The following is a 61,008-nucleotide window of genomic DNA, read 5'->3' as shown; positions in this document are numbered from 1 at the left end:
AAAGAAAGAGGAATTTTCAAACATTTTCATCCACTCGGGCGATGTGGCTTCATTGTCAAAGCTGGGATTCATTGTCCATCCCTCATTGTTGGAGAACCACTGCCCTGAAGCACCCCGTGGTCTAATGCCCTTTCACTTGCATGGTGCCACACAGAGAGTACAAGGGCTTTTACCCAATGATGGTGAAGGAGCAGCAGTTGCTGCAACCTCAACGCAGACTCTGATCAATCACTTCTCCACGCATCTGCGGCCCTGTCCTTCTAAGTGTTGGGGATCACAGGTTTGTAAGCTGCCTTGCCAATAGGCAGCAGGGAATTTTCTAGTGGGTACAGATGCGCAGGTAATGGATGCTCAGGGTGCTGGGTGGAGTGCCAAACGAAATGGCTGCTTCATTCTGGGTAGTGTTGAGCTTGGATTTTGTTGGAGCCTAACAAAATCTAATAGAACTCATCCAAGAAGATGGAAAGGATGCTGGAAAAAACCTGCTGCACTCAAAAGGAATTGCATCATGTAAATCTACTTTTAGAGTAAATACCGTTTTTATTTCATCAGTTTGGGTTATCTAATTCGTCAAATTTGGGATTGCCTCTGACCTTCATAAATTTTCACATTTATCCAGATCATTAAACATAAAATATTAATAATAAGAAATTACTTTTTAATTAAAAGTTCAAAGACAAACTTCACACAGACTTGTAGAAGTAAAAAAAGAAGATTTAAAACAGCAAGCTTTAATGACGATCCTCCTGACAGACATTTCCTCCCGTTGGTATCAATATGACTGCTGCAGAGCGCCAGCTTAGCTTGACATGCTTCAGCAGGGCGATTTCCCAACCTGAGGGGTGGAACTGAGTGGAAGTTTGAGCTGCCTTGGAGGACTTGATGAGGGCACTTCTGTCAATCACTCTGTGCATCCTTTCCCACAGTGTAACTACAGTCCCCACCGTAACTATCCAAGCTGAGTTAAACACAGTGCAGTAACTGAATAGCATTTTTACGGGTTTGATCTGCGCTGCCACTTTCCTATGTCCTGTCCTGAAGTGAACAGGAATCACCCGTTCTCCATGTTTAGGATGAGGAACAGCTTAGTGAGAGAAAGCAGAGACTCCCCTAGGTTTCCTCCCACATTCCAAAGACATACAATTAGGGTGAGTATGTTATGGAGATACTATGTTTGCGCCGGAAGTGTGACAAGGCTTGTGGGCTGCCCAGTGCAATCCTCGCTAATTTGGTTTATGCAATGAAGTATTTCCCTGTATGTGTCAATGTACAGAACACATGACAAATAAGGCTTACTTACTCACTTATTGCCTATTGCATCACTGTTCGGGGCAGCTGCAAAGGTCCTCCATCTCTGTCTGTCCATACGGTCACACACAGACATAGAAGGTTCTTCGTTGCTGTTTCTGGAGCAATTTTGTTTCACCAGTCAGGGTCGTTAGCCCTGAGTTGATCCCCCGAACCTAGAGGACCAGTGGACCACCCTTAGATTGGCTTCTACCCTTTGACCTGTTTGGCTTGCATGACTCTACCAAGAGCCAAACCATAATGCTGTGACTCCAGCCAACATAGCTCTCTTGTTCATTGAGGCACACAAGCCTCCAAACCGTGGCAAGGATGTTGTCCTCTTGGAGGAAAGCTCATCACATCTTATAACTTCCTTTAACCAGGACGCCAGATTTACACTCTAAGGGTGTCTGTAAGTGGACTTGGTTCAAATAGGGATTCCACTTGCATCCCTTGAACAAATCTTTACAATGAGAGCCACAGAATTGTTCCTGTGCGGAATGGAATATACCTTTTCTGCCATTTTCAGCTATATGTTTGAAGATGTGAAAAATAAGAGGAGACCTGATTGAGATGTTGAACTTTATGAGAGACCTAGGTAGAATAGATGGTAACCAACATTTCCCCTTGGCAGAGGTGCTCAAGACCAGAGGTTTATGGTGCAAAGCAGGAGACAGATAGAGGGTTTGAGAAAGAATTTTCAGGAACACTGTACCTGAGAAAGTGATAAGTGATAAAGTGAAATATTGCTGTCAATATTTCAGCAGCAACTGATGAGCGATTGAATTGCCAAGGAATAGTAGGCTATGGACCAGATGCTGGTAAATAGAATTTATCTAGATCAGGGATTCTCAATCCACGGACCCCTTGGTTCATGATAGGGGTCCAGGGCATTAAAAAAGGCTGGGGGTCCCCGTTCCAGATCTGTACTTGATAGTCAACATGAACTTGATAGGGTGAAGAACCTGTCTCCATGCAGTCTGCCTTCAGATTTCTGAATGGACATTGAGCACTACCTCACTGCTTGCTTGCACTACTTATTTAACAATTATATATAGCTCATTCAGCTCCGCTGTCACAATGATCGTTACAGAAAAGCTTTCTTATCAAAAGCAATAAGCATATACAACAGTTCACCTTGGTGTGAAGGGAGAGCACACGACATTAATAAGGTTATTAAGGGATTGGACACGCTGGAGGCAGGAAGCATGTTCCCGCTGATGGGCGAGTCCAGAACTAGGGGCCACAGTTTAAGAATAAGGGGTAGGCCATTTAGAACAGAGATGTGGAAAAACTTTTTCACCCAGAGAGTGGTGGATATGTGGAATGCTCTGCCCCAGAAGGCAGTGGAGGCCAAGTCTCTGGATGCACTCAAGAGAGAGTTAGATAGATCTCTTATAGATAGCGGGGTCAAGGGATATGGGGAGAGGGCAGGAACGGGGTACTGATTGTGTATGATCAGCCATGATCACAGTGAATGGCGGTGCTGGCTAGAAGGGCTGAATGGCCTATTCCTGCACCTACTGTCTATTGTCTATCATTGTACAATAGTCTCTGCTTTATTATTTTGTACATTATTATTGTCTATATTATTCTTTACTTTATTACTAGTTAAGTTTGCACATTGATAAGTGTGTTTTTAAATGTCACTGCTGTAACGAAAGAATTTCCCACTCAGGATCAATAAATTACTTATTATTATTATTATATTTAATGTAATTCACAGTTTTTATTTTTAAGTATTGCAATGTACTGCTGCTGCATAACAACAAATTTCACTACATATACCAGTGATATTAAACCTGATTCTGCAGGTTTAGAGAATTTAAACTATAACAGAGTTTCAATCTATTTCTCACTGAAGGCCATAGTGTTTCTACACTGCAGTAAATTGCCACAATGATAAGACTGATGGAAAAGTGTTGTAGGCAACTGATGGTTGGTAGGAATAGCATTTGGCCATGTGGTCTAAAAGAATTTCTAATAGTGATGACTATCATACAAATAAATGGTCCAATACTGAAGTGAATGAGGTCATTCCTGTTACATAGATATTGGAAGTACAAGGTCCAATGCCAAAAGCAGCCGTGATATCTAAAGAGCACTTTATATACTTTCACTTCCTCAGATACTTCCAAAGAAAACTAAAGCACTGAATATAAGTCACTTGCTGATCCTTGCTACACTTCGCCCAGGATCTAACAGAAGCATGGAATAGAGTTCGGGGTTGCAACATTTTGAACCAACAAAGGCATAAGCAGGAAAATCACATGGCACACTCACACACTCACAGAAGTCACATATAAACGTTGCGGGGTGCTTCTTAGAAAATTGAATGAATTTGCACCTAGTTACTGCACCCATAGAAAGAGATAAAGTGGAGAGAAATAATCATCCGTGGAAAGACCAGGCTGTACTTCAAAAACAGGGTGCGGGGAACTGGACAGAATAAAGAGATGCTGAGGTTAAAATGCTCAAATGTATCTCACTGGTCTCCAAAGAAAAGCAATCACTCAGTCTCATAAAGATGTCGCAATGTGTAATACTGCTCTCTGGGTCACAGCAAAACAGCCACAACCCAGCTGATGTTAAACTGGGCATGAAAGCCACAAGTAGCAATGGAAAAACGATAGAAGGAAGTTCGACAAAGGGTCAGCCACAGTATGGTGTGTGTAGGAACAAAACCAAGGAGGTTCAAGGTCATGAAAGGTCAGTGGTGGCGGGGACAGGCTGCTGGAGCCTTCTTTTTAACAGCGTGACATGGGAGTCCCTGCATCACATGGACAATATTTCAAAAAGCTGGCTGGTCACATGGCAAGGAAATAAATGCCAACAATGCCTAGAGCCCAGAAATTAAGCCTAACTATGAAAATACTAGGGAGGTTTATGGATTTTATTGAATTAATGATTTAGGGCCACACAGAGGCTAAACTCCCTGAAGGTGCCCACTCCCAAATTAAAATATTACACTGTAATTCGTTAATTGTAAAATGCAATTCTACATTTCATTTTATGTGAAGGTGCTTTAAAAATGTAATTTATTTCAAAATGTTTCTGAAACTTTCCATTCATTGTTGAAAATTGAGCTGTCGTTTCTCAACTAAAGGTAAGTAGTTGAAAACAAATAAATCAGTAGATTCTTAAATTTTATTTTTAAATTAATTTTTATCAGTGGCCAATATTTTCTATTCTTACTTCATTTCAACATGTTAATGGAATCCTATCTTAAATCTGAAATGGAGTTCAATGGAACATTGGACTCATAATAAAATATTCCAGCTTCGCTGTCAGTGTCCTCTCCCAGGAATGGGCTGAACTGATACTGCCTGATTACACTCTTGAATGATATCTCTTACTACTCTAAACACTCACTATAGATCTAGATCTGTTTCTGAGCTCCTGCCTGGGCATTCTTGACTGAGATTTGTTATCAGCTAACAATCCTGAACTGAGATATGTTACCGTTTTACAATGCCATCATCTGGGATCAATAAATAGCCATTACATTGCAATAGAAATAATTTCTGCCTTGGATCGTTCTCACCTGAGATCTGTTACTGCCCAACATCCTTGGACTGAAAACAAAAGCCTAATAACCATTGGCCCCTCATACTTGCCCCAACATTCAATAAAGTCATAGCTGCACTTTTATGTCAGCAGACTTTCCTGCATTAATCCTATTACCCTTCGTTCTCCAAAAATCCAAAATCTATCGATCTCTGTCTTGACTATAGTCAGCACAGAGCAATTATTCTGAAGAATCTTTCCACCGGCCGTAGAGTTGTCTTCTCATCTCAATCTTGAATGATCAACCTGTTATTTTGAGTGTGTGGAGCCCTGGTTTTATTTGGATTGATTGATTGATTTATTTAGAGATGCAGAGCAGAACAGGACCTTCCTACCCAAAGAGCTGTACCACCCAGCAACCCACCTCTTTAGCAGTAACAGGACAATTTACAATAGCCAATTAACCTACTAACCGGTATGTCTTTGGACTGTAGGAGGAAACCCACACACTCAGAAGGAGAATGTACGTACTCCTTACAGGTGGAATTGAACTCTGAACTCTGGAACACCCCAACTATAATAGTGTTGCGCTAACCAATACACTACCAGGGCACTCCAAACTATATTTAACAAACTGCCTTAATGTTTGTCATCACAGATTGTAAATGTTTTACCAGCTTTATGATTATATATGTAACACTGAATTTGGTTTACATTTATAATAGTCCTATCAAATAATTTCCAGAGTATCTGCCACTTATGGGATGTAGAGAGTGACAGCTTTTTCTGTAACTAGCTCATAGAAGACGTGAGAAGGGAAGGCAAGTTGTGCAAGACAGCCACTGACCTCCGAGCCTCTTCAACATCTCTGGAATAACTTCAGGTTGTGAAGATGCAAAGTGTACTTCTTTTATCTTCAGACTGTGTGAGAGTCATCCAGAGTTTTTGTTATGCTGCTCTTCATTCAGAATCAGAATCAGAATCCTTTATTATCACCAAGTATGAGGCCACATGCAGGGAATTTGATGCCGGTTTCCCTGAGCTCTCTCTGTACAGAATTAAAAGCAGACAAAACAATAGTGCAAATAATCATAAACTATATACAATGAGGTCCACCTCATTGAATGTACAGATGGACTTGATTTATAATAGACTAAAATTCAAGTGTTCAGAAGACTGATGGCATACGGAAAGGAACTGTTCTTGTGCCTATTTGTCCTGGCATACAGATAGGTATAAGAACAGTTTCTTCGGTAGTTCTCACCGCTGCTTAACAGAATATTCATGAGCGCAATCTGGCCTGGATTTTTTTCATCGAGGCTCTTGAATTAACATCGGTTCATGAGATTCTCTCAATTTACAGATCTCCTGTTTTTACATTATGAAAAAGTACAATACTTATTAAAAAGAGTGAAATCATCATATTAGGCAGTTGCACAATCTGAAGTTTTGTTAGTCCAATGCAGACATGGTGAAAGATATCCTCCTCGTGGAAAACAGAATTTTCATTTGATTGCCATTTCAATGAGACCAGTCAATGTGCACTTCTTAATTGCTAAAAGATAATGTTGTGCTTTTGGAAGCAACATGACTTTTCTTCCTCACCCCCAGACAACACAATAGATCAGCCAAAATATTTATTTTCGGGAGCCTGTTACACATTATTTAATGAATGGACAGCCGACAGTTTTTACTTGGATGTTGTATGTGAATCATCAGTTCTGTTCTCTTGATGCAGCAAGACTATATTCTGGACCCCTGTTGCTGAGTAAATTGTGCCATACTGAAAAATCTGAAGGTTTCCTTTGAAGGCAAATATATTTTCATCTAATTAACTATTCACTTCAGTAAGTGGTACAGTAAATGTTCAGTCACTTAACAGCTATAGTTCCGTACTGTTCCTGGCTGTATTGACAGTGATTAAGCACTGCCATTAAAATGGGTCCTTTTAGTCTTTCCATTGCTGTCTTCCTCCCACAGTCCCTCCAGTAATGAGACAGACTGAGGGTGAAATTTCATAATAAGCTGACTTTAAAAGATTCAGAAGTAAGCAACTGGTCAGTCACTATTCTGGCAAAGGTTTATTGTATACAGTTCAGTGATAATCGAGACCTTTGGTAGCTTGCAACGTCTTTTGTTTTCTTATAAGAAATGCTTTCAAGGCTTTTAATGGTGAGTTTGTGAACACATTGATCCAAGGAAGCAATGAACATATTAACGTGATTAATTGGTAAATTGGTTTATTATTGTCACAATGAAACACTTGGCTTGCATACAATAGACAATAGACAATAGACAGTAGGTGCAGGAGTAGGCCATTTGGCCCTTCTAGCCAGCACCACCATTCACTGTGATCATGGCTGATCATACACAATCAGTACCCCGTTCCTGCCCTCTCCCTATATCCCTTGACCCCACTATCTATAAGAGCTCTATCTAACTCTCTCTTGAATGCATCCAGAGACCTGGCCTCTACTGCCTTCTGGGGCAGAGCATTCCACATATCCGCCACTCTCTGGGTGAAAAAGTTTTTCCGCATCTTGTTCTAAATGGCCTACCCCTCATTCTTAAACTGTGGCCTCTAGTTCTGGACTCACCCATCAGCCGGAACATGCTTCCTGCCTCCAGTGAGTCCAATCCCTTAATAATCTTAATACTGAGCATACAGATCATTCATTACACAATGCAGTGAGGTAGGACAATAATAGAGTTCAGAATATAGTGTTACAGTACAGAGGAAATGTAGGGCAGGTGCATGGTGATAACAAGGTAGACTGGGAGGTCAGGGGTCCATCTTACTGTATTCAGTGGTTTTATAACAGCACGGTAGAAGATGGAAGGTATGTGCTTTCGGGGTTTTGTTTCTTCTGCCCGATGGGAAAGGGGACAAGAGGGAGTGTTCAGGGTGGATGGGGGTCTTTGATTATGCTGGCTGCTTTACCAAGGCAGTGAGAGGTGCAGATAGAGTCCGTAGAGTGGAGACTGGTTTCCTCAATGCGATGTCAACAGCTCTCTGCAGTTGCCCGCAGTCACGGGCAGAACTGTGGCCGTACCAGGCTGCGATGCACGGCTAAAAGTTGGTGAGGGCCAAGGGGGACATGCCAGATTTCTTGTCTCAGAGAGCAAGATTTACTTTCTTTCCATTTTTTATTTATTTAGGGATACAACACGGAACAGGGCCTTTCAGCCCTTTGAGTCGCACTGCCTAGCAACCCCCGATTTAACCCTAACCTAATAACGGGATAACTTACAGTGAATAATGAACCTACTAACCGTTACATCTTTGGACTGTGGGGGAAACAGGCGCATCCCGAGGGAAAAACAAACTATGAGTTCCACAGGAGGACATACAAACTCCTGCTGGGATTGAACTCCAAACTCTGACACCCTAAGCTTTGTACCAACCACTACACCACTGTGGTGTCCTAGTGCGATCACAACTGCTCGTTCTCCAGTTTCTGATGCTTATTTCCTTAGCCGCAACATCCACTCACTCTTCTGCCAGGACAGCAGGACCCAAGATGGAGAGAAATTCCTAATTACCTTTTCAAGGCTATCGGGATTAATCTTATTACTTTTATAGCACAGAGGAATTCTTTTCAGCCCAGCAAAGTTATGTCAGCTCTTTGAGTCCAGAATTAATCCCAGCTACTTAACTCCAAGTCTACTTCTGATGAAAGGTTGTAGCCAGAAATTTTCCTCTCCATAGATCTTCCACTCTCCTATAATCACTGGCTGGTGGCTTCTGTATCCTTCTGTTTGTCCAGTGCGACCCTAATACTGTCTCCTGAGGGCGTCTGGTTCCCAGCATGTGGTAAGGCTGAGAGCAGAACAGGAGCTGTGTCGGAACAGATGGACGGCTGCATTCACAAAACGATAAGCCTCCTCCACCCTCCCACACCCTCACCAATCCACATCACAGGTTGTCCAAGCTGTCAGTGTAACCAAAGCCTTTGACACTAGGTGACTCTCTCAAGTTCGGCAAATATTCAGTTACATGTAGGATAAACAACGTAGGATAAACAATGTAGGATTGTCACAACAAGATATTTTCACACTTCAGAAAGTACATTCACACACTAAGCATCAATTGCGCCATATCGGAACTGGCACGTAAGCAAGAAAAGCATTTACTTACCTTACTCCCGGCAGCCATTCATTTGAAGGCAGATGCCAGGTTTAAACCAGTATAGATTCAACAAGGGAGATTTCCCAATCTGGGAATCTGTGGACAACGGGACAGATTCCGTGGAGAATCTACCAGTGCAGCTCAGGAGCAATGGTAGCAGAGATTGTGGAAGAAGGATGCTGCTGTCAGCATAGTCCGACTCCTGTGAGGCTTATAACTGTCTTTGATGTGGCTGAATAACATTCATCTGTACTCCTCTTCCACTTGTCTTTAAAGAAACAGAACCAAATACCACTGAGTGGTTGCAGATGACAAAGTAACTATTGCTGAGGACGGTGACCAGACGCAAAATGAATAAATGAGGACAGAAAAGATTCTGCCAATGCTGGAAATCCAGAACAACGCACACAAAATGCTGGAGGAACTCAGCAGGTCAGGCAGCATCTGTGAAAAATAAATAAACAGTTGACCTATCAGGCTGAGACCCTTCAGCAGGACCGAAAAGGAAGGGGGAAGATGCCAGAATGAAAAAGTGGTGGAGGAGGAGGAGAACATGCCAGAGGGTGATAGTTGAGGCCTGGAGAATGGGAAAGAGGGGCATGAAGTAAGAAGCTGGGAGGGATAGGTGGAAAAGGCTGGAGAAGAAGAAATCATAGGGGAGGAGAGTGGACTATGGGAGAAAGAGAAGGGGAAGAGGCACTAGGGGGAGGTGATAGGCAAGTGAGGAGAAGAGGTAAGAGGCCAGAGTGAAGAATAGATGAAGAGGGAAGTGGGAGGGGGTAAAAAATCACTGGATGTTGGAGAAATCGATGTTCATGCCATCAGGTTGGAGGCTACCTAAACGGAATATGAGGTGTCACTCCTCCAACCTCAGAGTGGCAGGAGAGAAGGCCACGAACTGTAAAGTCAGAATGGGAATCAGGATAGGAATTAAAATGGTTGTCTACTGGGAAATCCCACTTCTTGCTGATGGAGTGGAGGTGCTCAACAAAGCAGTCCCTCAATCTACGTTGGGTTTCACCAGTGCGGAGGAGGCTGAATTGGGAGCACTGAGTACAATAGACTATTCCAACAGATTTGCAGGTGAGGCATTGCCTGACCTGGGAAGGACTATTTGGGGGCCTAAATGGAGGTGAGGGAGGTGGTGGATGGGCAGGTGTAGCACTTCTGCCCCTTGCTGCTTTGAATTCCTGGAGGGAGATTAGTGGGGAGAGACGAAAGAACAAGAGAATCACAGAGGGAGCAGATGAGGGAGTTATCTGTGGTAGATTGTAGGGACCACATATGACCATCAGGTGGCATTTGTTCAGGTGTTCTCATTTCATGTCAACAGAAAGAGGCGGGTGTGAGTGGGGCCTTGCAGGAAGCCTGAAGCACTCAACTCGGTATTATTGGAGGTAATATGTTTCAATGGTTCATTTAATGTCAGAGAATGTTTACAGTATTCAACTTGAAATTCTCACTCTTCATAGACATCCGTGAAACAGAAGAAAACCCCGAAGAATTAATGACAAAAAAAACATTAGAACACCCCACCTACCCCCCCCCGCACACACAAGCAGCAGCAAAGCATCGACCCTCCCCCCCACCAGTTTTTGAAATCTTCCAAAAAAACCTTTCCACAAAATGCAGTGCGTCTTTTCGTGTTTATAGAAGGGTTCCTTTCTGCACGTGGCTGAAATGTTGATGGTGATTTTGATATTGAAAATCTACTTGATAGCACATGCCAACAATTAATAAACCCAGACTGGCCAAGAAACTGGTCTCTTTCAGCTCTGGACATAATCCGATAAAGAACAGTGTGACCGTGAAAAAAGCTGGGAACTCAGGCTTAAGCCAGAATCAGTATGAGAATACAACCTGTTGGGTTAATGTTTATTTTAAGTCCTAGTGACACCAGTGGGCACTAGATCAAAGGCCACTTTGACTAATGGGTTCTGCAACTCCTGAATTGCAGCCTGGAAACTACTCTTCATTCTGCCTTCCTTTCTGTGCCCTTTTGCCCCCTGAGCTGATCCATACCCTCCTGACAGAAGAGGCAATGACGGGTTCCTGGCCAGAATCTGCTGCAGCTTCCAAAGATGTTACCGAAAGCCTTATTTATGGCATAGAGCCCAGAAAGACTTTATTTTAAACATTGCAGAGAGTATTTGTGTTTCCTTTGTATTTCCATGTTTTAGAAATGTGTGTATTCATATTCTCTGAAAGCCAAGGCCTATCTTTGAACTCACTTGATGCGTTATCTTTATGTTGCACAATAGAAGTCACTGAGTCACGGAGATGGGGCCCTTCACCCCAACTCACCTTTGCTGTCTGACTTGCCCTCCTGAGCAAGCAAGGGCATTGAGTTTGGGAGTTGGGACATTATTGACCAAAGTCACACTTGGAGTACTTTGTACAGTTTTGGTCACCTTGTTATAGGAATGAAGTGAAAAGATACATGAGGGTGCTGCCACGACTAGAAGACCTGAGTTATAGGGAGAGGATGGTCAGTCTAGGTCTTTATCCTGTGATGGATGTTTATTTTCCATGGTCCAAGAAGCTTATTGCTGACCTCAGCTCTCTAGCTCAGAAGCATGACCTATCCAAAGGGTCAGAGTTGTTCGTGATGTAGCTAAATTTTTAACCAATATTTCTTGCTCAGATTCTTGTTGTAAACAAAGGTCAGCCTTCAATTCTTAATATAAATTGCAAACAATAATCAGTCTGAGCTTAGAAGAATAGCTTTGCAAACAAACAGCACTGTCTACAGAGCACAGACAGCTGGCCCACAGCAGGTGATTGGCTGTTCAAGAAATATGGTCTACAAAGAGGACTGACCATGTGACATTCTGGTCTGCATCTGCTAAACATGAGACAACTACAGGTAATTTATTTGCATCATTGTGACATAGATCAAGGAGGGTTCCAGAGCTATTTTGTCATTTAGCACGCCAAAGCTGATCACAGGTATGATCAACCATTAGCTGGGATAGTTGTATACTCAGAGTCTGTCCTCACAGCATAAATTTTGTGTATCTGGGCTCTCTGTCACAGAAACTTTTATACCATCTGTGAGATACTTCGTCCCAGCAAAGGTATCTGAAAATCATCACACGCAGATAATGTCAACTAGTAGCAAAACCAGTATTAATGACAAGGAGAATGACAGAAAGAAGAACTATAATTCATTCCTTAGCCTTCAGTTTCTGTCACAGAAGACTCATTCATCTGCCAATCATTGGTATCTTCTTTTAGTTTGGAACGATTGTACCTGTGTTTTGAAATCCTTTGCAGCTCATATATAATATTTGGGAATTTGGAGATCTTTTATAAATCAGAAATCCTCTGCGAGTTTTAAGTTGGTGTTAATAACTGTTTGTCTAAATTTAACTATGTCCCACTATAAATAAAATAAACAGTTTAAAGTTGGCTGGAAGTATCACCTCCTTGGTAGGGAGGGGTGGACACACCATTGGCAGGTAGACCTCACCACACCGCAGAGATTAGACAGGGAAGTAAGCTAGTTTTTGAAGAGTAGGTGGATAGAGTATAAACTCCCTATAGTGAGGGTCCTCAGAATACCTACTGACTATCGGATAGAGTTTAAAAACTCTTGAATTTAGTGTTTTGCAGACAGTGAACCCAATACCATCACAATTTCTTGGAATGTAGGAAAATGAGGAGTGACTATATAGAAATGTTTAGAATTCTGAGAGGCCTAGATAAGGTGGATGTAACAGTGCTTTTCCCAGAGTAAGGGAAAGTAAAAAAGTTGCCCCAGCGGTCACCTCTAACCCTTTCCCCTCTGACCTGTAAAATGTGCCCTCTAGTTTTGTTTTTGGTCTCTCCTACCTTTGGGAAAAGACTGTGACTATCCACCTCATCTATGGAGCCTCTGTACTCTTATTTTTGTCTGGTTTGTTTTTAGTTTTTGTACTCTGTGTCTTTTTTGGTTCTGCTGAGAGTCCCTTTTCTCTGCTGTTGTCAGTTTTATGCACGTAAATCTTATCAGCCTTTTCAGAACCATCTCCCATCCCTTGGGACAAGACAGTGCACAACATTTGTCATACAAAAGGATTGACTCTGTAAATGGAACAGTGTACTGGCACATCAGGAGAATTTTAGCAATTGGTTGGAATATACAAAAGCCTCCAGTCCACATTCTCTCACAGAAATTGGCTAATTGGTTTCTAATGTGTATGAATGATTTGGATGTGGACAAAGAAAGCAAAATCATTACATTCACAGATCATATGAAGATTTTCAGAAGTTTTGATAGTGTGGAAGACAGTCACAGGCTGCAAAGAGTTATCAAAATGTTGGTGAAATGGGTTAAAAATTAATCCCGACAAAGGAGAAGTGATACACTATTCATCCGGCCTTAGGGCATATTGGGGAAACGAGGAACATTGGAGTTTAAGTTTATAGATTCTTGAAGGAGACATGTTGGTTGAGAATGTGGTGAGGGAGGCATATGGAACAGTGGTCTTTAGTATTCAGGGTAGTAAATAGGGAAAAAAGAAGTTAGATTCCAACTTTATAAAACATTGGGTACACGTCATCTGCGGTGACAAGCTGAGACATGTCTCTACCAAAGGAGGTGTAAGGCACTCCTTCCCTCCCCTAGGTCTGCAGGCCACCATTGGGCAAAGTGTAACACCTGCATATGTCTCCCCACCCTCAACCAGGGTCATGTGAAATCATGGGAGCAGGTGGTGGATGGTCGTATGAGCAGCTGGTGCACACCACAAATCCTGGTTATGCGAGTCTGAAGAGTATTGATAATGGCTGGGACCACCCGTCTTGTAAAGACACTGCCCAGAGAAGGCAATGGCAAACCACTTCTGTAGAAAAATTTGCCAAGGACAATGAGGTCACAGAAAGACCATGGATGTTGACATCATACAATACACCACATAATGAGCGATGAACACGTCAGCCGGAAAATTGTGTAATTCTGGTCACCAAAACATAGGAAGATGTGATAGTGCTGGAGATGGTGCAACGGAGAGTCACCAGGGTGTTGAGTGTGATGGGATGGTTCAGTTGTGAGGAGGGACAGGAGAGTTGGGCCTGTTCTCCCTGGAGCAGATGTGGTTTAGAAGGGGCACAACTGAGGTATATTAAATTATGAGGGAAGGAGATAGGTTGCCTCAGAAGACTTCTCCCCTTATCAGAGGTAGGGGAACATAGGCTTTGGGTAGGAAGAAGAGATTTAGAAGAAATCTGAGTGTCTTTCTTTATTTAGCAAAGGGTAAGTACTGGAATACATTGCCTGGGAGAGTGGTTGAAGCTGATTCACCGGCAGCATTTACGAGGTGTCACTTTGGAGCAAGGGCTAGATAATGGTGTTAATACAGAAGAGACAGCGTGGATGAGTTGAGCTGAAGGACCTGTTTCCGCACTGTATTGTCCAACGATTCCATGATTCTAAGAGCAAAAAGTAAGAGCATTGCTAGATTTGACGTGAATTTATTCCATTAATTCAACGATCTCAGTTATGCCTTCAGTCTAGTTGCATTAATTGAGGCAGGAGCACTGGTGAAGTCCTCTACCTTCCGGGAGACATGGCACCATCTACTGGACATGAAAAATAGGAATTAAATGATAGCTTCTATTTCAATTTTGCATTCAAACTTAGCCATAGCATCCTGATGGGCATGGCTGTTTTGAAGTAACTTTCTTAAAATATACTAACATTTTCACTGCCAAGCATTTGGAATTTGATATACGACCCAACAAAATTTTGTGCCAATTCTGAACATAACAGATTGTAACTGCTTTAATATATTAGAGCACTCTCTTGGGTCTGGAATTATCCTTGTACGGGCCTGAGAGGAAGGACTCTCGGAAGGTTGTGATTCAAGTCCAAATCGAAGAACTGTGTGCTGCATCTACCTCATTTAGTGGCAGTACTCACAGACGCACTTCTCTGGGGCCCTCAGACAAAGCATTTAAAACAGGTTCGATCAAAGTGTCCAACCTGGGGCTCCTCGTTTAATGGTAGGGTTAAAGGTAAAGTCTGTCCTGAGCCGGTGCTTATGCCGGTTTCCATGACACGAAGCGACTGAGAGTACGAGACTCCCCATCCCCGGATAGGATGCCAGTCTATCGCAAAGTTGACCCCAAGCATTTTGCTGGTATCCATTTTCAGCTGAGTGGACTGGAGCAATGTGTGGTTAAGTGCCTTGCTCAAGGACACAACACGCTTCCTCGGCTGGGGCTTGAACACACAACCTTCAGATTGCTAGTCCAATGACTTAACCACTTGGCCACGTGCCACACTTAATGGTAAGGGTCCTTGGCAATGTTTGCAAATTGCCTATTTTATTTTGCAAAAGAACACAAGAAATAAGGAGGTCATGAAGTATTTTGAAACATGTTAGAATCACGTTGAGAGGCACCAGTCAGGCTTCCAAAGAGATGCAAAAATTATGGCTCTTTTGAGTCTTTCCATTCAAAGTGCGTTTTCATTTCCTGTAGCACTGATACTTGATCAAGGTCCTGGGTTGACAATAGTTTCACAAACCTCCCAGTCCTATTGCATTGACTGTTTTATTATTCCCAGACACCTATATCTGGAATAAGACAACCACATCAGCCTTGATGGTGTTCCTAAGGGAACAGTATAAATACAAAGCTAAAGTTTCGAAATTCTAAATTTGTCAGCTTTCAAAGGGAATCATGATACAGGGCAAAATATCACCAAAATAACTTTCAAGAACCTCCAAGAACTCTACAGCCTTGGGTTTTGGAGGCTTGCATGCCTCTATGACCCAGAAAGCTATGTTGGCTAGAGTCTGGGCCTTGTGTTTTGGCTCTTGGTAGGGTCACCCCATGCCAAACAGGTCAAAAGGTAGAGGCCAAACTTAAAAGTGGTCCACGGGTCCTCTGGGTTTCGGGGGTTCAGCTCCGACTGGCCAAAAAGGATTATTACGGAAAGAGCAGTGAAGAATCCTTCTACATCTGTGTGCAACGGTATGGACAGCCAGAGAAGGACCTTCATTGCTGCCCTAAACACCAGCAGTGTAACGAGCGGTAAGTAAGCAACTTTCAAGAGGAATTTATTCAATTCAGATGTAAAATACCTCAACAGAGTACCTTTCTCTGAAACACTACAATGTGATTAATCTACAAGTTTCTTTATCTCTGCCACATCTGTTCCCAGAATGAGGCTTTCCTTTCCAGGGCATCAGAGAAGTCCTGCTGCTTCTTCTTCAAAGAACAGGGTTTCCCTTCCTCCGCCACTGACGCTTGCTTCACTCGCATCTCCTCCATTTCCCAGACATTCGCACTCACCCCTTCTTCCCGCCTCCTTAACAGGAGCTTCTCTTGCCCTCAGCCTCCATATCCAACATAATACTCTCCGAAACTTCTGCCATCTTCAACAGGAGCTACCACCAAACACATCTTTACTCCCCACCCCCCACTCTCTGCTTTCCACAAGGATTGCTCCCTCCATAGTTCCCTTGTCCATTCATCCCTCCCAACTAACCTACCTCCTGACACATATCCCTGCAGGTTACCTGCCCATTCACCTCCTCCATCACCTCCATTCCAGGCCCCAAACAGTCCTCGCAGGTGAGGCAACACTTCATCTGTGAATCTGTTAGTGTCATCTATTGTATCCACTGCTCTCAATGCGGCCTCCTCTGCATTGCTGAGACACGATGTAAATTGGAGGACCACTTTGTCGAGCACCTCCACTTCATCTGCCAAAAGTGAAATTTTCCATTAGTCAGCCATTTTAATTCCTGTCCTCTCTCCCATCCTGGCATGTTGCTCCATGGCCTCCTCTCCTGCTACAATGAGGCCACTCTTAAGGTGGAGGAGCAACACCTCATATTCCGTCTGCGTAGCCTCCAACCTGATAGCATCAATTTCTCCTTCCAGTAATTTTTCCCTCCCTCTTTCTCCTTCACTTACTCCCCACTCTGCCCTCTCACCTCCCTCTAGGGCCCCTTCCCCTTTCCCTTTCTCCCATAGTCCACTATCCTTCCCCATCCGATTTCTTCGTCTCCAGCCTTTTCCACCTTTCACCTCCCAGCTTCTTACTTCATCTCCCTCTCCCCCACCCACCAGGCTTCACCTATCACCCTCTAGCTTGTTCTCCTCCCCCCGCAACCACCATTTTATTCCCCCTTCCTTTCCTGTTCTGATGAAGGGTCTCGGCCTGATAGGTCAACTGTTCATTCATTTCCATAGGTTCTGCCTGACCTGCTGAGTTCCTCCAGTGTTTTGTGTGCATTGCTCTGGATTTGCAGTGTCTGAGGATCTCTTATGTTTATGAAGCTACCACTCTGACTCAAATGGAATGGCACAGGTGGTAAAATCAAACTCAAAACATTCAATTAAACCAAAGTCCCAATGCAAAAAAATGCAGATATTATTATTATTATTAATATACAACTGGTGTGAAGGATTGTTTCCTTCACAATGTGAGATCATCCATTCTCTCTTTCCAAAACAACTATTTCTAAAAAAAAGCAAAGCCACAGAATAAGGTAAAGATGCAAAAGTTTGAAGTTCATCTTTGGCTGCATGTACTTAAAGTACAATGATTTACAATCTTGGTGATAAACAAGAACTTCTGGATCAGCTTACTTTTTAATAATCCTTGGGTAATGTAAAAGAAAGCTCCCACAGCCTTGTAAAATACCCTGATAAGATAGTAGATGTTGTAATGAACACAAATAGATTAAATTAGCAATGTCAGTGATCGGACCATACTGGTAAAAATTTAAAATCAAATTTCTTTTCTTTTTTTCGTAATTTATTTTTTTATTGTTCATCATCAAACAAGCATTTCCATATGATGTATTTCAGATATTGTACATATATATCACATAGTCATATATGCCACAAATCTCTGTATAATATTTATCTGAGGTATACACTTATAGAAAAGAGAAGAAAGAAAAAACAAGCAAAAGGAGAGAACTATGTTCAAGTAGGGAGTGATCTTTTTTCTTACAACATATTCATTGATTTGTGAGAATAAAATCAGGCCTAAGAGATGTTATGTAGTTAAACCATTTTTCCCAGTATGAATCAAATTGTTCCAACTTATGATTAACAATCAAATTTATTTTCATCTTTGATTCTTAGGGATAATGAGATCTGACCTGACTGGGATTCTTTTCAACTATCATTGAAGTTCAATATAATGCTATTTACATTTTTCTGAGAGAAGTGTAGCAGTTGCATTAATTTACATGGCCCACTTATTCCTTATTTTAAACTGAGTTTGTCCTTCTTCTATTTAAGTTGCCCTTAGAGATAAAAAGTGATGTTAAATCAAGCTGGTCTTGAAAAAACTAGGGTGATCAATCAAGATGGCTGATTGTTTTATACTAAAAGAAATTATCCCCATGGCAACAGGAAAATTCATAATTTAATATATCATGTTCATAAATGCAAATCAATTTAACAATTGCTTTTACTTAAATGGCCAGTGCGATATTTAACAATGTTTGAACTATTCAGGAATATAACAAGGATTCATTGTAGTCTTTGGGGTTAATATTCTACATTTATTTGGAAATGGTAACCTCAAAATGTAAGGGATGGATCATCTTTTTCATCCAATTGTCTATCTCATGGAAAAAAATCCTATTGTTGTGTCTACAAGTGAAAAATATTAGGAGAAAGATGAAAAGCAACTTTTAGAATAGTTCATTACAAAAAATTCCTTTTCAGGAAGATTGTTTTCATACTGAAGTCTCAAGTTTAATTGTCATTCAACTATACACGAATGCCCACGAACACAGCCAAATGCAACTGAGGTCCTCCAGGGCCAAAAGTACAAAACACAGTATCAACAGTCATACGCAGCTCAGAGCACAAGTATTATATATAATTATGACAGCAGCAGGTATACAGTCACACAAACATAATATCAATATACCCCAAGTCCCTGAGTGTTAGGTCCTGCAGATTGATGGTGCACGAGATGTTGTCGGCAAGAACAAGCTCTCAGGAGTCCGATATTCAGTCAGTGCTGCTGTGGATGAACACAGTCCAGCCTGTCTTCTACCAGGCAAACACTGGAGGGCAGCACTGACAGGAGAGGCCTACTCCCAAACCAGCATGGACACCACGCCACCATCTTCTCCCCGGGCAGCAGGTGATCCTGCGTCAGGAGGCCCAGTCCCGTGCGACATCTGAGGCCACACAGCTCCCTCCGCCATCTGCCTCGCGGATGAACCAGCTTTGCAGCATCCTGCACTACCGATGGCCAACTGGGTCCTGCGATCGCAAGAAAAATGTCCAAAACAATCTCTCACCCTGTTTGTCAGACTGCACACCACCTTCGCACATCGATTCTGATTCTGATGCAGACAGCAACATGTTCCAGACTAAGTCCAGCTCCTCAGATATCAAGCTACTCGCTGACGGGGTAACCCTGCAGTACTTGATGTACTTAATATGCAGCACTGTTTTACAATTGTATAAAATACATAAAGGACGAACAAGTACACCTTTGGTTGGACCCAGAGCGACCACTGCATCCAAGCACACCGCCAAAAATCGAATGCATTTGCATGGCTCATAGCATGCGTTGTTCCACAGATGCACTGAACTTGTTGACGATGAGATGCTTTTATTGCAAGTTGACAAAGTTTTGACTCAGGCTGGCCAATACATTTTACATCAAGTCCCTGTTCTTTTGCCACTAATTCAAGAGCTCTCCTTGAATTTTTTTTTTTGCAATTCTATGCATATTTTTGTTTTAGACAATTACCACAAAAATTATCAAAGATTAAAATCTGCTAAGTTTTCAGCATATAAGCTGCTCTGCAAAGAATCAAAACAGAGACATAACAGTTCATCTTGTTCAATGTTTGAAGCATGATGAAATATTGTACTCTGAACTTCGTCATAGATATCTATTCAAGCAAAACAAGAAAACAAAACATTTTTGTTAACTGCTTTAAAATTATTTTCCAGTAATTTCCCCATCACTAACATTGGGCTGATTGGTCTGAAGTCCTTCATATTGACCTTCTTTTACATTTTAAACAATAGTACCACATTTGTAGCCTAATCTATTGACACCATGTCTGTAGACAGAGGATTGAAAACTCAAGGTCTAATAACCTCTGTTATTCCTTATTTTAACAACCTAGGATACATCTTAGCTGCTTTTAGAAGTCCCAAAAGCTAATATTTTCTCTTTATCTTTACTTGGCTTTTCCGATATTTCACACAGTCTTGCTCCTATACTAAAATATCTGCATGAACTCCCATTTAGCGAAAAGTTGCATCAAGTATTCATGTTTTTTACTTCTGCTATTAGAATAACTCCTTGGTTTCTCATCAAGTTCTTCTACATATTGTTGAACACCTTGGGATTTTTGTTGACTTAACCTGTAAATATATTTATGCTCTTCACAGTATTATAATCTCTATATCCATAGTAACTTTCTCTTTTAGGTGCATTCAGAGGTGCTTATGTCTTTTTAAATGTCTTTTTTGGCAGTATGGAGGATCAGAGGGATCCTGGGGTTCGAGTCCATAGGACACTCAAAGCTGCTGCGCAGGTTGACTCTGTGATTAAGAAAGCATACGGTGTATTCATCAATCGTAGGTTTGAGATTAGGAGCCGATAGGCAATGTTGTAGCTATTTCGGACCCTGGTCAGACCCCACTTTCAGTTCTAGTCGCCTCACTACAGGAAGGATGTGGAAACTGTAGAAAGGGTGCAGAGGAGATTTACAAGGACATTGCCTGGATTGGGGAGCATGCCTTATGACGACCGGTTGAGCGAATTCGGCCTTTTCTCCTTGGAGCAACGGAGAATGAGAGGTGACCTGACAGATGATGAGAAGCATTAATCAGGTGGATAGTTAGAGGCTTTTCCCCAGGGCTGAAATGGTTAGCATGAAAGGGCACAATTTTAATGTGCTTGGAAGTAGGTACAGAGGAGATGTCAGGAGTAAGATTTTTACTCAGAGTGATGAGTAGGTGGAATGCACTGCTGGCAACAGTGGTGCAGTTGGATATGATAGGGTCTTTTAAGAGTCTCCTGAATAAGTACATGGAGCTTAGAAAAATAGAGGGCTATGGGTAACCGTTGGTAATTTTAAGGTAAGGACATGCTCGGCATAGCTTTGTGGGCCGAAGGGGTGTAGGTTTTCTATGTTTCTATGTTTTTTACAATTACAGGACAATACTGGACATTAAAAGCTTCAGAACTGCAGGTCTCTCCAATCAGTGAACCGCTTGTTGGCAAGGTGCCGGAGGAGCTGGACTTGGTGCCAACCCTGTTACTGCCCGCTGAAGGCATTGGAGTTGGCGCACAAAGGTGATGTGCACTCCAGCAGCGAGTGATTACCTTAGAAGTTTCCCTTGCAATCGCAAGACCCTGTTGGACATTGATAATGTAGAATCCTGAAAGACCATTTCCCTTGTTTGTTGGTGAGAGAGGCAGGAGGTGAGCCCATGTGGCCTGGTTTGTAGTGGGGAAAAGGCCTTGACCTGTGGGCTTGCCTGTTGCAGCAGTCAGGAGAGGAGATGCTAGAAACAGTGTAGTGTGGTGTCCATGCTGGGTTGGCGGGGTGAGGGGGGAGGTGCTGGCCCCTCCTGTAGATGCTACCCCCTAGTGTTCAATCGGTGGAATGACAAGCTGGATTGCGTGCATGGGGGCACGCATACATACTCATTTGCTAAAAACTGCTTGTTCTTGCCGATAACAGCCATGCACCATCAACTTACAGGACATGTCACGCAGGGACTATGTATATACGCAGAGAGAGATATAAGGCCATATTTTATTTGTGTGACTCTATGTTTACCTGATATCTTATATGTGCTTTGTGCTGTGTATGACAGCTTGGCTCCTGTTTTGTCTGACTGGATTCATGGGTATCCGCATCTGGTTGAATGATAATTAAACTTGAACTTTTCTTTTTATTTTCTACCTTGCACGCTCATTGACATCTGAATGTTGAGCGAAGGGCTGCATTCCAGATACGGAAGCCCCGCCATGTTTTCTATGTGGGGATTTATCTGGGCTGAGCACTTCCCTGAGAGCTTCTTATTTTTTATCTTTGGATAACTTTTCCCTGCTCTCTTGTAAAATGCCTTTGGCTGAGAACTTCTGTCTGGTCAATCTTTGCTGATTTACATAATTGTGCAAAATCCTGCTGAGGTAGGATCCTGCACTATCAAAAACACATCTGCACTACAGCTGAGTGAAGTTCAGGTTCAAGCTTAATTGTCATTCAACCATGTGTGAAATAAAGCCAAATGAAACAGCATTACTCTGGGGCCAAGCTGCGAAACCCAGTACCAACAGTTGCACACATCACAAGGTATGTATAAGATAGCAATAAAATACAGTCGCGCAAAAAAATATATAGTCCAAGTCCTTGAGTACATGAATGTGGCCGCAGTCTGTAACCAAACACAATACAGCTTGACCTCTGCAGAGTGAACACTAGGGGGCAGCACTGACTGCATCTCACCACCCCCAGCACTCTGGTAGTGCGCCAGACTCTGACGCCTCCCGCTGGGCAGCTGCCGACAGGTGACACCACAGCTTGAGGCCAGGTAGCTCCCCCACCCTTCGCCGATAAACCAACGAGCTGGACTTGCAGCATTCCACCCAACCACCGTCCAACAGCGTCGTGTGACCACAAGGAATGCGACTGAGACGATCCCTCGCTGACAGATCACACACCTCCTCCATGCACCGACGCCCCTCTGTCGCAGGCAGCGTCGTGGCCCTCGCCAGCCCACCTCCTTCAGTTTCTCCACCAACTCACTGATGGGGTAGACCTACAGAACTTTAAGTTCTTAATGTCCAGCAGGGTCTTGCAAACGTAAAAAAATAAGCTTAAAAAAAAATAACTCTTTTGGCTGACCCAGTAAAAGCTGCTGTATCCAAGCGCATCATGATCTTATCTCCAGGGATATGGGATGACAGCTGAAATGTGGTGTTGAATTCCTAATTTTATTGCCCAGCAGAGCAGGATAGAGGGGTAATTAGCCTACTCTTACACCTATCCTATTGTTCTCATACAGAAAGCTTTCCCATTGATATCATTCCACTTGCCTGACTTGGTTCAATAATACTTAATGCTGAACTCCTCCCATTGTGTCCCTGCAATGTACTGGAATATCAGATCAAGAAGACTATTTTTAAAGACCTCTTCATCCTCTATACACTAACTGACTTTTTAAATTATGAAATCAAGAAAGCTAGCCTGGCACAATCTGCACCATCTTCTCAAGGTAAGTGACAGGTTCTCCTTCTCCTAATGAGATTTAGTTCCCGATGAGAAATTTTTTTGGAGACAACCTGAACACCCTCCAGCACAGGGACTTAAATTTGGTATTTACACCTTGATATTGATCCCTACAACTTCTCAAAATTATGTGTCTCTCTCCCAGCATAGTTAACAACTTCTGAAATTAGACATGATCGCAGTGATAATAATTACATGAGTATTATTCTATATACTTACTTATTTGGTCCTCGAAGTCACACAAAGAGCAATTGCAAATGAAACAAAAAGCAGGCTTCCAATGCATATCAGAGTTATCTGAGCAATTCCAAGTGCTCTCATGGGCATTATTAATGATTCCCTGAACGTCTTTGCTGTTTCATCATCAACAGTGGCCGTCTGAGATTGAGAAAAAGAGTCAGAACCTTTTTTGTAATGCACGTTCTAATAAGCAGAGCCTCAGCAAAGGCTAAGATTCAAGATAACTCTATAATTCACTAATTCTACAATTCACCAATTCCGCTGGAGCTAATGAACTAGAAATAGCAAACTCAGACCCTGTTCCGTTAGGTCAATTATGTCATGACTATTTTATGTTTTAATTCCATCCACCAGCCTCTGGTTCATAACCAATAATTAGTCAGTACCAAGTTCAGTGTTTATTTAAACTGGATAAAATGCTCCAGTCATCAGTCACCAACAACACATTTTAAAAAAATTTTTATGTTAGTGGAGTATGCCCCTCCACCCCAGAAACCCCTGACAAAACTGATTAACCCTGGCTTAATCACAGGACAATTTACAATGACTGGTTAACCTACCCTGTACCTCTTTGGACTGTGGGAGGAAACCCACGTACAGAGACTTTTTGCAGAATGGCGCCGGAATTGAACTCTGAACTCTGGAACACCACAAGCTGTAATAGTGTCGCACTAAACGCTACGCTACCATGGTTAACCTTGATTTTACATCAATGGATTTACTGTCACTGACTCCTCCATCAGGAAGGAGGTATAGAAACCTGAAGGCACATTCTCAGCGATTCAGGAACAGTTTCTTCCCCTCTGTCATCTGATTTCTGAATGGACATTGAACCCGTGAGCACTACCTCATTACTTTTTATTTCTGTTTTTGCACTGTTTATTTAATTTAATTATTTGCTATGCATATATATACACTGTAATTCACATTCTTTTCTTTATTATCATGTATTGCTTTGCACTGCTGCCACAAAGTTAACAAATTTCACAATATTAAAAGTGATTCTGACTGATTCATTATTAACTTTAAAATTCTGGGCATTTCTACACTTGCATAATTTTATTTGCTTGGAGCAACTGTGAGAAAATACCAACTATCCTTGTGGTGAAGCACAATCTGCTGCCATTAGTATAATATTTGCTACTGGACTGGCGTTTTGAGAGTTTTACCATTGTCAGGGGCAAGAGTCTAAACCCTATGATGGCCTCTGGGGAACTTGAGATCTGGAATTGTAAATAAAAGGCCAATACCAATAGTGGTAACAATGAAATAAATACACAACTGCTTCACTGTCAGTGAAGTCCCATGAGCAAATAAAGGTTTAAAATTTATTTTTTTTTGTTATAGTTGCAATGATTGTAGCATTGAACCCAAAAATGCTTTAGCTACGACATATCTGACATTAATACCCAACTATGTGATTGATGTTCTCAGGATAACCAGAACTGGCCAGCTATATATCAAAGCTAAATTCAGTTCAGTTATTATGATTGTTTGCTGAGTTCCTTACATTTTTGTAAACTTATCACTTTGATTAACTTTAGTAATCCGGTCGTCATTTTGCTAGTTCAAGCTCCTTCCGTTTGGCTGCATAATTCACTTCTCTGATGTATATTGTCTAACACTAGCATTGGTTTATGTCTAGGATGTACTGATGTGGGTGGCAATGCAGGCAAATTTTATTATCGTGTCAGAATGAAGTGGTTAAGCATTTGAAAGTAAAACAGTTGCTGGGCTATGGCGAATTGGCAAGAGAGCAGAATTATTTTGATTACCCTTTTGAAGATTCTTCAGATAATTTATATTTGATAATTAGGTAAAACTCTGCATAAATAACAATACATTATTAAATATCGTGTCAATGCTTTTTTTTTATTTCTCTGATCAAATATTTTTCATTGTAAAACTTTGGTGCATTAGCAACCTCCTACCTCATTAAGCCAGAGCAATGGAAAATATGTTGGCTCCTTAATGTTCTGTAATATCCTATAAAAGAAAATACTGAGTGAGGATTCCATCCTGTATGTAACGATGAACTTGCGACAGGACTCAACACAACTGAAGATACATACAAAGCCTCTGCCTGCACTATTCAACCCATTGTGTCCATGTTGCCTCCCAGGGCAGGAATCCTATCAGTCCCATTCCCCCTCTCTCTAGTCCCTGTAGCCCTGCAACGTAGGCCCACCAACTTCCCTTTTCATCATTTTTACTGCTTACCAAAACGGAGGGAACATTTACAGCAGCAATTAATGTACCCCCATGCTTTTGAATGTCTGAAAAAGAAGAGCATGCAGTAGAATCCCAGGTGATCACAGGAAGAACGTGCAAACTCCACGCAGACAGCATCAAACCCAAGGCTTCGCGGTGTGAGGCAGGCCAGCGAGGTGCTGCACTGCTGTCCTACCTGTGTCTTGAAATGATTCTTAATTGTGACTTACTTCTGATCATCTGTTCTGCACCCTTCCATCCCTACACTCTATAAACATTCAACCCTGCTGGCTGTATGAACCATGAACCAAGTTCCATTAAATGCCTTACTTTTTAGTCCCTCAAAGTCTCACCTTTATATTTGCAGTCCCCCGATGGTCTTGACCTCTTTTTCTGTCTATGACCCCCAGCTGCCTTCTTCTAAACTCTACATTTTGCCCATTCTGATCTTTGTGTATACGGGTCCCTTCATCCCATCTATTGGAGGTTGTGTCTTTAGACACCGCAGCTCCCTCCACTTTCCACTGCCCAAAAACGCTCTATAAAACCAAGCTTTTACATACCATTTCCAATATTTCCTTTTAAGGCTCTTTGAATTGTTTGACTTTGCCTCCAAGTAGCACCTCTAGCAATTCAATCACTTGCTATTTATACATTTATTGAACGTGCCTGAGTCTTTTGGCAAGTAAAGACCCTAACAAAAGATTATACTTTTAATGTGAGAATTTAAACAGCTTCAAATATGCACATGTTTGAGTACTTAATATAAATCCAACATACTTAATTGTCTTTGAAGGTTTAAACATTAAGTTGATTTGTATACGCTTAGCGATTCTTAATGAAAATCCAGTAACCTGCAAAGAAAAACAAAATATAAAAGCATCATACAGAGAGAAATTATATATTAAATATTGCCGATTGAACAGACTATAAAACGTAATTCACCCCAGATTGGGAATTTATGGAATTGACATGTTTTTTCACCATAATATTGTTTCAAATTTAACTTCACTCTTTCCCAGAATAAGAAAGTTTCATCAGGTTAAGTTGCGAGTTTCCACTCTACCATCATACATATGTGGAAAAGGGTGGCTAAAGTGAATAAAGGTCCATTGGAGGACGAGAAGAAGGAATTGATATTAGCTTGAGGAAATGGCAGAGGCTTTGAATGACTATCTTGCGTCAGTCTTCCTGCTTGACACGTCTAAAATGCCAAAGAGAGAAGTTATGGATGCGATGTGAGGTGAGGACCTCAATACAATAGCTATCACTAAAGAGGTGTTGCTGAGCAAACTTGTGCGCCTGAGATAGATAAGTCCCCTGATCCCGATGGATACACCCCAGGGTACTGAAAGAAATGGCAGAAGTGATAGCAGAGGCTTAGGTGATGATTTAGCAAAGTTCTCTGGACTCTGGGCAGTCACGGTGGATTGGAAGGTGGCGAGTGTCACGCCTCTGTTCGAAAAAGGATGGAGGCAAAAGGCAGGTGACTATAGGTCAATTAGTTTAACATCAGTAGTTGAGAAAATGCTTGAAGCTATCATTAAAAAAGAAATAGCGAGGCATCTGGAAAGAAATGGATCCATCAGGCAGATGCAGCATGGATTGAGCAAAGGCAGGTCCTGTTTGACAAACTTACTGTTCTTTGAGGATATAATGAGTGCAATGGATAAAGGGGAACAGGTGGACATTATTTACTTGGATTTCCAGAGGGCATTCGATAAGCTGCTGTATAAAAAGAATTATCCATAAGATAAGGATGCTTAGAGTTGGGGTAATGTATTAACATGGATAGATGATTGGTTAACTAATAGAAAGTATAGAGTTGGGATACATGGGCGTTACTCTGGCTGGCAATCAGTGATGAATGGTGTGCCACAGGGATTGGTGCTGGGCCCACAACTGTTCATGATATATACATTAACAATCTGGAAGAAGAGACCAAGTGTAGTGTAAGTTTGCTGATGACACTAAACTGAGTGGAAAAGCAAATTGTACAGAGGATGTGGAGAGTCTGCAGAGAGATATAGATAGGTTAAGTGAGTGGGCAAGGGTCTGGCAGATGGAGTATAATTTTGGTAAATGCGAGGTCATCCACTTTGGAAGGTAAAATGGAAGATCAGATTATTACTTAAATGGTAAAAAAAAATTGCAGAATGCTGCTATGCAGATGGACTTGGGAATGTTTGTGCATGAATCACAAAGGGTTGGTTTGCAGGTGCAGCAGGCTATCAAGAAAGCAAATGGGATGTTGGCCTTCATTGCTAGAGGGATTGAATTTAGGAGCAGGGAGGTTATACTGCAACTGTACAGGGTACTGGTGAGGCCACACCTGGAGTATTGCGTGCAGTTCTGGTCTCCTTACTTGAGGAAGGATATACTGATTTTGGAGGGGATGCAGAGGAGGTTCACCAGGTTGATTCCACAAATGAGGGAGCTAGACAATGGGGAGAGATTGAGTCACCTGGGACTGTACTCACAGGAATTCAGAAGGATGATAGAAGATCTTATAGAAACATATAAAATTATGAAAGGGATAGATAAGATAGACGCAGGAAAGTTAAGTTTCCACTGGTAGGTGAGACTATAACTAGGGGACATATCCTCAAGATTCGGGGAAGTAGATTTAGGATGGAGATGAGGAGAAACTGCTTTTCCCAGAGTGGTGAATCTGTGGAATTCTCTGCCCAATGAAGCAGTGGAGGCTGCCTCAGTAAATATATTTAAGACAAGGTTGGTAGATTTTTGCATAGTAGGGGAATTAAGGGTCATGGGGAAAAGGCAGATAGGTGGAGATGATGAGTCCACAGCCAGATCAGCCATGATCTTACTGAACGGTGGAGCCGGCTCAGTGGGCCAGATGACCTACTCCTGCTCCTATTTCAATGTTCTTATGTTCTGAGTTGTCACTGCCATAGCTGGTTTTTTTAAACTATGTATTCCTTCAAATTTGAAATCTACTCCTTCCTCTTAGAAATATGCTGAAATTAATTCAATATTTTTTAAGAAAAATTGTTTTCACTTACAGGTTCCACATCGAGCAAGGTTTCATGTTCCTCCTTGTTGGGTCTCATTCCATCAATTGAGTTAACAAGTTCATCGCTAGCATACAGGAAGTGAGGGAGTGAAATATAAATTGGTTTTCCTGAAAGTTAATCACACCATTACACTGGAGTTGTGAGCGACACCACATCTAGGAGTCTTAGGAATATCTCACGGGTTAGAATCTAAGGCACAATATAAAATATCTTAATCATCAACTAATATTGAGGCAGAAAACACAACAAAACTTGAATAAATAATAAATTCAATAATGAAAAATTATAACAAAACACCAGGAAAAAAAAACAAAAATGAGAAAGCTCATTTATCCCATGCAAACTATTTCTTCTCCAGATCAAATAATATTCATTCTTTGGAACCTCTTACTTAATATCTTTCCTCCTCCTCTGGCATGCTTCTGACTACAGCTGCTGTTTTCCATTCCAACACCAAAAAAGTCATGACTTTACTGCCTTCATCGAGTTCAGCTGAATCTTCCTATCCCTTCATCCTCTATCTTCATCACTGGGCACACTTTTTGTCTATTATGAGTCCAGTAATTGTCAGAACAAATTATTTCATTTTTCTCCCATCTGGGGGTATCCTCCACTCTCCTAATTACTCCACTACTTCCACATCTACTCTGATCTATCTTCCTTCTTCCTCTCTTCCCAGGTTGGTCAGGTCTGCAGCCACATTTCATTCTGAACTCTACCCCGACACAAATCCCGAATAGCTCCTTTTCGGTGAAGAAAATGTGCAACAGCCATTCCTGAACCTCAGATGCTTGAGCTCAGGACTGAGTACAACGTTTAATCCTGGCCTTTCTCAGCACTGCGTGTGCCAAGGTTTCAACTGTGCTACCAAGGACCACCATTCAGCAGCATCTGTTCAGTGAGCTGAGTTTCTTTCTCTGTTATTGAATGAAATGGAGACACCTCTTTTTTCCCTTATTAGGGAGAGAGAGCCTGTGGTATGTCGAATACCAGGTGAATGAGTAGTCTCTGTGGTACTGCAAGTCCGTGTCTCTGCTGATGCTTTGCTGCACACTTGAGTACTCGGTGGTGGGTGCCGATGCTTGCTTCTTTTCTCGCTGCTGGGGGAGCGGGCATCATTACTTTGCTGCTGCTTACGCGTGAGATGGGGAGCTGGGGGGGGGGGGGGGTTTGGGGTTCCAACATTTAACTGTCATTCATTCTTTGGGGTCACTCCTCTGTTTTTCATGGATGGTTACAAAGAAAAAGAATTTCATGATGTATATTGTATACTTTTCTCTGACATTAAATGTACCTTTGATATGGAAATTGCCCATCAATGACAAAAGCCCTTTGAATTGCAAAGCGTCAGGGAAATAAAGAATTTAAGATCTTCCATAATACTTGATTAAGTGATCATACTCCCCAAGTTTTATATAGGATATTGACAAAATCCCAAGTGATGCTTTCTTCCATTTAGTAGCCTCTCCATTGAAGAGACGGCAGCAGAAGAGCCAATATACAGTGGTACTGGGTCTTTACTTAAGGAAGGATGTCAGTGCATTGGAAGCTTCATAAGGCTGATCCTTAAGTGGGTGGGTTGCCCTTTAAGAAAAAAAAATTGGACAAGCTTGCCTTGTTTTGACTTGGGTTTAGAAGAATGACAGGGGCGACTGAAAAATCTAAGATTCTGAAAGGTCGTGCTGACATGATTCTTTGTCTATAGAGAGTCTAGAGCTAAGTCACTGATGAAAATATGAGGTCATCCCTTCAAGACAAAGGGGAGATGACAGTCTTCAAAGGGCAGTGGAAGCAGAATACAAGAAGGTTTTAGAGAGACACCTGATCAGCAAGGGGCTGAGAGGTTACTGTGAGTAGACAGGAAGATATAGCTGAGGTTGCAATCAGATCTGATTAATGTTCAGAGCAGACTTGGGGTGTCCAGTGAACTACCCGCGCTGCAAATTCATACATCCATAAATCCATATGGCCATTACTTACCCTCTTTGCAGGAGCTAATTCCCAAGATTCCTGAAAAAGTACAGTTTTTTGATATCGTCATGTCTTTGCAATAGCAGTGGTTGTCAGGATTCCCAACAAAGGATGCAAGAGCCTTCGGAGGGATAACAAAACGATGGACAGGAATTCCCTTCAGTGATACCTTTTGTTCATACTCGGCATAGATGGATCTAAGGAATCAGTAGACATGAATTAGGTTTATTTTGTCCATCATAAACAGCAGCTAAAGCTTACTCTAGGCCATTGTAAATTCATCCCTTCCTTTCTGATGATGAAGCAATTCAACGCCTGTGCAGCACACTTCCGATCATTCGCCAAGCACCTCCGCTCTTCCAGACAGTCTGACCTGAGGAAGCGGCACTGTACAGCAACTTTAAAACCTTTAAAAGTAGTTTGCGCCTGTGAAGCGGATTTCTAATCTGGGGCAGGTTTTTATGAATATAAATGTAAGGACGTGATGCTGAAGCGTTATAAGGCTTTGATCAGATCACACTTGAGCAGTTTTGGACCCTTTACCTAAGAAAGGGTGTGCCGACATTAAAGAGGATTCAGAGGAGGGTCGCGAGAATGACCCCAGAAAATGAAGCGTTTGATGTTACTGAGCATGTAATCACTGGAGTTTAGAAGAATGAGGTGGCAGGGGGGATGGTTCTTATTCAAACCTGTCAAATATGTGGAGAGAATGTTTCCTATAGTAGGGGAGTCTAGGAAGGCTATTATGGCACGGCCTCAGAAGAGAGGGATGTCCCTTTAGAACAGAGAAGAGGAATTATTTCTTTAGCCAGAGCATGATGAATCTGTGGAATATTTTGCCATTGATGGCTGTGGAGGCCAAGTCTTTTGGGTATACTTAAAGCAGGGGTTAATAGGTTCTTAATTAGTAAGAGTGTCGAAGGCAGGAGAATGGGGTTGAGGCATAAAAATTCAGCCATGATGGAATGAAACAGACTCGATGGGCCAAATAGCCCAAGTCTTACAGTCTTATGGTTTGGGCATAAGATAAGGAGGATAAGATTAGCAGAAATGTGAGTGGACCGAGAAACTGGCTCCAGCCCACCAAAGTAACCACTGCATGTAAGACCATTGTACTCAGTGCCATCTTAACCCACAGATGGTTACCCTGCAACCAACCAGCAGTATAGAAACATGGAATCATTACAGCAGAGGCCATTTGGGCCAATGAGCCGACATCAGTTCTCTGTAAAAGCAAACCAGACAATCTGTTTACTGGGTGACCCAGTCACATTTACTGCTCCATATGTCTAACCAATTCCCCTTTTAACACCTTAGTAGGGTCTGCCTCCATCCCACTGTCAGACAATGAATTCCAAATCATGGCACGTCTCTCCAGCTTCTCCCGGCCTCCCAGCACCCACAACAAGGCATGCTCACAAGGTAACGTGAGCTTGTTTTGAAGTCCATGGCTGAAGATGGGAATATCTCCGTTTGGCAAAGCACGGTTAAGTTCTAGTAGCCTGGAAGTGCCAGGTGGAAATACCCCCCCAGGAGAAGTTGGTCTACTCCCACGCAATGCTCCAATGTCACCCTAACACAGTCATTACCTGAGGGTTTTGAGGGTAACTGATTACAGGAAAAGCCAAGATTGATCTTCTAAATGATATTAAATAACTTAGAAATGGTCATTACAGTGCTTACCTCTGGACATAAATAGATTTTGAATTATGAAGCATTTAAAAAGACAGTGTTATAGTTCAATTCCATGTAAACATAACTAAATCTATTCCTAATATTTGCATTGAATTTTTTTTTGCAAATCCCCCAAAACATTACTTTTGTTACATAATCATTCAATCATATTCTGTTTCCTGGTAAGAAACACAAATTTACTTGGGGATATTTTTAAGTCTTTTTGAATAACTTTATAACAAATAGTTCAGCTACTTTTTTTCAGTGTGGCTTGGCTGGTGTTTAAAACAGTTAAATTTGCATTTGCATTGTTGATACCATTAGACTTCCAGAGAACTTCCAGTGTAGATGAATTGCACACAATTTCAGTTGTATATTACCTGCAAATGTCAGAAGAGAAAAAATATATTTTCTTTTCGTTATGAAGAAATGGTGGAAACGAGCTTCCATCTGATGAAAGATACAGAACAAAATTACAGGCCATAATGCCAGTCCGTCAACACCCAGTAATTTCAAGTTAGTACTAGTTAACTGTCTGTCGGCTGCTGATGTAGTGATATTATGTACAGTTCTGGTCACCAAATTGTAGGAAAGATGTCAACAAAATAGAGAGAGTACAGAGGAGATTTACTAGAATGTTACATGGGTTTCAGCACCTAAGTTACAGAGAAAGGTTGAACAAGTTAGGTCTTTATTCTTTGGAGCATAGAAGGTTGAGGGGGGACTTGACAGAGGTATTTAAAATTATGAGGGGGATAGATAGAGTTGACGTGGATAGGCTTTTTCCATTGAGAGTAGGGGAGATTGGAACAAGAGGACATGAGTTGAGAGTTAGGGGGCAAAAGTTTAGGGATAACATGAGGGGGAACTTCTTTACTCAGAGAGTGGTAGCTGTGTGGAACGAGCTTCCAGTAGAAGTGGTAGAGGCTGGCTGAATATTGTCATTTTTTTTTAAATTGCATAGGTATATGGACAGGAAAGGAATGGAGGTTTATGGGCTGAGTGCAGGTCGGTGGGACTAGATAAGAGTAAGCATTCGGCACGGACTAGAAGGGCCGAGCTGGCCTGTTTCCGTGCTGTAATTGTTATATGGTTATATCTACACTGGAATTCAGGGCAGAGGTCCCAGGTTCAAATACGGCCGGCTCCTTGCGCGCTTTCCAATTGTGCTGTGTTGAGCCTTGTAAAACAGAGAAACACTAAAGAAATGGCTAGTTGCCACCTGACGCGCCAGAAGGTGCGGTGAGGAACTTTAACTTCAACTTAACTAGTTAATTATCTGTGATTTATATGTTAAGTCACTCATTAACTGACCTTTTTCTCTACACATCTCTGCTTTATATCCATCCATCTAACCAAATTTAAACATACTAGATATTATCCAAAGATTCTGTAAAAGTAGTAACAATAAGACAGGGATTCATTTGAAATTCTTCCCATCTAGTGCATTTGATGCATGTGATGTGGCCTCCTCTATAAAAGAGAAACTAAACACATATTCAGTGTCCGCTTTGCAAAGCACCTTCATTCCAGCTACTTGACATTTTTTTCTGACCACTTTATCTATGGCCACCTGCAGCTGATCTGAAGAAGCAGAGTGTAGGTTTGAGGAACAGCACCATCTTCTGGCCAGACATGTGAAAAGCTTTCAGCAATTTCAAATGATTTACTTTCACTGTTTATATCAACAGTGGCCAGTTCTGCTGTAGGTTATTCATTTGCAATATTACCTTCAATTTTCTCTTTAAAGCTGATACACCTTTATCTGCTGGCACTTCTTCTTTTACAATTCAAACTCGCTTTTCATTTATTCTCTCTCTCTCTCTCTCTTTCTCCCTTTTTCTCTCTCTTTCTTTTTCTACCCCTCTTTCTTTCTCTCTCTGTCTCTTGCTTTTTCCCTCTTTGTCATTCTCTCCTCTCCCACTTTCTCTCTCTCTCTCTCTCTCTCTCTCTCTCTCTCTCTCTCTCTCTCTCTCTCGCTCTCTCTCTCTCTCTCTCTCTCTCTCTCTCCCTCCCTCCCTCCCTCTCTCTTTTCCCTCTTTCTCATCAGCAAACCTCGAACTGGAAGCCCAAGCAGAACGACTCAGCAAACCATAACAGAAGACGCTTAAAACTCATCTTGTGCAGTGTTCATCTGCTTCTTAAATTATTCCAGGTGGTTCATCTTCACTCCTCTATTTAACATACTGTACTGTTAGGTTACTTTAAGAGAAAAGCAAACCTTTGGATAGAACAGCTAAATTACCCTTTTAAATAGCCAGAAATAACTATGGGCAAGGGGGTGTAGTCCAAATGACGAAGTGATCGTTTGCTGAATGTATTTTTTAGATGCAGAAGATCATCAGCAAACTACACTGTTGGGTTAACACTTGTTCAGTTTCAAGTGCTTTTTTTTCTATGAAAAGTTGCTGATCATCTCAGATTTGGTCAGACTCTCCACATAAGGGAACCTAGTTCTTGCTGCTGTTACTGTTCAGTGTTTCTGCATGTTTTGTGACTGTTTGGTATTGATATCAAGGTTAGTTGGATTAGGCGCCAACCTTACCTGTGCCATTGATCATATCACAGTAACGGTCATTCCAGAAAGGAAGTTTCCTGAAAATAGAATAACTATAATTCAAATTTTATTACATCTTAGAAGATACATTCATTGAGTTAAAGTTAGTGGCGTATCTTTAACTGCAGCTGTAGGTGACAAAACTACCATTTAGAGATGGGAGGTTTTAGCAACTCTGATTAAAGCTATACCCTATCAGTATTTAATGGTGGATATTTTTATTAATATTTTTCAGTCTGACTATCACTAGCAAGACCAGAGTTATTGCCCGGCCTTAATTACCCTTGAGAAGGCAGTACTTGAACCGCTCCAGTCTTTAGGAATTCGGGGAGGTGCTGAAGGAATGGTGTTAAATTTCCAGACCAGGGCCAGGATGACATGGGGCTTGGAGGGGGTTTTCTGCAGTTGGTGATATTCTCATTCTTGCAGCCTGATCCTTCTTGGCGGTAATAGTTGTAGGTTTTGGGCAGATGCTGTGAGAGCAGTCCAGATATGCAGCTGCAGTACATTTTATCAATGCCTTGCACTGCAGTCACGGGTCACCTGTGATGGAGCAAATGAATGGTGGCTGTTGGTGGCAAATGGAATGCCTTGTCCTGGATAGCACTGAACACCCTAAGTATTGTTAAGCATTACTCTCATGCAGTCACATGGAACGTGTTCCATCTTCCTCTGTATCTGTGTCTTGTTGATAAGGAAAAGCCTCTGGGATGTCAGAAGGTGGTTAGGGGTTGCCATAGTAACCAGTCGTTTATAGCCCCAGCATGGATGTGATAAAAGTAATTAAGCATTTGATCAATGGACACCACCAGAAAGATAATACAGGAAGACACTGTGTAATTAATGCCAATAAGAATAAATGATAGGTCTTTCAGAGATATTGTAGAAGATTTCTGGGCCAAATAGTGCTAGTAGATTCTGCACTCCATGCTTGAATGTTACACATAGAACATTACAGCACAGGACAGGCCCTAAACCCACAATGTTGTGCCAACCTTTTAACCTACTCTAAGGTTTCTAACCCTTAGAATCTAACCCTTCCCTCCTACATTTTCTATCTTCTGTGTACCTACCTAAGAGTCTCTTAAATGCCCCTGATGTATCTGCCCCAGCAAGATGTTCCACGCACCCACAGCTCTCTGTGTAAAGGATTTATCTCTTACAGTCCCCTCTATATTTCCTTCAATCACCTTAAAATTATGCCCCCTTTGTAATAGCCATTTTACAGCCTATTGTCTAGGTTTTGCCTCATACAGGTATGGGCCCCTTCATTTGCAAATAAGCTGTGGATGCAATTTAACATTGTGCAACCATCTCCAAGTCTTCCCGCCTCTGACCTCCCGATGAAACAGCAGTGACTGACAAAACATCTGTAGATGCTTCAGCCCAAAACGTTCACCAGAGAAACTTCTGGTTAAGGTACTCAGCAAATAAACTGAATCAGGCTGGAGAGAGTATCAAAAGCAATTATTCTTCCCAATCTAAGAATTAAAAAATGTTAGCTTGTACTGTATACTGTGACCCTTAATTAGTTCAGCAAAATGCAAAGTGTAATTTAGTACATTGTAAAACAATAAAAAATGAATTTATTCTTTAAACAATTCTGTAACTAAAATAATGATTGATTATTGGCAAAAAATGGTTTAAAATATTTAATCTCAGGGAAGAAATAATAGATACAGCAGAAAACCCTTGGTTCACTTCTGTCTTGTGATTAGAAACACTTTAGAAGTGCTACATTTTGGCACGGGTACCCGATGGTATTAGTTTGCATCTTCTTTTATTCTGAAGGAAAGGTGCATACGTTATATAAAAAGGTGAAATGAATTCAAAATTCGTACTCACTTCTCATTTCTCCAGCGGTCAATGACGCCAACTTTGTGAATGTGATCTTTACCAGTGAACACATTATAGTATCCATCTGCTGTTCCATTGTACTGCAAATACAGACAAGTTAAATAATTAAACTGTCCCAACTGAATCACAATAAGTTGCAGCAATGGCACAAGAGATTGAAACAATTGTCCAACCAAAGCAGTTCTAAATCAAACTGGTTGTGAAAATTGCTCTCGCTGGTTGATCATTTTCCAGAAGTTTCTGCAGGAAGCGATGGCCTGCACTTGGCCAGCTGTATAAAGCGAAGCAGGTCATCTGAGTTATCAGTCTTAACAATTCCAATCGACAGAAAAGTGTTGTGTACCTGATATTTAAAGATTTAAGAGTAAAGGTCCCCTCCAAGAGGACCACAACCTTGTCATGGTTAGGAGGTTTGCATGTCTCAAGGACCTGGAGAGCTATGGTGGCTGGACTCAGGGCTTTACGCTTTGGCTCTTGGTAGGGTCACCCATGTCAAACAGGTCAAAGGGTGGAGGCCAGACTAAGAGTGGTCTACCGGTCCATCAGACCTCCAGGTCCAGGGGTTCAGCTCAAGACTAACAACCCTGCCTGGTAAAACAAAACTGTTACAGAAACAGCAATGAAGAATCGTTCTACATCTGAGTGCGACGGTATTCCTGAGTCTCCACCTGACAGACAGTAGTGAAAACCGAGAGGAAGCTACTGACATGACAAAGGCTCCCTGAGCACCACCAGAGATGGAGGACCTTCACTGCTGCCATAAACACCAGCAGCATAATGAGCAGTAAATAAGTAAAGGTCCACAAGCGGGATTAGAATAGACAGGTACTGGAAGCAGGCGTGGACACAGTGAGCCAATCATTCTATAAACTGCAATGGAAATTCTTCAAGCAGCATTGTCACAAGTAGTGCAAAATACTTACCGGATAAAATACACCAGTAATTGAGTCTCGTACATTCATCTGTTTCAATATAGGATCTTCATATCCCCAAAGTAACTCCTCCACTGTTCTGTTCTGAAACAGGGAGGCATTTGCTTTTCTCAAGACACTATTGATGATTCCGTGCCAGAATGGGGGAACAAGGGATGGGGCACCCTGTAAAAGGTAGAGATAAAATATATTTTAGCATTTAGTGGCTTCAGGACATATAATCTATATTGTGTTTACAGTTCTCCATTCACTTGTTCATCAAATACAAATTTATGTACAAGAACTTCTTTAGAGGAGAAAGGGAAAAGGAAAAAAAAGTTAGCCTTTTATGATATTTTGATATGACTTTTGGAGTCTTAAAATAGGATCAAAGACAACATGCCAAATGTCTTTAGCTTCCTGAGGAAGGAGAGGCATTAGTGTGCTTACTCGGCCAATGTGCCTACATGATTTGACCCTCAGCAATTTTAATCAGAAAGCATTCTAGCTGGGTGCATCAGTGCTTGGTATGGTAACTGCTCTGGCTGAGACCTCAAGGGATTGCAGAGAGTTGCGGACACAGTTCAGCTCAGCATGGAAACCAGTCTCCCCTCCATGGACTCTGTCTGCACGTCTTACTGCTCAACAAGCAGCCAACAAAATCAAAAACCCTCCCCACCCTAGACATTTCTCTCCCCAACCCCCAAATGGCAAAAGATACAAAAGTCCGATAGTACACACCATTAGGATCAAGGACAGACTATTGGTGATGTTCACCCCTAGGAACTTGAAGCTGGCAAACCTCTCAACCTCAGCACCATTGATTTAAATGTCATCTGTACCTGCGTCGTCCCCTTAATGATCTGCTCTTTTGTTTTGCTGATATTAAGGGAAAAGATGTTGCCATGACACCATTGCTCTAGGCTCTCCATTTCCTTCCTGTCCTCTGACTTATTGTTATTTGAGATTTGGCCACTATAGTCGTATCATCCACAAATTTACAAGTCCAGGGAGAGCAGAATCTGTCCATGCAGCTGTGAGAATGTAGAGAGCAGAGCGGGGCTGAGAAGGCAGCCCTGTGGGGCACCAGGGTTGAAGATCATCATGGTGGAAATTTTCTGCTTTTCCTTACTGATTGGGGTCTGTTGGTCAGGAAGTCAAGAAACCTATTGCAAAGCTAGATGTTGAGCCTCAGGTCTACTAATTTGGAGTTATATTGAATAAGGTATAAGAAAAATGTCCAGTTTTCTTTCCAAACTGGTAGTATGGTACCAGTTCAAAGTCTCTTTCAAAGGTTGATATCTTCAACAGTACAGCATTACCCAGGTACTGCACTCAGGTGTGGTGTCAGAATAGTCTTTTGGTTCTACTTAACGAATGGTGAACTCTTTAAGTTTTACCAGCTGCCCCACCAATAATGCTGGGAATTTTAAAAATTGACTTTTGTTAACTGCCTTTCAATACAGAGCTTCAGTAATTTCCCTTATTCAACAGCAACTGGAAATCTTTGAGACTTTGAAATGCTGAGGCTATCAAAAGGCCCATTGTTGAAGGAAATACAGATATATAAATATTATTTCCTACAGTCCCTATGTCAGTTACTGACAATGAAATCAGAGGCTACAGAAAGTGACTGTGAGATGCTGCAAGAATCACACACATCGTTCCTCACGAAGATTATTGTAGGAGAATTCCTCCATTGACCTCCAAATGAGAGCCCAAACCCTTTCCAGTAACTTGTCCTCCATTGCATGAATGTTGTTCCTCGAGGGCAATACCCAAGTGTGTCTGCCAGCAGCTGGTTTGTCCAATTGCTCGAAGTCAGCAGAAAGCCCTAGAGCTCCTAGTGAACCACTCCCTGTAGACTTTGCCACATAAATTATTACAAAAGTAATAAACACATGTAGACTCATAACAACAGCCAGAAAAATAAATCAACATGCAACTAGCATGAACATGAGAAGAAGGGGATAGATTGGAGTCCTTTGAAGTGGCAGGAGGTGTACTTCTCAATAGTGAGATGTTTTTCTCCCTCTACGACACAAGACTAAGAAAGGTCATTAGCTGTAGTACTGAGTTCCAAAGTGACACTTCTGCTAAATTAGCATTTTCTTAGAAGAAATAAGACATAGAAGCAGAATTGAGCCATTCGGCCCATCAAGTCTGTTCCATCATTCTATAATGGAAGATGGAGTAAATTGTGAAGCAATTTACTAACATGGGGAGATTCTTCTTTATCTGATTTATGAACATGATAATGATTAATCTGAATAGAAACAAAGAAAGGCAAAATCTTGTCCAAAAAGATTCTGGTCACCCAATTAGCAAATGTAAAACTTTGATACTTCCACCCCCAGCACTCAAACACTGGCTTCAAGTGCAACAAAATACTCACACAAGTAACCAGAAAAGTTCTAAAAGGAAGAGAACCATCCCTATATAATGGCCCCTAACCTCACGTTTTCCCTCCCCATTTCAACCTCACGGCAAGCTATGATAGTTGTCTAGAAATAGAATGGTAACTTCACAGAAGCAGGCTCTTTGGCACATCTAGTCAGTACCTGTTGTATTTAAAATAATCCGAGCAATCCTATTCCCCTAACTCCTCTCAACATATTCTTTCCCTCTGATATTTATTTTGCTCCCTTCTGTACTTTACAAGTTTGCCTCCATTACTCCCCTTGGCAATGCATTTCAGAACCCAGTGAGTGACATGTGTAAAAAATGTTTTCCTTTTGATATTCTGTGTCCTTTTGCCAGTAACATTCATTCCATGTAGCCAAGTTTTTGACACCCCCCCCCATCAATAAGAATAACTTCCCTCGATTTGTTTTTCTCTTCATAACAGTAAATCTGATCTTCTTCCATCTGCCTCCATCCCAAAGAAAGTACAAAGTCTTTTTACCTCTTACTTTTTACATCCAATCTAAATTTCCTCTAATTAACTCAGCTCACACTTTGTGTAATGACTTGGTACCTATTATACAAGCAAAACACACAAAATGCTGGATGAACTCAGCCGTCCAGGCAGCATCTATGGAAAAGGTACAGTCGGCATTCCAGGCTTTCTCTTGTTTGTAGTACTTATTACATGCACTTTTTTTCTCTCAGTCAATTTTACTGTCTTTTCACTCATCCATGGAGCATGAAACATAGAGTAGCTGAATAATTTAACTTAAGACATTCCTCATTTTTCAGTCATAGTTCTATCTACCAAGCTTTGTTCTACCTCATTGAAACTACAGTTGATGACTGTAATTTGGTGTGGTCTATATTTCTTTTCATAACTGTTTCAAACTTTCTGAAAGGGATGAATTAGGACAAAGTGAGCCACTCAGGTCCTTGACACTTATCCCACTGTTCAGTAGTATCCTGACTGTCCTCATTGGAGCTTCAACTCTTTCAACCCCTTCTTTATTAGAGTCTACCTTTCGCTGCTTAAAAATAACCAGACTCTGCTTTCACCAGTCTCTGAGGAAGACAATTCATAAGACTCATGACCCTCTGACGAGAGAAAAATATCGCTTCATCTTTAATCTGAGTGGGTGGCCCCCTTATTTATAAACAGTGAGCCCTAATTCTAGGTGCAGCCACAGAATGAAACCTCTCCTCCACATTCACAATGTCAAGACCCTTCAAGATCTCATACCTTTGCAAGTCATCTCTCACTCTTCTAAATTCCAATGGATACAAGCCTATCCAAACTTCCTTCATTAGGTAACCCACCATTCAAAGTACTGATTTTGTATACCTTTTAACTCAATACAGAGGGCTTTAATGGTGGTATGCATTGCTGAGTCTGACTTATTGATTGGTATCTAATGGTTTTGATAAATAAAAATGGTCGTGGTAGATGTAGGTACCAATGACATAGGAAGGAAAGGGGAAGAGGTCCTGAAACGAGAGTATAGGGAGTTAGGAAGGCAGTTAAGAAGAAGGACCGCAAAGGTAGTAATCTCGGGATTACTGCCTGTGCCACGCGACAGTGAGAGTAGGAATAGAATTAGGTGGAGGATGAATGCGTGGCTGTGGGATTGGAGCAGGGGGCAGGGATTCAAGTTTCTGGATCATTGGGACCTCTTCTGGGGCAGGAGTGACCTGTTCAAGAAGGACGGGTTACACTTGAATCGTGGGGAGACCAATATCCTAGCGGGGAGGTTAGCTAGGGCTACAGGGCGGACTTTAAACTAGTAAGATGGGGGAGGCGGGAGACTATTTGAGGAGACTATGGGAGAGGAGGTTAGTTCACCAGTAGAGCAAGTAAAGAGACAGTGTGTGAGGGAGGAAAGGCAGGTGATGGAGAAGGGATGCGCTCAGCCCGAAGATGTAGGGGAGAAGAAAGAAAAGGATAATAAATTTGAATGCATTGTTAGGGATGGAAAGAGAGGAGGAGATGGAGAGTATCTTAAATGTATCTATTTTAATGCTAGGAGCATTGTAAGAAAGGTGGATGAGCTTAAAGCGTGGATTGATACCTGGAATTATGATGTTGTAGCTATTAGTGAAACATGGTTGCAGGAAGGGTGTGATTGGCAACTAAATATTCCTGGATTTAGTTGCTTCAGGTGTGATAGAGTAGGAGGGGCCAGAGGAGGAGGTGTTGCATTGCTTGTCCGAGAAAATCTTATGGCGGTGCTTTGGAAGGATAGATTAGAGAGCTCCTCTAGGGAGGCCATTTGGGTGGAATTGAAGAATGGGAAAGGTGCAGTAACACTGATAGGAGTGTATTATAGGCCACCTAATGGGGCGCGTGAGTTGGAAGAGCAAATGTGTAAGGAGATAGCAGATATTTGTAGTAAACACAAGGTGGTGATTGTGGGAGATTTTAATTTTCCACACGTAGACTGGGAAGCTCATTCTGTAAAAGGGCTGGATGGTTTAGAGTTTGTGAAATGTGTGCAGGATAGTTTTTTGCAACAATACATAGAAGTACCGACTAGAGATGGGGCAGTGTTGGATCTCCTGTTAGGGAATGCGATAGGTCAGCTGACAGATGTATGTGTTGGGGAGCACTTCGGGTCCAGTGATCACAATAGCATTAGCTTCAATATAATTATGGAGAAGGACAGGACTGGACCTAGAGTTGAGATTTTTGATTGGAGAAAGGCTAACTTTGAGGGGATGCGAAGGGCTTTAGAGAGAGTGGATTGGGTCAAGTTGTTTTATGGGAAGGATGTAATAGAGAAATGGAGGTCATTTAAGGGTGAAATTATGAGGGTACAGAATCTTTATGTTCCTGTTAGGGTGAAAGGAAAGGTTAAAGGTTTGAGAGCACCATGGTTTTCAAGGGATATTAGAAATTTGGTTCAGAAAAAGAGGGATGTCTACAATAGATATAGGCAGCATGGAGTAAAGGAATTGCTCGAGGAATATAAAGAATGTAAAAGGAATCTTAAGGAAGAGATTAGAAAAGCTAAAAGAAGATACGAGGTTGGTTTGGCAAATAAGGTGAAAGTAAATCCGAAAGGTTTCTACAGTTATATTAAAAGCAAGAGGATAGTGAGGGATAAAATTGGCCCCTTAGCGAATCAGAGTGGTCAGCTATGTGTGGAACCGAAGGAGATGGGAGAGATTTTGAATGATTTCTTCTCTTCGGTATTCACTAAGGAGAAGGATATTGAATTGTCTAAGGTGTGGGAAACAAGTAAGGAAGTTATGGAACCTATGACAATTAAAGAGGTGGAGGTACTAGCGCTCTTAAGAAATTTAAAAGTGGATAAATCTCCGGGTCCTGACAGGATATTCCCCAGGACCTTGAGGGAAGTTTGTGTAGAAATAGCAGGAGCTCTGACGGAGATCTTTAATATGTCATTAGAAACGGGGATTGTGCCGGAGGATTGGCATATTGCTCATGTGGTTCCATTGTTTAAAAAAGGTTCTAGAAGGAAGCCTAGCAATTATAGACCTGTCAGTTTAACATCAGTGGTGGGTAAATTAATGGAAAGTATTCTTAGAGATAGTATTTATAATTATCTGGATAGACGGGATCTGATTAGAAGTAGCCAGCATGGATTTGTGCGTGGAAGGTCATGTTTGACAAAACTTATTGAATTTTTTGAAGAAGTTACGAGGAATGTTGACGAGGGTAAGGCAGTGGATGTAGTCTATATGGACTTCAGCAAAGCCTTTGACAAAGTTCCACATGGAAGGTTAGTTAAGAAGGTTCAGTCATTAGGTATTAATGCTGGAGTAATAAAATGGATTCAACAGTGGCTAGATGGGAGATGCCAGAGAGTAGTGGTGGATAATTGTTTATCGGGATGGAGGCCACTGACTAGCGGGGTGCCTCAGGGATCTGTTTTGGGCCCAATGTTGTTTGTAATATACATAAATGATCTGGATGATGGGGTGGTAAATTGGATTAGTAAGTATGCCGATGATACTAAGGTAGGAGGTGTTGTGGATAATGAGGTGGATTTTCAAAGCTTGTAGGGAGATTTATGCCGGATAGAAGAATGGGCTGAACCTTGGCAGATGGAGTTTAATGCTGAGAAGTGTGAGGTTCTACATTTTGGCAGGAATAATCCAAATAGAACATACAGAATAAATGGTAGGGCATTGAGGAATGAGGAGGAACAGAGAGATCTAGGAATAACTGTGCATAGTTCCCTGAAAGTGGAGTCTCATGTAGATAGGGTGGTGAAGAGGGCTTTTGGAACGCTGGCCTTTATAAATCAAAGCATTGAGTACAGAAGTTGGGATGTAATGCTAAAGTTGTACAAGGCATTGGTAAGGCCAAATTTGGAATATTGTGTGCAGTTCTGGTCACCGAATTATAGGAAAGATATCAATAAATTAGAGGGAGTGCAGAGACGATTTACTAGGATGTTACCTGGGTTTCAGCAATTAAGTTACAAGTTAGGTCTCTATTCATTGGAGCGTAGAAGGTTGAGGGGGGATTTGATCGAGGTATTTAAAATTTTGAGAGGGATAGATAGAGTTGACGTGAACAGGCTGTTTCCATTGAGAGTAGGGGAGATTCAAACTAGAGGACATGATTTGAGAGTTAGGGGGCAGAAGTTTAAGGGAAACACGAGGGGGTATTTCTTTACTCAGAGAGTGATAGCTGTGTGGAATGAGCTTCCTGTAGAAGTAGTAGAGGCCAGTTCAGTTGTGTCATTTAAGGTAAAATTGGATAGGTATATGGACAGGAAAGGAGTGGAGGGTTATGGGCTGAGTGCGGGTAGGTGGGACTAGGTGAGATTAAGGGTTCGGCACGGACTAGGAGGGCCAAGATGGCCTGTTTCCGTGCTGTGATTGTTATATGGTTATATGGTTACTTTTGTTGCTTACCGCAGCAATAAGGTTGAGGACTGTCAGTCTGTCTGTTGGTGACCCCACTGACATGGTGGGCTCGAAGATGGCTGAATAGGGCTGGAGGTATGAAGCCGTGTAATTATCATTCATCGTAACATTGCTCTTCGGCAGGTACCGCACTCTAGAAATAAAATCAATAGAAACGCTACATGTATTGTAACATACAGCACAACTAAGAAGTTTTATAGCAGTTTTATAGTGAATATATAAAGGTGCTTTGTAGCAGAGAAGCAGGATGTGAGTGAAAGGCTTTTTTTGCAGGAAAGGAATGAAGAGTGTGAGAGTCATCTGTCAGGAAACTCACCGCAAAAATTCCATCAACTACATGCGGAACATTAAAATATTAAAATATTCTCAAAACTTTTATTTTTGCAGCATTTAAATTACTAGAGGGATATAAAAACATTAGCTGGGATTTTTCAAACAGTTATATAATTGTTTGGGTGTTATGTAATAACCCAGATCTTATTAGGGAGCTTAATGTAAAGGAATCCTTAGGAGACAGTGATCATAATGTGATTGAATTCATACTGGAATTTGAGAGAGAAAAGCATAAGTCACATGTATCAGTATCACAATGGAATAAAGGGAATTACAGTGGCATGGGAGAGGAGCTTGTCCAGCTGGATTGGAGAAGGATACTGGTGGGGATGACAGCAGAATAGAGATGGCTGAAGTTTCTGGGAATAGTTCACAAGGCATAGGATAGATTTGTCCCTCGGAAGAAGTTCTCAAATTGCAGGGGCTGACAAAGGAAGTTAAAGACTGCATAAAAGCCAAGGAAAGGGCATTTAAGTGAGTAGAAAGTTGGATGACTGGGAAGCTTTTAAAATCCAACAAAAGGCAACTAAAAAAAGCTATAAGAAGGGAAAAGATTAAATATGAGGGCAAACTTGCCAATAATACAAAGCAGGATATTAAAACTTTTTTTCGGTTATATAAAGAGTAAAAGGGTGGTGAGAGTTGATATTGGACCACTGGAAAATGATGCTGGTGAGTTAGTCAGGTCAAGTCAAGTCAATTTTTATTGTCATCTCGACCATAACTGCTGGTATAGTACACAGTAAAAATGAGACAACATTTTTCAGGACCATGGTGCTACATGAAACAGTACAAAAACTAGACTGAACTACTTGAAAACAACACAGAAAAAAAACTACACTAGAATACAGACCTACCCAGGACTGCATAAAGCGCACAAAACATTGCAGGCATTAAAATAATAAAACAAACAAGACAATAGGCACAGTAGAGGGCAGTAAGTTGGTATCAGTCCAGGCTTTGGGTATTGTGGAGTCTGATGGCTTGGGGGAAGTCAGTAATGGGGAACAAGGAAATGGCAGATGAATTTAAAGGGATCTTTGCATCAGTCTTCACTGTGGAAGACACTAGCAGTGTGCCAGAGGTCCGTGAGTGTCAGGAAGCAGGAGTGAGTGCCATTGCTATTACAAAGGAAAAAGCGCTAGGCACACTGAAAGGTGAATAAATCACCTGGACCAGACGGACTGTCCTGAGAGAGGTTGCTGAAGATATAATGGATGCATTGTTGTGATCTTTCATGAATCATTTGCTTCTGGCATGGTCCCAGAGGACTGGAAATGTCACTCCACTCTTTAAGAAGGGGGAAGACAAGAGAAAGGAAATTTTAGGCTGGTTAGCCTAACCTCGGTGGTTGGTGTTTGCGATTAAGGATGAGGTTTTGGGGTACTAGGAGACTAATGATAAAATAAGTCAAAGTCAGCATTGTGAAGGGAAATCTTGCCTGACAAATCTGTTAGAGTTCTTCCAGGAAGTAACAAGCAGGGTGGACAAAGGAGAGGCAGTGGATATCATTTATTTGGATTTTCAGAAGGCATTTTATAAGGTGCCACATGAAGGTGCCTAACAAGATAAAATCCTGTGGTATTACAGAAAGATTCGGGCATTACAGGAGGAATAAAGGGGGCCTTCTCTGGTTGGCTCCCAGTGACTGGTGGTGTTCCTCATGGTTTAGTGTTGGGACTGCTACATTTCTCATTGTTTTTCAATGATTCGGATAATGGAATTGATGACTTTGTGGTAAAGTTTACAGATGAAACAAAGATAGATGGAGGGGTAGGTCTTGCTGAGGAAGCAATGCGATTGCAACAAGACTTAGACAAATTGGAAGAATGGGCAATAAGTGGCAGATGGAATACAGTGTTGGGAAATGTAAGATGCATTTTAGTAAAAGGAACAATAGTACGGACTATTATCTAAATGGGGAGAAGGTTCAAACATCAGAGGTGCGTAGGGACTTAGGAGTTCTCGTGCAAGACTCCCAGAAGGTTAATTTACAGGTTGAGTCTGCAGTAAAGAAGGCAAATGCAATGGTGGCATTTATTTTAAGGGGAATAGAATATAAAAGCAAAGAGATAATACTGAGGCTTTTATAAGACACTAGTCAGGCCACACTTGGAGTATTGTCAATAGGTTTGAGCCCCATATCTCAGAAAGAATGTGTTGTCATTGGAGACAGTCCAGAGGAGGTTCATGAGGATGATTCCAGCAATGAAGGGGTTAACATGTGAGTAGCGTTTGGCAGCTTTGGGCCTGTACTCAATGGAATTCAGAAGAATGCAGAGGGATCTCATTGAAACCTACTGAATGTTGAAAGGCATAGATAGTGGATGTGGAGAGGATATTTCCTATGCTGGGGGTATCCAGAACTAGAGGGCACAGTCTCAAAATTGAGGAGTGACTTTTTACAACAAAGGTAAGGAGGAATTCTTTTAGCCAAAGAGTGTTGAATCTGTGGAATGCTCTGCCACTGACTGCAGTAGAGGCCAAGTCTGTGGGTAAACTTAAGGAGGAAGATGATAGATTCCTGATTGGTTAGGGCACCAAAGGATATGGTGAGAAGGCAGGTGTATGGGGTCAAGTAGGATCCAGGATAAGCCATAATGGAATGGCAGAGCAGACTTGATGGGCTGAATGGCCTAACTCTGCTCTTATGTCTTATGGTCTTATAGTCTTATATGTAGATTGGTGTAACAGAGAGTTTGAATGATAACCAAAACCACAGGAAAGTTTGTGATATAATATTTCAACCACGAGATTTTCTCTCTGTAAGTCTATTCTCTTTTTCACTTTAGTTTACAAGACTTGCAGCAAGATATATTGATTTATATTTGTTCTTTTCCTGTTCTCCTCCATCCTTTGGTTGCAGACACTAAGTACGTTTCTAAGTAGTGATCTTCAGCAGCTAACCCAGGAGACTTGTGTTCCTCCAGGGGTTCTTGTTTTCAAACTATTTGGCATCAGACTAATTCAGTCGTTGGCCAGTATGATACACTTCCGCAAGGGGACGTTGGATAGCAATGGGCAATAGAACCTGGTCAGTTTCTCTAGCCAGGTGCCAAGGTCAGTGATAGTGCCCAACTATCTACTCTACCAAGGCTCGGTTAATTCAACTGAGTTGTACATTAGCTAACTGTAATGGGTGAGTTCACTGTAAAGCATGCGTTGTTTCTTTTCCTGATGCGTTGGCAGCAAAGGATTTGATTGGGAGGCCAAACTGTGGCTGAGAAATGATGGAAGAGTGTGTCATTGCTATCTGGAGAAGACAAATCTCGGAGTTGTATATGGATACATACTTTGACAATAAATGAACCTTTGAGAGCTGATCATCTCAGTTGGTGGACAGCATTCTGACAGACATCTGAAGATTCAGTTTAATAGCACCAAGTTTTTGATAATTTTATGGCATGTACCGGTAGGTGTAGGGTCCTCTTTGCTCAACCATAGGTTTAGCACCAGAATTTATAATCTCTGATGGATTTTTCACATGGAACAGCCAGAACTGCCTGTAGACTGGACTCCCAGTCTGTATCCAGTTCTCATAAGCAAGAGTGCCTTCTTCAATAACACCTTCCTATGAGAGATTGAAAAGACTGTTAAATTATCAGTACAATAAGATAGACTCTCGATCTCACAATCTACCTTGTTATGGCCTCCCACATTACTGTTCAATGTACGTGTGTACATAAATGAATCAGAATCTGTCTGCCTGCATGTTTCCCAGGAACTGTAACACACCATCCTGTGTTTAAGTCTTTGGGCTAGGTTGTGACTATTTATGATGTATATTCTAGCTTTTTCAGTCCCCCCAAAAGGCATCATCTCACAAGCTTCAGGATTAAGTTCAATTCGTCATTTCTCTGCTCATTTTACCAACTGATCAAAATGGCCCAAGCTGGGGAACAGTCTTGTCTGAGCACACTCTGTCATGTTTTACATGATGGTAATGAGATGATTATAATGGTTGGACTCCAAAATGGTTGTTGGGTTTGTGCTTGTGTACCCGACTTTCTTAACATTGTCTATCTGCATGTGACTGATCTATTTCTGGAGATTGTTTCCTTTCCCAAAGTTGCATTAAGAGATTCTTGGTGTGTGCCTCTCAGTGTCTGTCCTTTCCTCCGTCAATCACCAAAATATGGGCATACAGGATATAATAAAATCTCTCAATGATCTGGCTCTTTTGCTACCCAGATGCCAGAATATACAGGCAACAGTTCTTCAGAGTTGCTATCATTCTCCCTATTTCACCAACTGTCCATTTTCCTCCACATATGCTCTTTGATCTGTTGAATCCCTCCCACGGCTTTTCTTTGCTCCAGATTCAGGCAAATGAAGTCTCTTGTGTCTCCCTATTTCACCGCTCAGTCCATTGTGAGAAAACTGCAGCACACAGTTTTCCAAAACCCAAAATGACCAGTTTGCAAAATACTTTAATAATGCAATTTGAACTCTGAACAGTGCTTCATCATCAAATAAATCACACAAATGCACATATTATCTGTTAAACTAATCATGTAAAAAACCTTCCTGTGATTGTCCTCTAACTGATAAACATCATGGGAACATAGTGCAATAAAAACTTGAGTTCAAAGTAAACAGATACTTACATTTTTCAGATCTGAATTATATGACAAACATGCACATAGATTTCAATAATCTATTGAAAGATCACATATAAGGATTAAATGAAAACATCTCAAAAAGCAAGATCACAACTGACCCTTTTCCATTCAGTGCTTTTGAACATCAGAAGCTGCTTGTTTGTATATCAAGTGTTGTAACAAGAGGATGTACTTGGAGACAATTATTAATGTTTTTACATGAATTTGCATCTGTTACTGGGAGTAAATTATTAATAAATATTGCAGGTCAAAGGCTAACTTGATCCTTAGACTTGCACGCAAGACACAAAACTCTGCCAGAGATTTTAATAAATTGGTGAACTTTACCCCTATTGGCCAATTTTTCAGCCTCACAAACAAACCATGTTGCTCTGGTTGCACCAGGGTTCCCTTAGAATACTGAGTAGAAACAAATTAATTTACTGACCAACACCTTTTCCCCAAATGCTTCTCCTAGTCATGTCAAGAATGGGAACCTTTAAAAATCCCAGCCTCCCTACAATTCATAACTGTGATTATAGATTGATTTTCTTTCATATTTGTAATACGCTTAAGTTGTAATTCTTCCACCATAAATCCTGAACCCAGCACAGTCTGTAGAAGGCATCAAATCATATATCATTACCGTACACTTTTTAAGTAATGGCTTCTCATAATATCCAAACTGGAATGATGTTGATTACTTATTCAACTTCCATTAGTTCCATTAACTCAGTTGACTTTCATGTGAGGCAGAAGTTTCCATATACAATAATATACAGTATGTCTTGTAATTGAGGCTATAGCTACTTGTGTGTGTTGCCTAAACCCTCATTAGTCACCCCTCAGCTGAAAAAATTATTAATCAACTTTTATTCCATAAGTCAAGGACACGGAAGAGATCAAAAGCTTGATATGCCAATATGCAAATTAAATTAAATCTGTCAGATCTACCAGATAGGAATCATAGAGTTGTGATTGTGAATTGAAGACAAGTGCAACCGATACCAGACACAACGTTGAAGTGACTATTAAATGCCATGGGAAATGATAAACTGCAGAGTCTAAATGATGGCTGCATTTGACAACGAATATACTATAAGTGAGGCTATCAGCACCCATTGGTAAATAATCCTTAAAGTCTAGAAACTGCTGTTAGCAATTTCCTTGCATTCAGATATCTATCAAATGTTAGTTGTTTGGTGATGGACAAGTACCACCAAACAAATTCTTTGGCTTTGAAAAAAAAACAATTTTACATAAGTGGGGCTGCTTTCCCTCAGAAGGAAATTAATGTTAGAAATTTTAAAATTACAAGTTTTTAATTCTCCTCTTTCACCCTTATGTCTCTCTCACTTAATCCTTTCTCAGTTCTAACATCTTTATTCTATTCTGTGTTACCTGATTTATGATTCATCAGATTTAAGTACTGTATGCTCATTTAATATTCTTAACTCTGTGGTCGAATTGTGCTCATACACAGTATGAAAGATCTGAACCTCCCTGGCAAGGGTTTCTTAATTTCTTTGATTATTTGAATATGTGCTTCCTCCAGACTTGCTGTCAGATTTCTTATATTGTAATAGTTAATTGGCAACCAGCAGGTAGTGCATTTTTGCTGCTTGTATGACCAATAGGAATTGCATGCACCTGGAGGTTATTGATCATAAAATGAACTAAGAGCAAAAGCTACCGAGAGTTCCATTTCTCCAACAGCCAAGGCTCCCTTCCCTTTTAGCTGAAGCAAATGAACAAAGACAGCAAAGAGAGAGAGGGTTTACTGGAAGCATTTTTAAAATCAATTAGAAATTATATTTGGTTCAATGCAGAATACAGGTGAATAACAACAATAACCTAATTTCCTATGGCATTATTAATAAGCAGAAAACCATGAAACAGGTGAACGAGGGTTTTTGTTTAGACAAAAGTCTGCTACATTTCCAATAATAGGAACTATCCATAATCAGGTGTTGGTGATTAGAACATACCAAGATCCCAGAGAACAGGATGGGTTCAAAAAGGGCACAACTTATCTGTTAACTGATGGACATCAGATGGACTAAAGGACATACATCACTACCAACAAACCCCCTTTACAAAGTGCCTTAGTGAAGTTTTGTTATAAAAATACTCAAATATGATTATGAAAAGTATTCATTTTAAAATGTAAAGCATTGTATGCTTACTACTATCTTAAATGTGTTAAATATGCCTTGTGCTGTGTATGATTATTGGTACAGATTGACCACCAATTTCCTGGAAACTGATGGTTGGGCACTTCTTTTAATTCGGATGAAATTACGAGGCCAAGAATCACTCACTTTTCATGAAACATCTGTTAGATGAGGTGAATGCTAGCAGTTCTGTAGAGATATTTATTAAAGAATTTAACGAAAGACATTCTTTGGTTCATTGTTCGAGGGTGGGAGAAGGTACAACCATAAGTTGTGGCCTGCCTTGAAGTTTGATCATGCACCTGAAGAAAAGCTTAATGATTTAACAGGATTTCATGTACCAAAGGAGAAAGTAGTTGCTCATGGTTTGTTTGAGGATCCAAAAACTGTTACAGGACCTGCTTTCAAAGACATAGCAAGTAGCCTTAATGATGAAAGTCGACATAAGTGGTTGATTGTCAATGACAAAACACCTGTTGTGCATCACCTTACAGCATCAGAAGTCATAGACAGTGTACTGAATGCTGATAAAAAATCTACAAGTGATGAAGATGGCAGCGATGATGATGAAGCCAAAATATGTACTATTGACAAGTTGATTGAGTTGTTGGGTGATTTAATTAAAGAGCTAGAGAGACGTACTTTCCTAATGAACCAGAGCTAATGAATTTGTATTTGATGCAAGAAAAATTACACAGGGAGAGATCAAAACACATGAAGCAACTTCGCCTGGATGAAATGTTTAAAAAGATAACCAAGACACAACATTCTTTGTAAGCACAGTAATTAATAAACTTACATTTAATTCTTGTATAATTAATAATCCTTTTTTAGCTTCTATGGTCCATTTTTGCCATCATTATTGCGTGATCATTAATCCGCAAAAACATTAATCTGACAAGGCTCAGGAACTGAGGGTACCAGAAAATCGGTGGTCAACCTCTGTTTTGTTTTGCACCTTGGCCACGGAGGAACACTGTTTTGTTTGGCTGTATTCACGAGTATTCGTGTATGGTTAAATGATAATTAAACCTGAACTCGAACTTGCCTCCACTTGTAAAAGTATATACCAGTAATCCTGAGACTAAGTCTCATGAGCCAGTTTTGGCTTTTTGACATGTGGCATATGGATTTTCATGACATTTCCCATTTGCATCAGAATATACAGTCTTATCGCAGTGGACCAGAAAATTATAATTATACATTATTTCCTATTAAAGACAATTAAACAAAAAAGAATCCTTTGAGCAATCACATGCATTCTTCTTTTAAATGTTAACTCCTGATCGAACGGATATGAAGCTAAAAATGGTGAAAGCTGCAAAGTAAGCAAATACAGATCTTTTAATGTACAGTTGGAACACGGATTGACTGAGCTGGGAAGTGGGACCGGTTAATGTGCAACAGTTTGATTGCACAATGCAAATAGGAATAAAAGATGAAATGAAAGAGACAAACTTGATCATGCCTTCACCACACAAAGGAAGCGTCCCCTCTCTCTAGCTGTCCCAAGCATTCATCCCAGCTCCGTAGAACTTGTGTCTTAGGACAGTCATACAGCCAGATAGTTACTACCTGTGTGTGTGTGTATTTCACACAAATCGACTTTTTAATATTATAAGCCCGTGTTTAGGAAATGTGGTACTGTATGCAGAGTATGTGGCCCTTTCAGTTAAAGTTAATTGGGAATGTGGTTTAAGAGTTCCACAGCTGTATGACCATTTTTAATTGTAATATTTTCTATGCAAAAAAGTAGTTTTGCAGGAGATTTGTTTCATACTTATGACGTCAATGTGTATAATCTTTTAAACAAATGAATAAATACGATCTCAATTTACACTACTGAAATTTATCAATGTGATAATGCATGAACATCGTACATATAAAGTATTTTTACCACATCACTTTTTGAACACTTAATGAAAAACTGACCATATATATTTACATAAGTTCAGAATATGCCTGTACCTTATTTATGGTCTTATGAACAATCTCATCTCCAACAGGTATCAGAATACCTCCAATTATCAACAAGAGCGCGCCGACAGCAATTCCGATGCTAAGTAAGACTATTTTGTGACAGCCCATAGTTCCTAACCAGTAGATTAAGGCAAAATATTTTGGTGCGGAGTAGGTGTTCAGCTAAAGCAGCAGCCAGCAGTCAGCAAAGAGACACTCTGGGAGCAGGGAGTCTTATAAATACCCAGCTATTGAAAGAGCATTTGACAGCAAGTTAGAAGGAAGCACTGATAAAGTGGGGTTTGATTGCTGGAAAATGCAAATCACATCAAAACTGCTTGTCTAAACAAACAAAGGTCAGACACCAAAGTTCACATGATAAGAGAATGTGCAATATCAGTGAATCAACACGTAACAGATCCCTAAGTCTACTTTGTCTGTTATTTATAAAGCTGTTAATGAAGGACTTCAATTGATGACACCAAAATGAAATAATGAACTATATGAGGGTTAACCATTCTTCAGCTAAAAATGCCAGAGCTTGGAATGAACGATTTATGGGATTAGTGCAGATCCATCAAACGGAACTAGGAGATTAGGGTAGGGATTCTAAATTCCAAAGAGAGTTGAGTTTCCCTAGCCCTCACCTTTCATAGAACATAGAACAGGAGGCAGGTAGATGGGTGACGGTCAGGAGAGGGAAAGGGAATAGGCGGCCAGTGTAGAGAACCCCCATGACAGTTCCCTTCAACAATAAGTATACCTCTTTAGATACTTTTGGGAGTCTTTAAGGTGGGTTGTCCTACCAAGGGGGAAGCTGCAGTGACCTGATCTCCGGCACTGTCTCTGTGGCTCAAAAGAGAAAGAGGAAGAAGAGGAGTGTGGTAATGTTAGGGGATTCCATTATTAGATGAGCAGACAGCAGATTCTGTGGACGTGAAAGAGATGACCAGGTGGTGTGGTGCCTTCCAGGTGCCAGGATCAGAGATATCTCAGATTGGTCCACAGCATTCTAAAGGGGGTGGGTGAACAGCCAGGAGCCATGGTACATATTGGCACCAATGACATAGATAGGACAAAGGAGGAGGTCCTGAAGAGAGAATATAGGGAGCTGGGTAGAAAGCTGAAAAGCAGGACCTCCAGGGCAGTAATCTCTGGATGGTTGCCTGTGCCACACACCAGTGAGGGTAAGAATACGATGATTTGGAAGATAAATGCGTGGCTGAAGAATTGATGCACGGGGCTGGGTTTCAGATTTCTGGATCATCGGGATCTCTTCTCGGTAAGGTATGACCTGTACAAAACGACAGGTCACACCTGAACTTGAGAGGGACCAATGTTATTGCAATCAGGTTTGCTTGAGCTTTGGGGAGGGTTTAAACTAATTTGGCAGGGGATTGGGAATCAGAGTGATGGGGCTGAGGGTGGGGCAGTTGATACACAACTGGATGTTGTGTGTAGTGAGACTGTGGGGAAAGACAGGCAGATGATAAGGCAAAATTGCAGTCAGTACAATGAGTTAAATGCAACAGGGGGTTAGGATCAAAAGGGTAATGAATCCAGGACTGAAGATGTTATATTTGAATGCACATGGTATATGGAAAAAGGCAGATAATCTTGTAGCAGAATTAAAGATTGTAAGGTATGATGTTATGTGTATCAGTGAGTCATGGCTGAAAGAAGATAATAGTTGGAGCTTAACATCCAAGGACACACATTATATCGAAAGGATAGAAAGGTAGGCAGAGGGAGTAGGGTAGTTCTTGTGATCAAAATGGAATCAAACCCTTAGAAAGAAGGGACATACCTATAGGATCAGAATATATTGAATCCTTGTGGGTAGTATTAAGAAACTGTGAGGGTAAAAAAGAGCAATGTTGCAATAGTCACGGAGGATTTCAATATGCAAGTATTTTGGAAAATCAAGTCAGTGCTGAATCCAAGAGAGGGAACTTGTAGAATGCATATGGGATGGAATTTTAGAGCAGCTTGTGGTTGATCCAAGTAGGGGAATGGCAATTCTGGATTGGGTATTATGTAATGATCCAGATTTGATTAGAGAGCTTAAGGTAAAGGAAACCTTAGGAGACAGTGATCATAATATGATAGAATTCTCCTTGCAGCTTGAGAAGGAGGAGCTAAAATTGGATATATCAGTATTGCAATGGAGAAAAGCGGCGAATTACAGAGGCATGATTGAGGAGCTGGTCAAGGTTGATTGGAAAAGGACACTAGCAGGGATGACAGCAGAACAGGAACGGCTGGAGTTTCTAGGAGCAATTTGGAAGGCTAAATCCCAAAGATGAAGAAGTATTCTAAAAGGAGGATGAGACAACAGTGCTGACAAGTCAACGGCAGCATAAAAGCAAAATAGAGGGCATATGATATTGCAAAATTTAGTGGGAAGGTATTGGATAGGGAAGCTTTTAAAAACCAACAGAAGACAACTGAAAAAGCCATAAGGAGAGATAAGATAAAATATGCAGTTAAGGTAGCTAATAATAGGGAGGAGAATACAAAAAGTTTTTTCAGATATATAAATAATGAAAGACAGTTGATAGTGGATATCAGACCATTGGAAAATCATGCTGAGAGGTTATAATGTGGAACAAAGAAATGACTCAGTAGCTTAATAAGTATTTTGCATCAGTCGTCACTGTGGAATACACTAGTGGAACATCAGAAGGTGGGGAGAAGCTGCTGGGAAAGCTGAAAAGTCTGAAGGTAGATAAGTCACCTGGACCGGGGGTTCTGAAAGAGGTGGCTGAAGAGATTGTGGAGGCATTAGTAATGATCTTTCAAGAATCACTAGATGCCAAAATGATTCCAGAGAAATGGAAAATTGCAAATGTCACTCCACTCTTTAAGAAGGAGGGAGGTAGAAGAAAGGAAATTATAGGCCGGTTAGCCGGACTTTAGTGGTTGGAAAGATGTTGGTGTCAATTATTAAGGATGAAGTTTTGAGGTCCATGGCTAAATAAGCCAAAGTCAGCACAGATTTCTTAAGGGGAAATCTTGCCTGACAAATCTGTTGGAATTCTATGAGGAAAAAACAGGCAGGCCAGACAAAGGAGAGTCAGTGAATGTTGTTTATTTGGATTTTTAGAAGGCCTTTGACAAGGTGCTGCACATGAAACTACTTAACAAGATAAGGGCCCATGAAATCACAGTGAAGATATTACCATGGCTGATTGGCAGAAGGCAAAGAGTGGGAAAAAAGGCAGCCTTTTCGATTTGACTGCCAGTGACTAATGGTGCTCCACAGGGCTCAGTGTTGGGACTGCTTCTTGTTCTGTTATCTGTTAATGATTTGGATGAAGGAATTGATAGCTTTGTGGCCAATTTTGTATATGATACTGTTACGGAATCCCGTAACTGGATCACTTACCAGCAAAGATAGAGAGGTCCGTTGAAGTCTGATAGTACTATTTTTAGAAGTCTTTATTTATGAAGGGGCACAAAAATAAGATTAATACAAACATTCAGATAATATACGTCGTCACTACTCAATCTAAAAGCGCGGGTCTAATAATAACCGTCAATAAGAAACAGCTCGATCGTTTGTCTAGGGGATAATATATTGTCCGATGGAAATATAAAAGTCACTCAGTTCCTGCAGGCTTCAGCCTTTGGGGACCACCGGGTTTTCACTTGTTGGAGAGAGAGAGAGATTGGTGAGAAAAGAAACTTGCCCGGGTCTTTTATGAAGCAAATCCGTTGAATCAGGGGAGCGGGCTTCCCCGTTATTAGCTAAAAGCTGGTTTCCATGGTTCCAGCCACCAATTCCAGCCGCGGAATCAAATGCACGTGGCTACCTTCAAATGGCTTCCCGACACTACGGGATTGTTGGCGTTTCTTCGGGTGCGTCTCAAGGGGTTGTTCCCCCAGACCCTCTTTTATACTTCCTCACTGGGTCTCAGATGTCAATCAGGTTGGGATGATGCAATCTCTCTCTCAACCAGCCCACTTTGCCCAAGGGCTTGCACGTAGCATAGTCCCCAATCCACAAACGTGGTCTCCAGGAGACAATGGTCAATGTCGCATTATTTTGCATCACTGGGGGATCGAGGCATTCGGCACGTCTCTCTCTCCCATTTCCTGGGTCTACTGACCCCCCTCCAACTAGTGCTCTTGCGATTCTCACAAAGGAGGGGGCTGCGGACATAACAATACGAAGACAGTTGGAGGGCCAGGTAGTTTTGAGGAAACAGGGTGTCTGCAGAAGGCCTTAGATAGATTGGAAGAATCGGGAAAGAAGTAATAGATGAAATACAGTGGAGTCATGCAATTTGATAGAAGGAATGAAGGCATGAACTATTTTCTAAATGGGAAGAAATTTCAAAACCCAGAACTCAAAGAGTCTTGGGAGTCCTCATCCAGGATTCCAAGAAGGATAACTTGTAGCTTGAGTCAGTGGTAAGGAGAGCAAATACAATGTTAGCATTCATTTCAAGAGGATTGGAACACAATGAGGGTCCAGATGATATTCATGATAATGATCCCAGCAATAAAAAGGTTAACACATGAGGAGCATTTGATGGCTCTAGGCCTGTATTCACTGAGTTTACTGGAATGGGGGGGGGGGGGTGGTGTTCATTAAAATCTTTCAAATATTGAAAGGTTTAGATAGAGTTGGTGGAAAGGATGTTCCCTGTTTTGAAGGACTGTAGGACCAGAGGTCACAGCCTCAGAATAGAGGGACATCCATTTAGAACAGACTTAAGGATTATTTTTTTTGGGTCAAAGGGTGGCGAATCTGTGAAATTCATTGCCACAGGTGGTTGCGCCAGCCAAGTCTTTGGGGATTAATCAGGGTATCAAAGGTTATGGAGAGAAGACAGGAGAATGGGTTTGAGAAGGAGAAAAGAGCTTTGAGCAGTGGCCGATCTGGACATCAGAAGCTTTGAAAGGAGGGGTCTTCCATCGGGTCCAATGCCCAAGTACAAAAGGCAACAGCAGGTTACTACAGTGAAAAAGAGCTTTGACCAGCAACCTTTCGGCCTTTGGGATTGATTAGCAAGAACAAATTAAAGGAAGACAGGGGCCAACACAGCGGCCATCGTCACAGCAGCCATTTCTTAGTGGACAGAGTGGTGATCTTGAGGCTTTAGCTCTTTGAGGCTTCAACAAAGAGCGGCTTCAGTCAGAAAAAAAACAAAGAAAAGCTTGATGTCAAGTTATTTTTTCTTCCTTTCTTTATATCTGCTCAGCTGGGTCAGTAGAGATGCCAGGCAGAGTAGCTGAATGCTCCTCTTGCAGGACGTGGGACAGAAGGGAGGCCTCCAGTGTCCCTGATGACAACAACTGAGAGAAGGCATCCAACTGCAGCTTCTAACAATCTGCATTATGGAGTTGGAGCTGGAACTGGATGAACTCTAGATCATTCCGGAGGCTGAAGGGGTGATAGAGGGGTAGTCACAGCCAAGGTGCAGGACACAGGAATCTTGGTGACTGCCAGGAAGGAAAAAGGGGTTAAGAAGCAAGTGCAGAGTACCCCTGTGGCCGTCCCCCTCAAAAACAGGTAAATCACTTTGGATACTGTCAGGGGGGTTGACCTAACAGAGGAAAGTCCCAGTGATTGGGTCTCTGGCACTGAGTCTGCCTCTGTGACTCAAAAGGGAAGGGGGGAGATGAGGCACACTGTGGTGATAGGAGATTCATTACTTGGGGGAACAGACAGGAGGTTCTGTGGGCAAGAGTGAGTTTCCCAAATGATATGTTGCCTCCTGAGTGCCAGGGTCTGGGATAACTCAGATCAAGTCCTCAGCATTCTTAAGTGGGAGGGTGAACAGCCAGAAGTCCTGGTCTGTTAGATACCAGTGACAAGGGTAGGACAAGTGATGAGGTGCTGCAAAGGGAGTTCAGGGAGTTAGGTACTAAGTTAAAGGGCAGGACCTCCAGGACCGTGATCTCAGGGTTGCTACCCATGCCACGTGCTACTGAGGCCAGAACTAGGAAGATTATACAGTTTAATATGTGGCTAAGGTGTTAGTCTACGAGGGAGGGCATAAGATTTTTGGATCAATGGACTCTCTTCCAGGGAAGGTGGGACCTGTACAGAAGGGACAGTTTGCACCTGAACTGGAGAGGGACTATTATTGTGGTGGGAAGGTTTGTTAATGCTGCATAATGGGGTTTAAACTAGAGTTGTGGGGGGATGGGAACCAGAGTGCCAGAACAGTTCGTGGAGAGGTGGCAGAGGCAGATGTTGACCAGACCTCAGACAAAGTTAGGAATCAAAAGGTCGAGCATGGAGTGACCAGTGTCCTGAGCTGCCTGTATTTCAATGCAAGAATTATTATAGGGAAGGTGTTAATAGTGCTGAAGATGAGCTAGCTGGTTTATAAACAGACAATGTATAGTGAGGAGAGGCTGATGATAGGGCAAAATAACAACCGACAGGATGAGTTACGATGTAAAAGACAGACAAAATGGAAGAGGATGGACTGACAGTTATGTTTACAGACATTTTGAATCTCTTCCTCTCCCAGTGTAGAATGCCCTCCTGCTTCAAAATATCCACCATATCTCTCTTCTGCATTTGCTCAATCTAGGGCCTCCTCTGAGTCAGTGACACTAAATGTAGGCCAGCTAGCAGCTGCCCTGAGCTCTGGGTTGCAAGCTATTTCAAGTATCCTTCCCATTCCCCCATTGACTGGTTTGTCCTTCCTCTTCTCTAATGCCAGGGAGGTATCCAACCCAAACTCATCTCATCTTCCACCTGGACAGAGTACAACCCAATGATATGTTGCTCAGTCGTTAAGTCAAGCCTAAATCTTCGTGACCTCATGGACCACAGGGTCCATAGGGTTCTCATGGCAAGATACGGAGGCAGATTGCCAGGCCTCTCTTCCACGCAGATACTGCTGCTGCCCAACTCAGGACCACCTGCCTTGAAGTCCAGTGCTGATACCACTACAGCACCAGTCAACCCAATGGTATGAAAGCCTAATTTTCCAACTTCCGGTAACCTTACCTCCTGTGTTTCCCTCTCTCTCACCTTCCAATCCACCTCCGGTC

General features: G+C 41.5%; 1 protein-coding gene across 8 annotated transcripts; it reads right to left on the bottom strand.

Annotated features, from left to right (window-relative positions):
* Positions 1-14,141: 14,141 nt before the first annotated feature.
* cd36 (CD36 molecule (thrombospondin receptor)) lies at positions 14,142-54,258 on the bottom strand. Of its 8 annotated transcripts, none has more exons than XM_059987252.1 (13): positions 53,998-54,258; positions 48,665-48,825; positions 44,910-45,054; positions 37,629-37,802; positions 36,694-36,785; positions 34,837-34,886; positions 32,672-32,741; positions 30,627-30,814; positions 28,635-28,753; positions 26,389-26,462; positions 25,329-25,383; positions 23,377-23,535; positions 14,142-14,485 (listed from the first exon to the last, which is right to left on the bottom strand). In XM_059987252.1, exons 1-12 carry the CDS (start codon positions 54,115-54,117, stop codon positions 23,377-23,379), a joined length of 1,407 nt encoding a protein of 468 aa, XP_059843235.1. In that variant the 5' UTR covers positions 54,118-54,258; the 3' UTR covers positions 14,142-14,485. The 8 variants fall into 8 exon arrangements, with proteins under 8 accessions (XP_059843235.1, XP_059843237.1, XP_059843238.1 ...); XM_059987254.1 differs by having other exon boundaries at positions 14,142-14,482; XM_059987255.1 differs by lacking the exon at positions 14,142-14,485 and adding an exon at positions 16,432-16,617.
* Positions 54,259-61,008: the final 6,750 nt, after the last annotated feature.

Source organism: Hypanus sabinus, chromosome 13, assembly GCF_030144855.1.
Source record: "Hypanus sabinus isolate sHypSab1 chromosome 13, sHypSab1.hap1, whole genome shotgun sequence".
Lineage (NCBI taxonomy): Eukaryota > Metazoa > Chordata > Chondrichthyes > Myliobatiformes > Dasyatidae > Hypanus > Hypanus sabinus.
Note: the sequence above shows the minus strand (reverse complement) of the source record. Positions and strands in the feature narration are given on the sequence as shown.

What these genes read in the sequence shown, in the direction of transcription:
- cd36 (XM_059987252.1), bottom strand. Translation starts at nt 54,117, where the DNA reads ATGGGCTGTCACAAAATAGTCTTACTTAGCATCGGAATTGCTGTCGGC. An exon ending in TTCTCTTCTGACATTTGCAG is followed by an intron (nt 30,815 to 32,671) that starts GTAATATACAAC and finishes CTGATTCCTTAG; the next exon opens with ATCCATCTATGCCGAGTATG. An exon ending in AAACCTTCAAAGACAATTAA is followed by an intron (nt 25,384 to 26,388) that starts GTATGTTGGATT and finishes TTTCTTTTATAG; the next exon opens with GATATTACAGAACATTAAGG.